This window comes from Aethina tumida, chromosome 4 (assembly GCF_024364675.1).
Source record: "Aethina tumida isolate Nest 87 chromosome 4, icAetTumi1.1, whole genome shotgun sequence".
In the NCBI taxonomy this organism is placed as follows: Eukaryota; Metazoa; Arthropoda; class Insecta; order Coleoptera; family Nitidulidae; genus Aethina; species Aethina tumida.
This window is the reverse complement of record NC_065438.1, coordinates 3981900-4052037: the sequence shown is the minus strand read 5'-3', so window position 1 is coordinate 4052037 and position 70138 is coordinate 3981900. Positions and strand designations below refer to the sequence as shown.

The 70138-nt window shown below is 32.2% G+C and overlaps 11 protein-coding genes and 1 long non-coding RNA gene across 21 annotated transcripts; 8 read left to right on the top strand and 4 right to left on the bottom strand.

Annotated features, from left to right (window-relative positions):
* The first annotated feature begins 15554 nt into the window (after positions 1-15554).
* Positions 15555-16101, top strand: LOC109607437 (uncharacterized). Its single transcript, XM_020023921.2, has 3 exons — positions 15555-15712; positions 15777-15905; positions 15960-16101. Exons 1-3 carry the CDS (start codon positions 15690-15692, stop codon positions 16087-16089), a joined length of 282 nt encoding a protein of 93 aa, XP_019879480.2. The 5' UTR covers positions 15555-15689; the 3' UTR covers positions 16090-16101.
* On the top strand, positions 16092-16624 carry LOC109607436 (phosphatidylinositol N-acetylglucosaminyltransferase subunit P). The gene has a single exon (XM_020023920.2). It carries the CDS (start codon positions 16092-16094, stop codon positions 16572-16574), a length of 483 nt encoding a protein of 160 aa, XP_019879479.1. The 3' UTR covers positions 16575-16624.
* A 39-nt stretch (positions 16625-16663) lies between these two features.
* LOC109607433 (protein odr-4 homolog) lies at positions 16664-18434 on the bottom strand. The gene is made up of 5 exons (XM_020023918.2): positions 18260-18434; positions 17703-18206; positions 17413-17598; positions 17160-17361; positions 16664-17106 (listed from the first exon to the last, which is right to left on the bottom strand). Exons 1-5 carry the CDS (start codon positions 18350-18352, stop codon positions 16757-16759), a joined length of 1335 nt encoding a protein of 444 aa, XP_019879477.1. The 5' UTR covers positions 18353-18434; the 3' UTR covers positions 16664-16756.
* LOC109604943 (proline-rich protein HaeIII subfamily 1) lies at positions 18408-21473 on the top strand. 2 transcript variants are annotated; one of them, XM_049966340.1, is made up of 5 exons: positions 18408-18496; positions 18817-19241; positions 19677-20015; positions 20091-20343; positions 20403-21473. In XM_049966340.1, the coding sequence occupies exons 2-5, from the start codon at positions 19011-19013 to the stop codon at positions 20909-20911; spliced, it is 1332 nt and encodes a 443-aa protein (XP_049822297.1). In that variant the 5' UTR covers positions 18408-18496; positions 18817-19010; the 3' UTR covers positions 20912-21473. The 2 variants fall into 2 exon arrangements, with proteins under 2 accessions (XP_049822297.1, XP_019877053.2); XM_020021494.2 differs by lacking the exon at positions 18408-18496 and having other exon boundaries at positions 18793-19241.
* Positions 21474-21879: 406 nt separating this feature from the next.
* On the bottom strand, positions 21880-23065 carry LOC109604941 (alpha-soluble NSF attachment protein). Its single transcript, XM_020021492.2, has 2 exons — positions 22683-23065; positions 21880-22511 (listed from the first exon to the last, which is right to left on the bottom strand). Exons 1-2 carry the CDS (start codon positions 22985-22987, stop codon positions 21938-21940), a joined length of 879 nt encoding a protein of 292 aa, XP_019877051.2. The 5' UTR covers positions 22988-23065; the 3' UTR covers positions 21880-21937.
* An 87-nt stretch (positions 23066-23152) lies between these two features.
* LOC109604944 (rRNA-processing protein UTP23 homolog) lies at positions 23153-24070 on the top strand. Its single transcript, XM_020021495.2, has 2 exons — positions 23153-23345; positions 23395-24070. The coding sequence occupies exons 1-2, from the start codon at positions 23226-23228 to the stop codon at positions 24010-24012; spliced, it is 738 nt and encodes a 245-aa protein (XP_019877054.1). The 5' UTR covers positions 23153-23225; the 3' UTR covers positions 24013-24070.
* Positions 24071-24218: 148 nt separating this feature from the next.
* LOC109604948 (breast cancer anti-estrogen resistance protein 3) lies at positions 24219-67489 on the bottom strand. Of its 7 annotated transcripts, none has more exons than XM_049966330.1 (11): positions 67352-67489; positions 62545-62666; positions 47582-47854; positions 47444-47522; positions 36311-36371; positions 28435-29027; positions 27411-27735; positions 26782-26998; positions 26292-26700; positions 26069-26237; positions 24219-26005 (listed from the first exon to the last, which is right to left on the bottom strand). In XM_049966330.1, coding segments are annotated over exons 1-11 (2778 nt in total). In that variant the 5' UTR covers positions 67354-67489; the 3' UTR covers positions 24219-25477. The 7 variants fall into 7 exon arrangements, with proteins under 7 accessions (XP_049822287.1, XP_049822290.1, XP_049822288.1 ...); XM_049966333.1 differs by lacking the exon at positions 67352-67489 and adding an exon at positions 48419-48486 and having other exon boundaries at positions 62545-62569; XM_049966331.1 differs by lacking the exons at positions 62545-62666; positions 67352-67489 and adding exons at positions 48419-48486; positions 56561-57666.
* LOC109604949 (aquaporin AQPcic) lies at positions 29906-31993 on the top strand. 3 transcript variants are annotated; one of them, XM_049966345.1, is made up of 7 exons: positions 29906-29997; positions 30936-31114; positions 31169-31312; positions 31366-31443; positions 31572-31709; positions 31763-31843; positions 31896-31993. In XM_049966345.1, the coding sequence occupies exons 1-7, from the start codon at positions 29970-29972 to the stop codon at positions 31968-31970; spliced, it is 723 nt and encodes a 240-aa protein (XP_049822302.1). In that variant the 5' UTR covers positions 29906-29969; the 3' UTR covers positions 31971-31993. The 3 variants fall into 3 exon arrangements, with proteins under 3 accessions (XP_049822302.1, XP_049822300.1, XP_049822301.1); XM_049966343.1 differs by lacking the exon at positions 29906-29997 and adding an exon at positions 30067-30311; XM_049966344.1 differs by lacking the exon at positions 29906-29997 and adding an exon at positions 30613-30697.
* On the top strand, positions 32245-33575 carry LOC126265317 (glycerol uptake facilitator protein-like 6). The gene is made up of 7 exons (XM_049966342.1): positions 32245-32514; positions 32565-32734; positions 32790-32933; positions 32987-33070; positions 33130-33267; positions 33324-33410; positions 33467-33575. Exons 1-7 carry the CDS (start codon positions 32334-32336, stop codon positions 33551-33553), a joined length of 891 nt encoding a protein of 296 aa, XP_049822299.1. The 5' UTR covers positions 32245-32333; the 3' UTR covers positions 33554-33575.
* On the top strand, positions 33643-35915 carry LOC109604950 (uncharacterized). Its single transcript, XM_049966339.1, has 11 exons — positions 33643-33788; positions 33843-34006; positions 34056-34289; positions 34342-34410; positions 34461-34598; positions 34650-34869; positions 34979-35142; positions 35195-35347; positions 35397-35471; positions 35526-35666; positions 35721-35915. The coding sequence occupies exons 1-11, from the start codon at positions 33773-33775 to the stop codon at positions 35868-35870; spliced, it is 1524 nt and encodes a 507-aa protein (XP_049822296.1). The 5' UTR covers positions 33643-33772; the 3' UTR covers positions 35871-35915.
* On the bottom strand, positions 40457-42301 carry LOC126265316 (uncharacterized). Its single transcript, XM_049966341.1, has one exon. The coding sequence runs from the start codon at positions 42284-42286 to the stop codon at positions 41114-41116; it is 1173 nt and encodes a 390-aa protein (XP_049822298.1). The 5' UTR covers positions 42287-42301; the 3' UTR covers positions 40457-41113.
* On the top strand, positions 52440-68364 carry LOC126265318 (uncharacterized). The gene is made up of 2 exons (XR_007547831.1): positions 52440-52524; positions 68199-68364. It is a non-coding gene; the product is annotated as an uncharacterized LOC126265318 (long non-coding RNA).
* Positions 68365-70138: the final 1774 nt, after the last annotated feature.

The window sequence follows — 70138 nt, the reverse complement described above, 5'->3', positions numbered from 1 at the left end:
TACAGATAAAATAAAATTTCTGACATAATCTTTAAAATAAAGTGTCTAAATTTTTTAAATAAGTGAGAAACTCTTTAAAATATTTGATGAACAGCTTAAAAAATTATTTATTTATACAAAATTTCAGTTGTTAAAATCTACTTCTATAAAAAATATATTGAAGAAAACTATATTTAATTAACTAAAACAACCGATTGATAAAATTTATTTTAAATAATATTTATAAAATAAGAATATATAATTTAAAAAATAATGTGTATAAATTTATAAATTAATAAAAATAAAAAAATATGTGTAGTCAAATTTTGCCAATTTTTTTATCTTTACCAATTATGGAATTTAAAAAAAAATAATAAATTAATAATATTTAACACACATATTTTTTATAAATGGGTTTAATTCATTCAATAATATATTTTCAATATAATTTAAATATGGTGTAGATAATAAACAAGAAAAGATTAATATTTTAAAATTTAATAAAATATTGGAACACAAAATGTAAATAAAATTGAAAATATAAAATAGGAATAATATATTTTCAATATATTTCGAATATGGTGTACATAATAAATAAAATAAATAATACATACATATTTCAAAATTTAATACAAAATAGAAAATATAAAAAAATTAATTGTTATTTAATTTTTGACATAATCTTTAAAATAAATTGTTTAATTCTTTTAAATATGTAAGAAACTGTTTAAAATAATTGACGAATAGATTAAAAAATATTTTTTATACAAAATTTTAGATGTTGAAATCTACTTCTATAAAAAATATATTAAAGAATTAATTAACTAAATTAATCAATTGGTAAAATTTATTTTAAATAAAAGGAATATATAATTTAAAAATTAATGTACATAAATTTATAAATTAATTTATTAATTTAAGAAATATATGTAGTGAAATTTTTATAATAATTTTTTGATTTTTATCAATTATGGGATACAAAAAAAAAAATAAATTAATAATATAAAACACATATATTTTTAATCAATAAATTGAATAAATATTCAATTAAAATAATAGATTAATATTTTAAAATTCAATAAAATATTAGGATACAAAAATTAAATAAAATTGAAAATATAAAATATATAAAAATTAGGAATAATATATTATACAATTTACATATGGTATCTATAATAAATAAAATAAATAATACATATATATTTCAAAATTCAATACAAATTAGAATATATTTAAAAAAGTATGTTTATTATTTGATTTTTGACATAATCTTTAAAATAAATTGTCTTTAAGTTTTTTAAATAAATGAGAAACTGTTTAAAATATTTGATGAACAGCTTAAAAAATATTCTTTATACGAAAGTTCTTTAAAGAAAGTTGTTAAAAATATTGAAGAAGACAAAAATTAATTAACTAAATCATAAATTTATAAATTAATTATATTATTTTAAATAAAAAATTAATTAACAAAAATATATCTTGTTAAATATTGACAATATATTTTTTTTATTTTTACAAATTTCATAATACAAAAAAATAAAATATACATTATATATTAAAAAAATAGGACTCATTGTAATATAAATATTCAATTAAAATAATACATAAACATTTCAAAATTTTATTGCATTGTAATAGTATAAAAAAATAAAAATACGTAATATTGTTTACTATAAATTTTGTATTTGAGCAGAATAACTATCTAAAATGAAATTAAAAGAAAATAATTTAGGGTTGCGTTAGTGCAGCAAATTTTTTCATCATTTGATATCACCCACACTCTAATTGGGGCAAAACTCAAGAATTACTCGCTGTCACGCACTGCCTACTAATCCTTTGCCACTTTGTTTATTTTGTCGTCCTTACAAAAAACACTAATAAGGTCACCTAATTGAAAAAGTTGCCATGTGTGTCGTATTTATATGCAAATACCATGGGGGTATATAATAGTGGTCAGTAGTGGAAAAAAGCTGTCCGAATGTCATCGACGAACACCTCTCCTATTGTCATTTAAATCCGTTTTAATTTATCGATGGAAATGAAGGTTTTGATTGGTCGAGGGGTCCATCTGATGAACGGCATTCAGCCGGACAATAATTTAAATTAAACCTCGCAAAAATGTCCTTCAATAAAAAAATGAGTTATTGTACGGGCACCGTTAATGTTACGGGTTTCCTGGTTGTTTTTCGGGGAAAATGAAGAGGGGTCGTTATTGATTCGGAACGTTTTCGGAAAAAGTGGCGCTACCCCTTTTTAATCCCTACTCGAATGAGTGCGCCCCTCGTTTTTCGTAGCTGAACAGGTGGTTTCACATTTAAATTAAACAGTAGTTCCAATTCTATAATGCGTCGTAACTACGTAACACCCCCAGTTTGAAAGATAGTGGATTAGAATGAGATTTCATTACTAGGTCAGTTCTGGGCCAAGTGTTATTGGCCTGGCCAGCTAGTGTGGCCCGGGCAATTACACGAAAACGAGTATTTTAGAAAGTCCGACGCGGTTTCTCTTTCCTTGAAGCGTCCGTCGCGATGGTTTTAGGGCCGGTCGTTCATTTTGGCTTTCTTTTGTCTCTGGGAACAATGGTCACATAACTCTTCTTCACTTGTGGTTAGAAAATTTAACAATTTCAGTCTTCAGGCTCAACAATTGAAACTTAATGATGACCATGGATTTATCATCAAGTAAAGTAAAAGCTTAAAGTTTATAGAAACACAACAAGTTTTTGCCAATGTTCTACAAGCAAATTCATTCCACGAGACAAAAATTTGTTGTTCTTGAATCTGAAGGAAACATCAACCTCAGTTTTAGCTTCTTCTTCAGAATTAAGCCTTTTATTACACAATGACCAAAATAATTAATAAACACACCAGATGGTTGTAGGTAAATTTTCCCATTTAATATTTTAGAGCTTCCCTTAAGTCTCTAATCAGACCTGTGGTCTTTCTATCGACTATAAATGTCACAGTTACAAAGAACATATAAAAGCTTTCAATTAATACAAACTATAAAAATGTACACTTATAAATAATGAAGTAAAAAATGTAAATTACTTTTTTCAGAGCCTAATAAAATCATAAATCCTGCTAAAAACAAAAAAATACTGACATCTTGTAAGTTTTTAGCTTGAATTAATATTTTAATGTCATAACTAATGTATTCAATTGTATTCAAATGTTAGAATAACATTTTAATTTGGTATGTTAATCAGTCAATCAATTTTGTTCGACAACTTACTTTTTATTTTACCAAAAATATCAACAGTTGTCAGCTACAAACATAATAATAGGTAATTGGTTGAGTGAGGGCGATTTGAACCTAATACTTTAGTCATTGTTACTAAAATGACAGATGTTCCTAATTGTACTGATTAATATGAGTATTTGGTAAAATTTCACGTGGCCAAAATAATACTCCTAAACCACTAATTGGAAGTCAAAATTACCAGCCAATGATATTTTGGCATTGTGCTTTGGATTTGAGGAAGTATTTATTATTAATAAGTCATTTATTAAAATAATTGTACCAATTTAACGAAGGGAAAATGGAAAATATAAGAATTAATCAATAGCTAACAGTAAAAAGTATTTTTGTACATTGTCCAAAAATATTTCTACGATTGTGTGGTTGAGTCGTTTCAAAATTTGTGACTTTGTCAATTAATCTCTTAAAATGTTTGTTGACAAGTTGTCTCCTACACAAAAATTTTAAATTTATTATACTTTTACATCAGGATTTAGTCCTGCTAATGAGCCTGATAATAGAATATAGAAAAGCTTCATTTTGAGAAAAGCTTCATGTTCTAAATTTCATTTAAAAGATTATTTATTAAAATCAAAAGGAGTAATCTTGGGTGACACCCTTAAAATAGATTTGTCATGCATTTTTTAGCAAATAATTATTGATTGATTGAGCTAAAACTTATACAAAATGTGTCATTCTTAATTTTAAAAGACAAACTTATTTTGGCATTGTGCTTTGGATTTGAGGAAGTATTCATTATTAATTATTAATAAGTCATTTATTAAAATAATTGAACCAATTTACCAAATGAAGTTTCAAAGGAAAATGGGAAATAGAAGAATTAATCAATAGCTTATAATAAAATGTATTTGTGTACTCTGTTTAAAAATATTTCTATAACTCTGTGGTTGAATCGTTTCAAAATTTGTGACTTTGTACAATTAATCTCTTAAAATATCTGTTGACAAATTGTCTCCTACACAAAAATATTAAATTTATTATGTTTTCATATCAAGATTTAGTCCTGATAATGAGTCAGTAATAAATTTTATTAATCGATTATAGAAAAGCTCCAATTTGATAAAAGCTTCAAGCTCTAAATTTCATTAAAATATGATTTATTAAAACCAATAGGATTAAACTTGAGTAACATCTATAAAATTGATTTGTCAAACATTTTTTAGCTAATAATTATTTATTAATTGAGCTGAAACTCATACAAAAAGTGTCACTCTTAATTTTAAAGGTCAAACATATTTTGGTATTATGCTTTGGAATTAAGGAAGTATTCATTATTAATAAGTCATTTATTAAAATAATTGTACCAATTTACCAAATGAAGTTTCAAAGGAATATGGGAAATACAAGAATTAATCAATAACTAACAGTAAAATGTATTTTTGTACACTGTTTAAAAATATTTTTACGACTCTGTGGTTGAGTCGTTTCAAAATTTGTGACTTTGTCAATTAATCTTTTAAAATATCTGTTGACAAGTTGTCTCCTATACAAAAAATTTAAATTTATTATGCTTTCATATCAGGATTTAGTCCTGCTAATGAGTCAGTAATAAATTTTATTAATCGAATATAGTAAAGCTCCAATTTGAGAAAAGATTCAAACTATAAATTTCATTTAAAAGATGATTTATTAAAATCAATAGAAGTAATCTTGGATGACATCTTTAAAATTGATATGTTAAGCATTTTTTAGCTAATAATTATTTATTGATTGAGCTGAAACTCATACAAAAAGTGTCACTCTTAATTTTAAAAGTCAAACATATTTTGGCATTGTGCTTTGGGATTGAGGAAGTATTCATTATTAATAAGTAATTTATTAAAATAATTGTGCCAATTTACCAAATGAAGTTTCAAAGGAATATAGGAAATACAAGAATTAATCAATAACTAACAGTAAAATGTATTTTTGTACACTGTTTAAAAATATTTTTACGACTCTGTGGTTGAGTCATTTCAAAATTTGTGACTTCGTCAATTAATCTCTTAAAATATCTGTTCACAAAAAGATTATTATGCTTTCATATCAGGATTTAGTCCTGCTAATATGCTAGTAATAAATTTTGATAATCGAATATAGAAAAGCTCCAACTTGGGAAAAGCTTCAAGTTCTAAAAGATGACTTATTGATACCAATAGGTATAATTCTTGGCTGACATATTTTAAATTGTTTTGTCATTCATTTTTTGTAGTCAATAATTATTTATTGATTGAGCTGAAACTCACACAAGAAGTGTCTTCCTTAATTTTAAAAGTCAAACATATTTTGCCCATCAATCTTCGTTTAAAAATAATTTAACGCCCCTGTACTTCAGTAGTGACGCCGCCATAAAATCGAGAACGTACAATGTTAATTAATTTCTTATGTTATCTGTTGACAGTTTGTAACTTAAACTAATAAATTATGTTTATTACGCTCTCCAGTTGTTACAAGCTCCACTACTCTCGTGGTACTCCAATTAACTACAACTTAAGTTTTCGTTTATTTTGGTAAAACTATATTTAGCCAATCAATTACGTCCGCCACAAATACCATACGGGTGAAATGAAAGAAGGATAATGAATCACCATCCAGGTCCAGGTCTCCAGCGGTGACGCAAACCGTATCGGAATCCAAACAGCAACAATTAACGAGAAAAAAACCACCTGAACGTGGGATTAAATCAGAAATCAAAAACCGTCCCACGGCCGATGCAAATTACTTACACGTGTCGCCGTTTTACTCCGGTCCTTCAGGATGATTCATGCGGATTCATGAATGGACAAATGGAAGGGAAAATTGTCGGACCAATAAGCATAATGGTCTCCGCACTGCTCATTGAAATATGGGTTAAGCCCGTAAATAAATGTGCGGCCAGATTTAGCGGCACAACACTAAATATAACTGCTACTGGCAAAAACAAGCTCGTTATGCATGTGTACGTTTTCCGGATTCGACAACCAGATTCGTCGGGATATCTAGTTGTGGCACGTGGGTCAATTATCACGTTATTGTGACAGGAAGCTCTTCCGCTGGTTTATAGGCAACTTGGCTTTACTTCAACCAGACAATTGTCTGTGAGTTTACTTGGGAAACTGAATAAAAGTTTAACAATGAGCTTTGGAACTATTAAATTTACATGTTACTTTGTGTTTTCGACAATTAAGATGATTTGTCTGAGTCGGACACCCATTAATATTTATGTCTTTACTCATAGTAAACTTTTTTCCTAAACAATTAGGTTTTCTAACAATTTTATATGTTTAAATTTACTCGATAAACTAATAAAAATTTATATGAAGCAAATCAATGTTATTTATTGTAAATGTTGTTTAAATTATTTTAATTGTCTGTACTTTTGACGATTTACTTTAAATCCTTTTAAATTTAGAATATAGTTTGTAAAATTTTAGATCACTTTAGTTAAGACGTTTTTAAGTATTTCATCATCATTTTTTTAAGTGTTTCCTCGAAGAAACAGATTTTCTAAAGATAGAAAATTAAACTGTCATCAGTGTAACATAAAAAAATAAGTAAGTGAGATATTTATCTTTATTTTACTTCAATAAAACTACACTTAATTATTTACTGATTAAACTGATGAAATTTGATCACTGTTGCTTAAATATTCTCCTTTCAAAGGCTTTGTCTCCATAAAATTTGAATCTTTCAATAAACAAACATTTTATTTATATTTTCTTTAATTCAAAAAATCTTCGTACATTATTTTATTAAAAAATCATGTAAAAGTTTAAAAATGCTTAATATAAATTCTATATTTTTAAAATTTTGTTGTACTTTTGGCAATTTATTTCAAATCTTTTTAAAATTTAATATATATTACCATATTTTTTTAAATTTTACAATCTTCACTCTAGTTTAGAGGTTGTTAAGTCTATAGTTACTATTTTTTATGTTTTCTCAAAGAAATAGATTTTCTAAAGATAGAAAATTAAACTGTCATTAGTATAACATAAAAAAATAAATAAGTGAAATATTTACCTTTGTTTTACTTCATTAAAACCACACTTAATTATTTACTGATTAAACTGATGAAATTTTAAATATTTGGTTACTGTTGCTAAAATATTCTTCTTTTGTCTCCATAAAATTTGAATCTTTCAATAAACAAACATTTTATTTATATTTTCTTTAATTCAAGAAATCTACGTACATTATTTTATTAAAAATTTATGTAAAAGTTTAAAAATGCTTAATATTAATTCTATATTTTTAAAATTTAGTCGTACTTTTGGCAATTTATTTAAAAATCTTTTTAAAATTTAATACATATTACCGTATTTTTTGACAATTACAATTTTCACTCTAGTTTAGAGGTTGTTAAGTCTTTAGTTACTAATTTTTCTATGTTTTCTCAAGAAATAGATTTTCTAAAAATAGAAAAATTAAACTGTCATTAGTGTAACATCTTTCAATAAATGGAGGATGTGGGAACGGTAATGAGACGTAACAACGTATTTGTCTTTGTTAACAAAACTATTACTAAAGATTTATTGTTTAAAAATAAAACAACGCAGTAGAAATTCTAAATTATTTTGGCAATTTATATATATTTTTTTTTACAATAAATCATTCGAAATTTAAGTTTTTTGATTGCTTAAATGCCTCTTAAATGTTATTGCGTTTTCTTACAGAAACAGATTTTCTAAAAATAAAAAAAATACACTGTCGTTAGAGTAATACCGTTCAATAAACAGTTTATGTGGTAACAGTGAGGAAGCATAACAAACGTGACTTATTTGTTCACGAGATAAGTTGTCAACAGAAAACTTAAGAAATAAATTTCGATGTTGTAACTGAGTTGCATCTAAAGTGGATACAAGAAAGTAAAATTATTTTTAGACGAACTGACTAACGATGAAAATCTGTTTCAGTTGCAATATTGTGCAGTTGGAACAACTTATCCATCTATTTCTATTTTTATGTCAAGCCTTGGGTCACTATTATTAAGGAAATTATTACACAAAATGTATATTATGTATTAAATATCAACGTTAACAACTTTAATGTAATTGAATCAGTAAAAATGTTATTGATACAGGGTTATAATAAAGAGTTGCAACATGAATAAATATATTTACTGGGATCCCAATGAAAAAGGTCCAAAATTCTCTTGTAATTCAATTTATTATAGGTCCTTTTTCTTGGCTCTTCCATAAATTAAAATTGTATTCTACCCTTCCACATAATTTCCATATTTAGGAGGCAGTTGATACCTTCAAAACTTACCCAATCCATCCCAACATAGGTACAAAAGTCATGTAACCAGTAATCATAAAATTCACCTTTAATATAATTGAATAAGTAAGAAAAGGTATTGATACAGGATTGAAATAAAGAGTTACAACATGAATAAATATGTTTACTGGGATCCCAATGAAAAAAGATCCAAAGTTCTCTTGTAATTCAATTTATTATAGGTCCTTCTTCTTGGTTCTTCCATAAATTAAAATTGTATTCTAGTCTTCCACATAATTTCCATATTTAGGTGGTAGTTGATCCCATCAAAACTTCCCCAATCCATCCCAACATAGGTAAAAAATCCATGTAACTAATAATTATAAAATTCACCTTTAATATAATTGAATAAGTAAGAAAAGTTATTGATACAGGATTGAAATAAAAAGTTACAACATGAATAAATATGTTTACTGGGATCCCAATGAAAAAAGATCCAAAGTTCTCTTGTAATTCAATTTATTATAGGACCTTCTTCTTGGTTCTTCCATAAATTAAAATTGTATTCTAGTCTTCCACATAATTTCCATATTTAGGTGGTAGTTGATCCCATCAAAACTTCCTCAATCCATCCCAACATAGGTATAAAAGCCATGTAACTAATAATTATAAAATTCACCTTTAATATAATTGAATAAGTAAGAAAAGTTATTGATACAGGATTGAAATAAAGAGTTACAACATGAATAAATATGTTTACTGGGATCCCAATGAAAAAAGATCCAAAATTCTCTTGTAATTCAATTTATTATAGGTCCTTCTTCTTGGCTCTTCCATAAATTAAAATTGTATTCTAGTCTTCCACATAATTTCCATATTTAGGTGGTAGTTGATCCCATCAAAACTTCCCCAATCCATCCCAATATAGGTATGAAAGCCATGTAACTAATAATTATAAAATTCACCTTTAATATAATTGAATAAGTAAGAAAAGTTATTGATACAGGATTGAAATAAAGAGTTACAACATGAATAAATATGTTTACTGGGATCCCAATGAAAAAAGATCCAAAGTTCTCTTGTAATTCAATTTATTATAGGTCCTTCTTCTTGGTTCTTCCATAAATTAAAATTGTATTCTAGTCTTCCACATAATTTCCATATTTAGGAGGCAGTTGATACCTTCAATACTTCCTTAATCTTTGTTTTATTAATTTATATTGCTTCAATCTTAATAATTTAGAAAAGTATCACTTATTTAATGGCTTTAATACAAAGTAACAGATAATTTGTCATTCATTATATAATACCTTCATCAAAACATTTTTTTCTGTTATTTAACTTATTTATAAACACCAAAGGCAATAAAATTTTTATTGGCAATTAATCGAAAGTAAAAAACCAATTGTCGGTGAAAGGAAACATCTATTTATGCTCCCCAACCTTTATCTAACACAACATACGCACAATCTATATTTATCCCAATTACGTGACGCCCCTCAACAATCGCGAATTTATTAAAAACATCATTAATATTCGCGTCTAACCATCCTGCGAAACCGAACGGCATTCGCATTGTCCCACCCAACTGTAGCAGGAGAACAGTCGGCGCACACTCGCGTTCGATTCGCAGGAGTTGCGCCGTACCGAATTGGCGAGACTTGAACGATGGACATTCCTGCTAACCCCCATTGAATTGGGTAAATTCAACGATGCGTTCCTGCTAAAATTTAATAAATGATCTAGTAAATCTAGCAAATTGTTTCTTCCACTTTATCGACTCTTCTTGAAGACAAGTTTGATTGTTTACTCTTCCAATTGACTGACAGACCAAAAATAGATCATAAAAATATTTTCAATGTTGTGTATTTATCTGTGGCAACAACACCCAAACAAACAAACCCTAATCAAAACCTAATCTAGGACAACAGATCAATATTTGTATCGGCAGGAATACGTGACCGAGGTATGTTCGCCCTCCTGCGACATTGCAGCGGAGGGCAATGTGCGTTGCGCACTTCTAAAATTGTTCACAAGCATATTTGGAGTGGACCCGCTGGGCGCAAACGACACGGTTGTGCAACACCCGAAAACACATTCTTAGATCGTTGACCGGAGATCGTTCCCGGCTGCGTTCCAAGCCGTCCTGCTGCTTGCCTAGATTTACGGCTGGATAAGGGGGGAACGGAATGGTGCGGCGCAAAGCTTTCGCACCCTCGCTAAATGCCGGAAGATCTGACTTTTTCATGGGTAATTGCTGGATGTTATGGGAAAACGTCACTGTGGATAAACGGCTTGTACGTGATGCTTTTTATAAGCGGAAAAGTAATATGAAAGGTCTAAAATAATATGATACTATGCTTCTATTTTATTGTTTATATTCATGGAAAACTGAGGGAATTTACTGAATTGACTAAAATGTAATTAAATACTGAAGTCTCAACAACCACAGATTATAGAAGTACAATATTTTTACAAAAACTCAATAAACCTGTGGTACTAGTTCTTGTATTTGCTTTAATTTAAAATGTACACACTATGAGTGTCCAAATAAGCCAACAAAGGACTTTAAGGTGCTCCAACCAATGGTTTCCGAACCGAAGTTGAGTTGAATTAACGTATTAACACCTAAAATCAAAACAACCGAATGCGCCTAATCGCATTAAAACACCTTCACGCACAATTCCGTGAATGCCGCTGCTATCAGTCATAACAAAGCAGCACAGAAGTATTGATCGTGATCTGGAGGAACGGGAGGTGCAGAGAGAAGGCAGGACCCTCCGAAAATTTTTTGGACGGGAACAGAGTTCAATGACTCGAGCGTTGGAGCACGTGGAGGAGGCCACGTGGCCGCATGGCCGTAAACACTCGGTGCTTACCCTAGTTTCGGATGCATCCCGTGCCGGCACAACGCACGGGCCTAATCTAGGAAACCGTGGCCGGAAAACGGGCTATCACCCAACTTATTGCTGGCATGATTTTAATAAATTTAATATAATTGAATCAGTAAAATATGTTATTGATACTGAAGTGAAACAAAGAGTTACTGTTGCTGGAATCCCAATGAAAATAGGACCAAAATTCTCTTTTAATTCAATTTATTTCAATTTCTTCTTCTTGGCTCTTCCATAAATTAAAATTGTATTCTACTCTTCCACATAATTTCCATATTTAGGAGGTAGTTGATCCCATCAACACTTTCCCAATCCATCCCAACATAGATATAAAAGCCATGTAACCATTAATTATAAAATTCACCTTCAATATAATTGAATCAGTAAGAAAAGTTATTGATACATGATTGAAATAAAGAGTTACAACACAAATAAATACGTTTACTGGAATCCCAATGAAAATAGATCCAAAATTCTCTTGTAATTAAATTTATTTTAAGTTCTTCTTCTTGGCTCTTCCATAAATTACAATTTGTATTCTACCCTTCCACATAATTTCCATATTTAGGAGGTAGTTGATACCATCAAAACTTTCCCAATCTATCCCAACATAGGTATAAAAGCCATGTAACTATTAATTATAAAATTCACCTTCAATATAATTGAATCAGTAAGAAAAGTTATTGATACATGATTGAAATAAAGAGTTACAACACAAATAAATACGTTTACTGGAATCCCAATGAAAATAGATCCAAAATTCTCTTGTAATTAAATTTATTTTAGGTTCTTCTTCTTGGTTCTTCCATAAATTAAAATTGTATTCTACCCTTCCACATAATTTCCATATTTAGGAGGTAGTTGATACCATCAAAACTTTCCCAATCTATCCCAACATAGGTATAAAAGCCATGTAACTATTAATTATAAAATTCACCTTCAATATAATTGAATCAGTAAGAAAAGTTATTGATACAGGATTGAAATAAAGAGTTACAACATGAATAAATATGTTTACTGGGATCCCAATCAAAAATGTCCAAAATTCTCTTGTAATTCAATTTATTTTAGGTTCTTCTTCTTGGCTCTCCCATAAATTAAAATTGTGTTCCACCCTTCCACAAAATTTCCATATTTAGGAGGTAGTTTATACCTTCAAAACATCCCCAACCCATTCCAACATTTCCCTATTTGATTACCATCAATACAAAGCAAAGAACAACGCTTGAAACTTTTCGTTTCACTTGCCCTACGTGTCATACTCGATTACGATGACCCAGCCGCATGAATAATGAACCACTGTACGCTAACAAGGCTGTGTCAAGTGATCCTTTCTACCAGGAGTGTGTCATTGTATCTCCAGTCTCAAAGGGGTTACGAACACATGTTCGAACAGCAGGAAAACTAACCTCCTTTATTCTGATATGCTAAATTTCAATGGAAACATCATCACGATGTGGAAGAGATCCATAATCATCAATCTCCGTTGACAAATCTGACTGCGTGATGCGTTCACGCAACACTCTTGTTGTCATAGTAACGATTTTGGGGAGCGGTGTTAACAGCCAAAGAACGCAATATTTAGGAAGGTTAGCGCACTCTTTATGGCCCACAATATGGTCAATAATCCAATATGTTCTTTTATTTGTTTGATTCATCCCTCTTATCGAACATATGGAAATGATTTTTCAATATTTTCTAATATAGGAAATATAAGATAAAGTTGTAAGTAGGTCTCAGAAAAATTATAATCTTATTAATAAGTTTTAGTAGTTCTTTGACCTGTTGGATGCCTCACATTTTTCATATGTTTTTGGATGTCTGTTACACATTAGAGAGTGCATTTACACCTATTTAAAAAGTGTACAAACTCATCTCCGAAATGCACGTCAGTCAACAGCCACCTCGGAATTTGGCCGGCCCCAACGCCGAGTTTCTCTTCTGGCCGCAACGGCGCGAAGTTTTTTTCATTTTTATTCCGTCGCTGCTTAAAATGCGGCCGGTGCATCAACATGGAATAATGAAAAAAGTACATGCACACACACAGTCGAGTCGTTGAACCCGTTTCGACATCGGCATCGTGCCCACCAGAAGGACCGATGGGCTCAATTTATTTCGGTTGCCGCGGCCGGGGTCAACGGTTTTTTAAGCCAGACCGGCGTGCATCGCAACGCACGGAAGAAAGTAAAACCTACTACAACACTGCGCGGAGTCGAATTTTTTTCTACGGTGTCGACGTCCGCCCGGGTACCAAGACGATGTGGCCGGTGAGTTTGGGGCCGGGTTCATGCGGATTGGATTAAGTCACCGTGGGTTTGATGCCCTCTAATGATACGGCCTTAACCCAACACAAATAGGAGTTTATTCATATAATTATTTTCACAGATAGATAAAGGTAGTACCTCCAGCATTTGTACATATCAATTCATAACTTTTTCTTTTTCACAGATGAAGTAAATAACAACTAATAAATTGATGCCAAGTATTATTACACGTGTAATTTAAAGTTGTACCAAACCCAGATTGGTACTACTCGTTTGCTGACTTCAGACAGACGTCTGTGCACACATATCTTACCCAGATCTAAGACCAACGCCTCAACTAATAGTAAAAGTGAAGCACCACATATAAATCAGACGCTTCGAAAGAAGATGGGATCCGGTTCGGACCGAATGAATGGAGGACCCGTCCTGCGGCCGCAGGGTCCTAGTCAACACCATCGTTTACACGTGTCGTTCGCTGCACACCGGCTCCGCGGTCTTCGACCTATCGACCCAGTTACCGTTTAAGTGCCTTGCTTGGGTGTCGAACTCGGAAGGGACGCGTCCTATGCTTCGCCTGCACTTGGCGTTCGGTTGCAGGAGCGCGGGGGCTCCGCCCACGTTTCGATAGATATTTCTGTTTCACTTGTTCGTGGATTGCATGAGTTTTGCTTGGGGTGGTTTTACGTTTCGGGTTTACTGTCTTGGTTGATGCGGGTGTTTGTTTTTGGGGTGATGAATAGCTTTGGATGGGGGGATGGGACTTCAATGAAACACCTAAAATTCGCAGGAATGAAATATTCCCTTAATGAATACCTTAAATACTAATTTAAAATACATTTATATCAATTAATATTAACAATTTAATATTATTATTAACGTATTGAAGAAATTCTTTCAAGAAGTAATCAAAGGTATAAAAGCCATGTAACTATTAATTATAAAATTCCCCATTTAAAATATTAGTGGGTAGTCCCAGAGTCTAGGTCACTCATTCAGAAGTGTTTTTTGTATAAATAAATAATAGATGACCCGATAAAAGGAATTTAATTAATTGGAGGGTACTTAAGTGAAAGTTGGTGGATGGGTGCTTTGACCCTGGCCAGCATATTCAAATCCAGCCACGATTAAGGTCCGTTGACTCTTCTTAAAGCATCGGTCTCACTATCAAATATCTGGTACTTTTATTACAATCAAAAATAGGGCATCTTATTTATTTATTTTGTACCATATTTAATATTTTTAGTGCTGGTGTTAAGTTTTATTCAAACTTCAATATATCTTTTTACTGTCTTCTTTGTCTAATAAGATAATTTAGAAATTGGTTCTTAATTCAATGAGTTAATTGAATAAAATTGATTTGACTAATCAAAACTGTACAATTAACTTATTAGTAACTTGTGTATTTTTTATTTAATTATAATTACATATCTCGACTGAGATCAGTTTGTTTTCAGTCCCACGGTACTAAAAAAACTAATAAAACCCACTCGAAATATGTATATCAAAGTGGGTACCGCTTTGGTACTGATTCAAAGGCGACGTGACGGTTCAATGCGAAGTTTAGTGTTCCTTGCAAGGCTTTTTGTCGGTCGTACTTTCTATTATTGCACCGTATGCAACGAGACCCAGACAGATTGTGCAACAAAATGCTGATCACGTCATCATAACGGATCCACACCTTCAGACCAATTAGTGGTCGCAGAATTTTTTGACGTTAACAAGTTAATTTATATTAGTCAAGGTTACATCAAAAATTTAGTTCGGAGTTCAAGTAAAAAAAGTGTTTGAATATTTAAAATAGTTGATTTAATTATTATATTTAAATTTGGTTACTAGCAACGTGGTGCCATCTATTAACAACTGTTAAAATCTTCTATGTAAAATTAAAGAAATCTGTTAACGTAATTTATTTATGACCATTGGTAATTTTAAAAACTTTCAAAACAATTAAAAATCTTTGTTTATATTTATTTATTGGTAAAATGAAAATATTACTAATTATTAGATGAAATATAATTGCATAAATAATGTCTATTTCTTGTAAATAATAATAAATAAATGGTACTCTGTAAGTTAACCTTACTTTTTTGTCTAACCTAATCTTATCAATAACATGGAAGATGCACGGGTAAACTTGTATCCTTTTAAAATGTCACCATTGCCATGAAAATAATTTGTGTGTAGCCTTAATAGCATTTAGAAACCTCGAGGTGCCATTTCCTAATAGCAACGTTGCTAGAATAGCCCACGAAGTCCTACGTGTTGACAAAGAACCAAAACGAAGCGGTGTCGTTAGAACTTTGGAAGTCAAAGACAACGTTCTACACGCGTAATATATTTAAATCTCTGAAAGTATGTCTCAGTAATTGTATTGTATTTTTAGACACTTTGAGGCTCCTTCAGCCAGACAATTGAGAATCTCATCAAACGGATTCTTAGACAAAATTATTTTGATGGTAGAAACCATTGAAAGCTTTGGACCGCCAGTAAGTGAAACGTACGACCATTACTAAGAATGCCTGAACATACACCAGCACCAACACCTAGTAGAGCAGTTTATGGATTTGTTCTCTACTTAAGTTTCAAATTGTTCTTTATCTTGTATGTGATTTGGGCTGTTGTGCCTGAGAAGTATTTCCCGGCGTTCGGAATCGATTTCTTGCCTAAAAGACATTGGGCAATCACAGTGCCAATATTTTTGTTAACAGTACTCACAATTTTTGCTTTTTTCATTTACCCAAGTATTGGTTTAATAATGACTCCCCATATTGATGATATGAGGACAATAACTGATGAAGTAGGTTCCTTGAGAAAGGCTAATGGGAAACACTTGGCAAGAAATGTATCTAACACAAATGGAGAGTGCAGTTGTAAAATAATAAGTAGGTGTTACAAAGAGCAGTACATTAAAAATGAAGCTGTAACTGTGGATAAATCCATTCCAGTTTTAAAGGACCTGAATATATGGGATGTATCTAAACATCTATATTTAAAATAAACTGCAGTTTATGCCTATTATTATCCTATAATAAAATTAATTAAGTAAAAGTGGGTTTTTGTCTGTAGGAAATAAATAAATAATGCAGATAACCTTTCCAAAAATTTATTTTTAACAAATATAAAAGCCAGTTGTATGAATATATCTGATATATAATATAAAACAATGCTTAAAAAAATACCTCAATTTAAATAACTATTATTATAAAAATGGACAAACATTGATATTATCAGTACTAAAAGAGCAACTGACAGTCCAATGATATACATAAAATAGTTGGATTCTGGTATTTTAGGCAATGACTCCTCACTTTCTGTCTCTAAATTATCAGTCAGATATTGTGTAGTTTCTGCTTGTCCTTCAATATCAGTAATATCGGAATTGTCCTTGATTTTAATGTCCAACATTTCTTCGAGCGTTGTTTTGGCGTCCTCAGGACCCTCACCAGGGAATATATAATCAGAGAGCATCACGTCATTTTTCGGGTGAGCCACAATGACTCGTCTAGGAGGTTCGTGAATACTGTTAATATCTGAAATAAACACACTAGAATCATTTGTTAACTATGTATTAACAGACACACACCTTCAGCATGTTCCTCTTCAGTTAGTGAATCCCAGTGCATCTCTAATCTGGCAGATAAACTCCTCATAATATCGTGTATGATCGATTTTCTTGCTTCAGAAATGGGCAGCTTTGGATGAAGCCACAGTTTTGTTGCCACATGTCCCAAAACATTAATTTGTCCACCAGATTCCATCACATTGTAAGTTGGTGCCCCAGAATTCTAAATAAAGTATTTAATACAATTATCTTACTAGTGAAATTATTTTCTTACGCAATTTTGATAAATTGACACTGCAATTGGTTTGATATCTTGCTCTTCTTTGCTCGATTTGTGGGACCTAGATGATTTAGGCATTTTCTTGTGTATTGTGTCAACAGCGTCGGTATCGTGTTTTTGTAAACCGTCGTATAAATATGCCGCGTTAGACAAAATATCATAGATTGCATCCAATATTACCTAAAAATGACCACAATATGATTAATTTTTCTGTATGGTCTTTGTTTTTAAAAAATAGTAGTCAAATAATTGGATTGTGATAAATAAAACAAGGAAGTACTTACATCAACATGTTCTTTCAATGGAGACTCAAGCTCCTTTGGTATAATATTATAAATATAATCCAGAAGATAGAAACAATCAAACTGCATCCATCTCCAATTCTGTGAGACAAACTTGATATCTGCTGTTGCTAAATTAGTGCTACTTACATCGTAACTCTTACAAATATACTTATTAGTATTACAATTAAAATTCAGCACCAATTTCTCCGAAGAAAAGTTACCGTACAAATACTTGTTTGATTCTAAATGTTTATGAATTTGAACCAGGGAAGCCTTAATTTTCGGATGCAACGGACTTATCAAGTCGTCCTGTGACACCACAAACATCCCCAGGACGTACATACCGCCGGGCATCATTCTAGTAGCAATCCGGGCATGATCCCCGACCCAGCTCTCATTAACATCTGTCACGCATTTTAAAACTTTTGCCGGTTCTTCAGAAGTACCGCTCGACAGTGGGGGAGTCTTGGCAAAGTGAATAACGTAATCTTTGCCCTGGCATTGCTGGAATGTCGTTTGTTAGGGCAACATATGTTTGGGTTTTAGGTTATATTTACCTGGCCCAAAATCAGTCCGACGCTGAATTTCGCCTGTCGGGCAATGTTCGACAAGTAATTTAGCAGTGACTCGTCTGCCACAGCAATCCTCATTCTCGTGCTACAGTTGACGGGGATTTAATTTTAAATTAATAGTGTATACATTAATGTGGAATGTTTCGAAGCTGTCACATTGACAGCCACTGTTGCCAAAATAAGGAGTTCTACTTTTGTTCATTAAATATTTGCATACGAGGGGTAAGTGACAGTTTAATATTTTTAATACCGTTTGTATATAAATATTTCTTCGACAATATAATATATTAATAAAAGTAAATAGAATATATTTAAGTAAAAAATAATAGGAACAGTAAAAATACAAAATAAATTTAATAAAATATTATTAATTGTACATTTCAATTAACCCACGTACATTCGTCCGCCCTGAATAAGTGTCACCAACATTGTTTTAAATATTGCATGATTATTTATATACAAGCAACCTAGCCAAACAGTCACTAATTAACCAATGATAATGTCGTTTCAAATATATTTTCTGTGATTAGTTTTATTTTTAGTGCTCGAACAAAATTGTTTGAAAGATTTAGTGACAAATCTAGTGACATTCATTGCGTCACAACTGCAGAAGTAACACCGCGAAAAAAACGACACAGAACAAAGTGGTTAGTTACATTGTGGAAATTGTGAGAAGTTCACCGTAATATGTGCTAATTCTTTGCCCGGTTGGAATATTGTTAACAGTGTAGCGACAATGTCGGCAGCGTTCGCGCCTCGTGCAGGCGTCCAACAACGCCAGCCACTCACGTCTCAGCAGATCCAAAAGATGCTGGACGAAAACGGTCACCTGATCCAAACCATACAGGAGTTTCAAGCTAAGGGCAAGATCCAGGAGGTGATGCAGATCCAGGCGACGTTGCACAAGAACCTGGTGTTTTTGGCCACAGTCGCAGACTCGGCACAAAATGTGCAGTCTCTGTTGCCAGTAAGTTCAAGGGACCCCATGCATGATCTTAGAAGCTTGCCCTATATTTAGAGTTAGATATGTGATATGAAATTGCCTTGTTTTTCTCAGGGAGTCACCAATTTTTATTGTTTGTAAACAGTAAATAATCAACGTACACTAATATTACATATTTTTTATTTAATTATATGTTTTATTTGTGTTTATGTTTGGATAAATGAACTGATCGATGTACATTAGTCATATATAAAGCCTGTAACATTCCAAATATATATTTTTTTATTAAATGTGCATGAAATGTACTTAATATTTTCATTTTAAAATTATCTTCTTGAAGTTAAGTATTTTATTTAAGTCATAACATAATTAAATCCTGCTTAATTTTATATGATTTTTAAATAAACTAATATCAATTGCTTTTGCTATCCCTTTCTTCATTATTGAGCATTTTAACAGATGATACAGGCACCACAAGGTCCCCCACCAAACCATGGTCAGCCCCCACCTGGCGGCCCCGAAATGGGGGGTCCCCCGATAATGAACAGTTTCGGCGGGCACCCGCCTCCACAACAAGTACCCCAACAACAACCGCCAGGTGGGCCGGGTGGCCCTCAGGGTGGGTGGAACCGCCAACCACCTCAGGGTGTGCAACAACGACCCGGAATGCCGGGTGGGCCACATCAATATCCGCCTCAACGGGGTTACCCCCAGGGCCCTGGCCAATATCCTGGGCAATATCCACCACAACAAGGGCAGTACCCACCTGGACAAGGACAGTATCCGCCACCTAATCAGGTAATTAGGAGAAGTGTTAATTTTTGTTTTAGAGAATGATATAAGGAAGGTTTTATAATGTTTATCTATTTAAAGCCACCGGGTTACCCACCAAATACACAGGCAAATTATGGTCAGCCACCGGCAACGACTGCTCATAATAACTATCAAAATCCAGGGGGATATCCGACGCCACCGCCTAGTGGTGGCACTCCTCAACCTGGATCTGGACCGTATCCCCCCCCAGGTCAGTCGCCACAAGGCCAACCAGGGCAGTATGGCGGCCCACCCAATGGTGCACCTTATCCTCCTGGTAATGCTCCTCCTCAGAATTATCCACCACAACAAGGTATAAGCAAGGCAAAATAAAAGCATACAATGTGACATATAAAAATAAATCTTTTGCAGGCTATCCACCACCACAAGGAGGTTACGCCCCACCTCCGGCTTCAAGCCAACCTCAGTCTGGAGCCCCTTACCAAAATCCCCCGGTCTCTGCGCCACCGCAGAACTATGCGCCGCAAAACGCCCAGTCGCCGCCCTTCTCCGCACCCCCCACTAATTCCCCCTCTCCCGCAGTAACGTCAGCTCCCCCCACAACCGGCGCCCAACAACCACCGCCGCCTCAACAACCGCCCTACCAACAGCCACCGTACGCTGGTGGCGGAGGACAGCCCCCGGCGAATCCGGGCGCCGGCGGTTACGCATCACCGCCTAATCAAGGCTATCCTCCGAACGGGCCGCCGCCAGCTGGCTACGGGTATCCACCCCAAGGTGGGTATCCGCCCCAAGGAGCCGGATATCAACAGTATCCCGGGCAGTACGCCAGACCTCCGCCAGCCGGACAAGGCCCGCCTCCGCCACCTCAAGCTCAGTATGGCGGTTATGGGAATTATGCGCCGCAACCCAATCCTTAGTAAGGGGTGGTGTGTGGAGAGGATGCTTGTGTGACTGTGTATGAAAGGTTGAAGTAATTTTTTATTATAGATGGAGACCTGTTTTTGCGCTGTGGGTAATTCTGTTTATCGTATACGAATGGCGTGTTTTAAACTATGATAAAACTTTCAAATTATGTCTGGACATGTTCAAATGTTTTAGATTGTTTATTAATAAACAAGTTTTAAATTACGCTGGTTTTTTCAATAATTTACAAATTATTGTACTTCAGACATATGCACAAAAATTGTTGTATAAAACAATGGAGAATGTTTTTATTTTATTTTTTAGAAATAATTCTGATTTTTGACATGGATTCTCACGCAACAGTTCGGAAGTAGTTCATGTCGTCGAAATGTGGTCTCTTCACTGAATAGTACAACGAAACATGATTTATGAACATCATTTTATACTTCAAAGAACAAAAAGTCTTATATATGTTATTAGTTTTCTTGAATGTATTATACATTTGCCTAATTTTTTGTGTTTTTTGTTTTAGTATATTAACTGACTGACTTGCTGAAAGAATGTGTGAGATTCTTATATGTTTAATGATTTTATTTATCTTTGTCAGACTTGGTGTGAGTGTTTCTTATTTTTGTATTATTCCATTAAGTTAATACATTTTATTGGTGGAAAAATTGTCATTGTTTTACTGAACCATAATTCCTAAAACAGTCCTCAATTTGTTTTAAAATGTTTGGATATTTTAATGAAACAATTAATGGGGGACAGTTTATGTAATGCACATTTCTGTGGATAAGCAGCTTACATAGTTAACAATTCGTTTATTATTTTTTAACAAATCTTGATGCTAAAATTTTTAATTCTGTGCAATATAGTCTCATGCCAGGAGGAAAGCTGTTTCAAACTACCGTATATTTGATTATTTTATTTTTAATTTATTTAGATTCCCTGAGAAAGAATAGTGGCTTAGAATAATGTGATCTAAATAATAAAGATATTTATTAAGGAAACAAATTGAGATATAGATATTTTTAACAATTTTAGCGTAGATCCAACTCTTCGATGATTCCCCGTTTAATCCTGAGCAGCATAGTGACATGCCAAGTAGAAAGTCTCGTCGTCGTATCAAAGTTTTTAACTGCTTCTTCAAATTTGGCCACATCAAATTCATTTATACAATCGCTGATTGTTAAAATAAGTTGATGTTCTTTACCCCCTTCGAATAACGGACATCGACTGGCGAAGTTTTTAACTTGTTCTATCAATCTGGGTCCATTCTCATCCATGCAAAATTTACACAAAATTGATTTGAAAAAATGATCTTTGGCACTCAACTTCAATATTGCACAGGATAACTCATAGTCTGCGATTTGTTTGAAAATTTCGGAGGCCTTTTTGTAGTTCTCCTTCAATGAACTGTGATCGGCCACTTTTATTAAGCACGCCTTTGCCGATGCGAAGTTGTCGTCCATTTTATAATATTCGGACGCTATTTCGTAGTGTTCCAGAGCTTTTGGCACGTTCATTTGCTCATTTTCGTATAGTTCAGCGATGGTTTGATGGTGCCTTGCTGCCACCATAAATTTTCCCATTCCCACGAATATATCAATAGCCCTAGAAAAATTAATGATCAACGATAACGAATATAGAAACTTGAATAATTCTTTTACTTAGAATAGATTGTATTAAGTCTTTTGAAGGAAAACTTCATGTCATTCTTGAGACAGTTAAGTAAAGTTGACATATATTTTTGAACATTAATTTCTTTTTCCTTCATGATCTTACCTAAGCATGATTCCAATAGCTTCAGTTACATCATATTGTTTGCAGCATTTGGCGGCATTAATGTATCCATTAGCAGCTTCAAATTCGTAGCCCCTCTTTAAACTCAAATGCGCCGCTTCGTTAAAAACGCCGGTGGCCTCTCTCCAATTTTTGGACATTTTATATAAATTTCCGGCGCGTTGGAAGCAGTCTATGGCCTGCTCAGTTCTACTTGAACCGAATAAGAACTGCAAGATGCCGCGTGACGACAGCTTCTTTTGCGCTTCGTTTTTTAGCTGGCTTGCTCTTTCTTCGACTTGAGACATATTTTATAGCTTTAAATTATAATTTCGATTTGTGATGATTGTTTTCGTACATCTTGTTTATGTAACAAGTGCATTAATTTAGTAGTGGCAATTGTTTCAACGCCCACACTATATACGATTTTTAAAATGGACAGACTATATCACTCCCTCTGTGCTCGTAAATTGAAACTACTAGTCAATATAACCAAACTTATTTGCGTGGCCTTTTATAGGTTATATTGTTATTTGAATTTTTAAAATGAAAATAAAGAGATACAAAAAAGTAAACAAAAATCTGAGTTTCTTCATAAACAATTTTGGATTCAGACAACCATATCAATTACTTGTGGACGGGACATTTTGTTTTGCAGCCCTAAACGTAAGTACCATAATATCAACTAAATTATTCTACAGTACAACTTTTTCAGAATAAAATCAATATAGCAGATAACATACCCAGATATTTACATGGTGAAATTAAACTATTGACAACACAATGTTGCATAATAGAAATGGAGAATTTAGGCCCAAAGTTGCATGGTGCTCTGTTAATTCTAAAGAAATATGCTGTACACAAGTGCGGCCATGAGGGGAAACCAGTGTCAGGATCTAAATGTATTCACTCAATGCTTGACAACAGAAATGAAAATCATTACATTGTCTGTACCCAAGACAGAGATTTACAGACTCAAGTCAGATTAATACCTGGTGTACCCCTGTTATATTTACATATAAAGACTCCTACACTGGAACAACCTTCTGATGCCTCAGTCAAGTACTCCTTGGATAAATTGTCAGGAATAGGTGAATCAGAGAAGAAGGCTATAGAGAAATTAAAGCAGGAAACAGGTTTAGCTGATGACGACAGGCCAAGGAGGAAAAAGAAAAAGAAAGGTGCTAATCCATTATCTTGTAAAAAGAAAAGTAAAAAGCCCACTAATCCTATACAAAAGAAGGAAAGTCAACCTGAGATAAACAAAAAGAAAAGGAAAAGGATTAAAATTCCACAACATGTAAAAGAAGAGTTATTGAAGGCTAAAAGCTGATGTATATTTTAAAAATATTTTGTTATATGATCAATAAAAATAATTGTTAATATTAAAATTTGCTTCCCTTGATCTCAATGACAATTCCTACTTTTTAATAATGTATTTAAGGAAAAGTAATTTTTCATCAAACAATTTTGAAGCAATTTTAGAAAATATGAAATATTTCAAAATTAATTAGATACAAAAAAATAAATAAAAAAATGTAGATTTGTTATGATTTATTTCTTTTATGATATATGAATTTCAACACTGTGAGTTACATAAATTCTACTATACATATTTTTCGTTAATAATTTTTCTACAAATAACTGACAGTGAATAGACCCGTTGATAAATTAATAAAATCTACTACATTCTGTATAATTACATGTTTAAATACTTCAATAGATATTTTTCTTACATTTAATGTACAATCAACATCACAATAAATAGTCGAAATGAACGTTCTCCTGAAATAATGAATTCAGTTGGATAAGAAGCAAATCCTACAATATTGTATACTCGCCAAAAATTTATTCAGTCTCCATAATGGAACCGAATTCATTATCTTTTAAACAAAACTCCGATTATTGCACATAATTACACGGAAAATTGAGCGCAAAATTTCAATATCAAGAAGCTGCTAAGTTTTACTCTTTCTTAGGAACTACATCAGCATTACCAGCTAATTTCCTAAACAATTAAGTATCTAATAATGATGTTATATTATAAGATTAAATTTCCCTGTATGTTTTCTTGTTAAAACAATAGGCCAGCTGCTCAATATAGACACCACTTTATCAGTGGTGTTGACACATCAATCTCTGGTTTTTCGTCTGGTTCAGTGGTACAATATTAAAAAGCAACGTTAACAGGCAGTCTTCGTTATTGTATTGTCAAAAATATTGCCCTGCTACACATCCTGTTGATGGTTAATCTGAACTGTCGGTTTAGGCATGATTAATCGAACACAATTTCAGTCTTGGCTTCTGTAGGTTGTTACATCGTTGTTTATTATGTGAGAGGAAATCGAGACCAAAAGAATGTGCAGCAGTTCATTCGAAACAAAATGCATAGTTTTGATTTGATTAGACCATAAAGTCTATTTAACGTCCTTGTAAATGAGCACCCTTTTTATAAAATTCTAAGAACTACTAATTACAATTGTTTTAAAGCTTATTTTTTACACGATTCTAAATATAACCAAACGTCTTGGTGTTGTAAAGAGGTTAATTTTGGTTGTTCTCTCAAAAATCTCAAAATAAACTTGTTTTGATTTTGATATGTAAAAAATTAATAGGACCTCAAAGAGTTGTGAAAATCCACTAGCGTTCGCATATTTACAAAATGAAACTAGAATACGCCACACAACTATATTAAATTTGTCGTGATTTAATTTTATTATAATTATAATGTACAAATTATAAAAGTAGGTAGTATATACATGTGATCACAATATTGAAGTTTGTTTAGTAAAAAATCGTTACACTTCGGTCTCTTCTTTCAAAGTATACTTCTGAGCCATTATGTTAAGAACTTGGTCAAATTTTGAGTGCCTTTCGACAGAAGGAGCGTACGCACCCCTACTACCCCATAAAAACTTAAGTTGGAACTCCGTTTTGAATATATCCAACGTTAGTTCATCCATCCTGGCCTCCCCCAAAACAATTTCCGCATTCCTCTGGTAGTTGGGGCTGGAGCTCATGTACTTCCTCGCCGATTGCATATGAAGCAACAGCGTGGTCAGTCCGAAGTCCTGCGTGTTTGTTTCCCAAGGACCCAAACAAGACTGCGCCAGCAATGACTGGTCGCCTGGGTTCAAAAAGTCGCTCAGATTACGTTCTAGTAGTAAAATTAATGGCAGCAAGTGTGGTATCGTGGTGTTCGGTGCTTGGGGATTTGAGCAACTGTTCATGTTCTTCAGTGTCGGTCGCAGCTTCGCTTCGAAGTTAAAGGCAGAATCGGTGTATTTTTGCCTCAGCATGTGCCATGTCGTTTCTAAAGCCTCTATCTAAATAAAACATACACATAGTTAAAAATGGAACCATTCTGGCGATGAACTTTAATAACATACCTGAGGTGTACATAATCCTAGCATGATCCCACAGAATCCAAATAAATTTCCTAGTGCAGTCTTCGTGTCGATGGCTATTTCAATCCATTTATTGAGCGTTTCCGTTCTTTCAGTCGTGTCTGTACATGTCAGGATCGTTATAGCTACCAGAAGCTTCAGACAAATTGTCCTAAGGAAACAACCGACGTTACCAAAACATCCTCACACAAATCAATTTATTTACCTTTCAATTAAATCAATCCTAAATTGATGTCCGTGAGGCAGACAACAAAGATCAATACCATTGCACGTTTTAGTTGTGATCTGAGGCCCCCAGTTAAACTCCTCCTTCGAGAAGATCAGATCTAGGTCCGTTCGAGTTAAGTGATTAGCCAGAATCCTCGACCCGGACTCCTTCAGCGTCATCTTGATCCGCCTTAAAGCCTGCGCATCCAGCGGTTTGTTCTCGTTTACGGGCAGGAGCAACGTCTGGAAGTTGTCCAAGTCGAAACGTGACGGCAACAACAACGCATCGGACGGATACAAATCCATTAACCGGCTCTCGGCTTCCATGTAGTCGAACTGGAAGTTCTTCAAGGTTGTGGAAGACTCGGATGTACTCATGTTGTAGCGAGGATTTTTTATTATCACACCTGTAACAATTACATTGAACTTTAAGGCACTTCATTAAACGCTAGTTAATTTTATTGGCTTAGATAATGTGGGTTAGTTACCGGAACTCTTTGGACCGATGTCTGCGGTGTCCCCGGTCTGTGAACTGAGTGCCGAGTCGCCGGAACCGTTGCCGGAGTCGGAGCCGGAAGCGTGATAAGAGGTGATCCGTTGGAGGCTGCCGTGAGTAGGGAGAAAGACGCCGCTACCGCTGCCGTCCAGGCTTGTGTGTCTTCCGCCTCCGTCCGTCATGTCTGAGTCCTTCGACTCCGTCCTCACCTGAAAATATCATAATTCATGTTGTTCACTAGTGTATCATAAATAAAACAATATCAAGAGTGAAACGTATCTAGGAAATTCCAATAGAATTTAGAAGTACATCAAGTAGTATTTTATCAAGTTACAAATTGATTTTATTTCTTCCACGTCCGTAAATGTATAAGCGCATTGCCGTGGATAGAATCGGTCAGGTTATTGGATTGGCAGTGAGTCCGGAGGAAATAAAACGCCGTAAATAAATTGAATGCGACGCCAGTAATGTGTGAAATCCCCTAATCAATTGAATCGTCACTCACTCTCCCGTCGACGTTGCCTTCAGCACGAAATATTAGGTTTTCTACGCCTGAATTTTTGTCCTTTTTTTCCCAAATTTGTTTGACAATAATTTGTGATTAGTTGTTGTAATACGTACCAACATGGGAAGCCTTGAGGGTTTTGGGGGTGGCGACTCGGACAGTCCGGAATCTTGGTCGCCGAAGTATCTTCTTTCTGCGCACGGTGAGAGGGTTGGGTCGCTGGTCAGTCGGCAGTTCCTGCCCAAGGTGCTGGAACTGGTCGAGAGGGATAGTTTGTTGTGGGTGGTGCGAGGCAACGAGTGCGTGGAGAACTTGAGGGAGGCGCCGATGGCGTCGGCACCCGCCGATCTGGTCATCAGGGGCGATTGGATGACGCCGTCGGCGCTGTTGCATTTTTCCTGCGACACCCTGTTCACTTCCGAAGGCGTCAGAGACTGAGACCTGAAATCAACATTTTTGAATTTTAAAAGGGAAGGAAGAAAATCCACTAAGCAGATAATAAAGATTTATCCTGTCATATACATAATAATAAACAAAATAAGTTAAAAGGACCTGCATAGATTGAAATACTGAATTTATCAGATAAATGATGAGTATAATAATAAATGTAACGGAGCTTTATCGGAGCGTATTGATTATTATGAAAATACATATTTCAATATTACCGCAGACCAATAATGAAGACAATATTCTTATCTGAGACATCGAATTTAAAAGAAATATTACTTTCTTAAATGATTGATTACTAATGCAAACCAAGCTCATCGTTTTTATAAACTAAAATATGAATAGACTTATTCAATAAAATGGTGCTATTTGTTAGAAGTTACTGAGTGAAAACAATAGCTTTGAAACTAGATAATGACTGAAACTAATCGATTAGGGCGTATCAGTGAGGCGTAATGGTGACTTTTATCGTTCCAAATCCCACCCCGATTTAATTACCTTCTCGTTCAGAAAAATTACGAGTCGATAAAGTTAATAGAAGCTCGTATTGACTTTATTTACTTTATTCCAATTATTGGAGGCATTCATTTAGAACATAAATTATTAAGTACCACTTAAGATTCTTATTTCCTCTTACTTAAATAATGTTTATTAGTTTTTAAATATTATCTAAATAATTGGAATAAAAAGTACCTTTGTTTTTTTGAGGGTAGCCTGGGAGGTGCATCTCTGGAGGGCCTGGTGGGCGACGCGGAGGGCTTGTAGGGCTGCAGGGGGCTGTGCCTGTACTGCATGGTACCCGAGGGCGTCGTCGCCGGCGAGTTGAGCCTGCTCTGCGGCAACGGCGTCGGATACTTGGACGCGTAGAACGACAACGGATACATCCTGTTCTTCGGTATCTGGATCTTGGCCTGCGACGCCATCGTTATGGGTTTGCCCGATCCGACGTAAAACGTAATGAGATCGGGCACCGTGTCGAAGGGCTCGTCCTCGAACTGGAACTGGACCCGTTCGTACACGGTGTCCGGCTGCAGGATGATCTTGTGGATGACGAAGTGGAGGGCGTGCGACTTGGTCCTGCAGGTCAGCACGTAGTTGCCCGGCTGGGAGGTGCAGTCGCGCACCAGGAAGCCGCCCTCTTCGCGCACGATCTCCTCGGCACGGGGTCGGGGGATGGCGCCGTGGTACCAGGCGTGGGAGCGCAGGTCCCGGCTGTCCAGCGACAGCTCCCATTCGAGGGCCTTCTTCAGCTCCGCAGAGTTCATGGTGGGGTCTGCTGTTGGTTCCTAAAAAAAATTAAAATTATATAATTTCTCACATTTAAATTAATTCAATTTGAGATAGAAAACAAGTAGTTTTTTATCGCATCAGATTATTTTTTGAAATGGAACTTATCTAATGCTAAGTCAGATACAATGCACGCATTTAATACTTATAAATCATTTTCAAAATTTGGCATATTCCGATTTACACATGATATTGATAATTTGTCAACAAATTATAACAAGTATAAAGTTTATTTATTAATCACTAGATTCGTTAACACCTCAAAACTCCTTCAAGTGCACCATTGAAAAATCCCCAACACCTATTTTCACTTTTGCCCGGCCAAAGACTTTACTGCCGTCTAGTCTGAATTGTTTAGATAAGTGCAGTAAATAATTTCCCGTCGGTTTGCTCTTGTTTCGGCGCCAACTGCCGCGAACTCGAGGACTCGCAGGCAATTCGGGGGGGAACCGTTGCTTGCACTGCGATAAATCCCCGGAGGAATGATGAATGGGATCCGGCGATCCGGAATTAAGCCCCCCAAACAACGGAGAAAATCCTGCTACGACAATGCCCCGCAATCGTCAACTGTGTATGCAGGAGAGGCTCTTGATTGGACATGTTCCATCAGTCAGTGTTTGCATTGGAAAACTCCAATGGCTCAACTTTAATTGTTCATTTATTAATATTTTGTTGGTACATTTCTATAACATAATACTCTACTTATAAAACTAGAATAAAATATTCAATTTAGAAGAATCAATGTCCTTAAAGTTAAAGACTTAAATCAAGATAACCGGTAAAATGCACTTATTCTTAAGTCGTTTATTTATATTTACTTTTGTGAATAATCATCTTAGCGTAAACCCACGCACATAATTGCGCATGTATATATTTTGTTTTAACCACTGTATTGTAGTACTACTAGTCTTTAGATTGTTAACATTCACCAACAAAAGAAGATGGACTACTCAATTGACTTAAAACACAGTGAGTACTTTCTTTTAGTAAATTTTATTAGAATATCTGCTTATTTTTAGATTGGTTTGTTTGAACGTAGATAAGTTGATTGATTTATTGCAAGGGTTGATTAAATTATTGTTAGGAAAAAACTGACACTTTACGATTAATAGCTAATAGCATAAAATATTTAGGCAATAAATTAGTAAAAATTCACATGTCAGTCAGTAGTTAACAAGACTTTGTGACAATAATGTCGCAATTTGATTTTGGGGACCAAAACGTGTATGTGCAATCAAGAGAGTACAATAACAAAAATTGTGTCCCAACTATTTTTACCACAGGTGAATAAAATGATTTCATTATTTATTAAAATAAGGACTGTAGAATTTGGGTTAACAGTTAGAACAGTAGAATATCATTTTTAACAATTTTAATTCACTTATCCTTATCCTTAATTTTGTTTCACACGATAGGTCAAATTTAATTAGAACTCATTTATTAATTTATTAACGTGAGCAGGATTAAAAGCCATGGCATTACAGATGTAATTATCCCACGATTAAACACAGAAAATCCTCGACAAATATTAACACATTTAAGTAAAACAAACTTTAGCAAAACAGAAATAAAATTAAATTTAGTCTGGTTTCAAAATAGTTTGAGTTGTTAATGTTGAAAGAGTTACTAAGTATGGAGAAAGTTCAGACTGACCCATTTATAGTAATAGGTAATCTAGAAATAATTTATTACTCAGATTGTTACAAATATTCTTTGTTTGATTTGTATTTAATTATAATAAATAAGGAATATCTATGTAAATATTACTTAATTTATACAAATAAGTGATGTTAATGGGATACCATTAAATAGTAGTAGTTTTACGTAATTTTGAAGGTTGACAAATATTCAAAATTAAATTCTTGGCAGCTTTTTCATATTATAAAATAATAATGATTTTATTCCAGAGTCCAAGGAAGAAGAAAATGAAACTTTGCCACCGCCCCGAACCGTTTTATTCCTGAGTGAGTTTAGTGGCACCCTTTTCCTGATTCTTCTAACGTGCATGGGGTGCACCTTGAAGTCAGAACTGACTTACATCCAATTATGCTTTAACGCCGGTCTGGTGGTGATGGCTATAATACACGTAATACATTTTAAAAGATTAGAAGACTAGTTCACCATCCAATTTTGTTTTTAGATCCTCGGCCCGATTTCTGGGGCTCTTGTCAACCCTGTTGTTAGTTTGGCTTATTGGATGTTTGGTAAATGTAGTGTCATGGACATGTTGGTCTACATAGTGGCACAAATTTTAGGTTCCATTGCTGGTTATGGCATTTTGATGGTATTCCTTGTTGCCCCTATTTTAAACTATTTTCTAAATTATTAGTATTTTAGGTCCTAACTCCTAAGTTGTATTATGATGAAAACGACCACTGCATGAATCTTCCAAGTAATTTGATCGACGAATGGCAGGTACACAAAAAGACAAATTGATAATTTAAACATTGAATCACCAAATCAATAGTTATTTAATTTTTCCTATGAGTTGTTTACTTATGAGTAACTCACACATTACAAATTATTGACAAATATTATTACAGGGTTTCGGTGTGGAAGTGGTATTAACGTTCGTTCTGATGTTGGCAAACTGTGCCACTTGGGACCCAAAGAACAAGCACATTTCTGACTCAGTGTCCCTTCGGATCGGATTGACTGTTGTTATATTGAATTTAGTGGGTGTAAGTTTTTGATTGGATGCCTTTTTTCAATAATAACAAGAATTACTTTACAGAACAGTTACACAGGTGCCAGCATGAATCCGGCAAGGAGTTTTGGTCCTGCCATTTGGAATAACAATTGGACATCCTTTTGGGTAAATTTTTAATGCTTTAAGATTATTTTTGTTGTCATGGTTTAATTTGCAGATTTACATATTCGGTCCACTGATTGGAGGCGTTCTGGGCACAGTTTTTTATAAATATATTTTACTTAAGACATAAATAAAAGCTTTTATCATTTATAATACTTTCATTTTTCACATTTTACTCAATATTTTTTACCTTATTACAAGATATAAAGTCGTTAGAAGAATATGATTTATTTTTTCTTGAATATTTTGAGCTTCTATAAAATTTAGTCTTTTGTCTTTGTAGTGTTTAATTGTTGTTATACAAAATACTACGAATAATTGTTACATATTTTTATTAATTAATTAATAAATGTGATATAAACACTTCACTTAATCAGATAATTGTTAGATATTACGTGAAACTTTTTTCGATTTTCCCCTTTATCTAGTACTAAAGTCCAATTACAGTTTCACTCCATAATCTTCGTTAGTTGACAGACAATAGTGTAGCAAAATGGATTATCGACAATCAAGTTTTTCAACACCTAGCCAAAATGCTTACAACAGACAACCATATTCAGTTGAACAACAACAATATCGTCAAGCACAAGGACCAGTTCCTCAATTTGAGCAACGACAACAACAAGTATTGGCACCACAGATTCAGTACCAGAGGGAGACAGTACGTACTACAGGTAAGAGCAATTGCTATGGTTTTACTACAAGTATTTCTTGTGATTTACAGAGAGGTACGTAATTGATGACAAACCAGATTACTCACAATTAAGAATTAAATATCTGAGTGAATTTTTGGGTACGTTATTACTGACTTTCATGACATGTTTGGGAAACACACAAAATGAATTTCTTCAGGTTGGAATTACCAGAGGACTATGTGTTATGGCTGTTACACATGTACGTATTAAGATTATTAAAATATTACTTTAGACGTTTGTTGTATTAATTTTAGATATTCGGACCGTTCTCTGAGGCTCATGTTAATCCAGTGGTGACCACAGCTTCACTTATACTTGGGAGAATGCGCCTCTTGGAAGGTCTTTTTTATATTGTTGCCCAAATTCTTGGTGGTATATTTGGCCACCTACTTTTACGGGTAAAAATCTAAAACTAAAATTCGTAATAAATTTAAAATTTTAACAATTTCAGATTCTTGAAACGGACCAATTACATATTGATACTGAGTTTACAATGTGTCTATCTAAAGTTAATTCATTGTTCTACGAATGGCAGGTAAAAAAATTATAAACTTAATTTCATGTAACTCATACAACATTTTTTTTCACTTCTAGGCGTTTTCTATAGAAATTATATTATCATTTATAATAGTAATGGCTTATTGTGTTATATGGGATCCTAAAAATGAAAAAATGAAAAATAACGCCCCCTTGACTCTTGGCCTCGTAGTTACTGTATTGAGTTTAATTGGGGTAATGACCAAAATAATAATATATTTATAGCCATCTAATGTCGGTTATAATTTCAGCTAAATATTTCGAGTAGTTGCATGAATCCCGTCAGAGCTGTTACCATATACGTAATAGTTACTGATGAACATGCCGAGGACATTTGGGTAAGTCCACGTAATAAACATTTACATACTATAATACTAATTACAAACATTTATAGGTGTATATATGTGGTCCCTTAATTGGAGCTATTGTGTCAGCAGTATGCTATAGATTTGTTTTCCTGAAAAACCAACCACAAAATTGATAAATAAATATGTAAAACTAGTTTTAATTTATTTGTTTCGTAATTTGACAACACACTTCAAAAGTCATTATCTGGCAAATAGTAGTAAGTAATAAAAATGTCAATAAAAGATGCGTTACTTATCTCTAGATAAAGAGTTACTATTTCTGATTGTCTCAATAGTTTTTAATTCTCAATTCGGAGTGTACGGTGTAATAAATTAATAAATAGATTTAAATAATGTCGTCACACACAGGTAAATATCTACGATTTCCTACGAGTTTCAAAATGAAATTGTTGAAAATTTAAGTTGTGGGACTTACGCCGACGGATAATTACATTCCATCATGGTTGGGTGAGTTATTCGGAACGGCATTTTTGTCATACACCACCACACTGTTGTGTGAAAATGACAAAATACCAATAATTTACCATCACATATTTTATGCCACGGTACTGATATTGAATATGATGGTAAGTATATCCTAAAATTGGGCCTTCAATTAAATTAATAAGTGGACAGGTGTTTGGATCAATATCTGCAGCTGATTTCCACCCCCTGGTGACCGTGGCACGTCGGATCTTAGATTACAAACAAGACACAATAGTAAACGAAGAAAATAAAAGGAACAAATTTCTCAAATTTCTCATGAAAATATACAAATTTCTAAAGCCAAAAGTGAAATGGGTGGTACAATTAATACCAGTTATATCGGCACAAATTATGGGATCATTCGTAGGTTGGGGAATAGTAATGGTACATTTAATTTATATAAATTAACATTCCTTTCTACCATTTTATATTACAGTTGCCCAGAAATAACACCAGACACAGTATAGAAGTAAACTGTATGTATACAATGTCTGATGATTTCTTAGTAAGTACATATTTTTAAAAAATTCATCATTAACTATGAATAAATTTCAGTTAGCTTCAATTTACGGATGTTTACTAACATTTTTCTTCATTTTATTCGCTTGCACTATTTGGAAGTCCACAGAAAGTAATAACACATTTAAAGTGTTGATTTTTGGAATCTTGTATTTTCTACACAGTGTAGTTTCGGTAAGTTTTAAAGAGTTTATCTGAACACAAAACAGAATAAGATTATTTTAGCATCTTTTAACCGATGAAATAGTTAATCCAATGAAACTTATACCAATATCTTACTGGTCACCATATTGGATGTATTGGTTGTTGTGTGGATTTGTTGCTAGTTTTTTGGCCAGTTTATTGTTTAAACGAATTTATAACAGCTTAATTCCCAGATTATTACAACATACACATGAGCCATCCCAGACCACCAGTGATGTCAGTAGTGAATTGAGTTACAATAGTAAGTATGTACAATTTATGGACTTCTTTTGGACACAGACCAATAAACCGGAGGTCACAATATTGGACAATAAATTGGTGCACAATATATTAACTGGTGTAAATTTTAGTGCTGAATTTCAACAATCTAAACCAAACTCAAACAGGACTTGCCATTCTTATCCAAGAACTTATTGGCACCATGATTTTGACTGGTGTGTCCTCAGTTGAAAGTTCAAATCCAATATTTGAAAATCAAATTGTAATTCCTGCTGTAATCCTGTTGTATATTTGGGTAAGTCCCATCTTTAGCAATTTTTTTACCACCCACATGAGTAACTTTTTAGACTCCCTACAGCAGAATTGGATTACATTTGAACCCTTTGATTAGCCTTGCATATTACGTGCACAATTATAAGAATAGTGAAGCTGAAATAATATTTTGCGTTGGTTTACTTGCCCAAATTGTTGGGGCTACTGCTGGTTGGGGGATGACAATAGTAAGATGTTTTAGATTTCTTATTTAGTATCTATAACTAATAATTTTAGTTGGATACGAACATCAGGGAACAAGTAGAAAATGAATACATGACCAACGTACCCTCAATTTTTGAACCACTCGTTGTAAGTTACTTTCCTATATTTGACTGACCGATAACAAGTTAATCAACGTTCCAGGTATTCATTACAGGATTGTTCATAACGTTCATTTTTGTTTTGTTTCTGTGTAAATTGTGGTCATCCCAGTTTGATGGAAAATCCAGATTTTTACCAGCTCTATGTTTTGCACTAATATTTTTAGTGTTCAATTTTACTTGTGTTTGTATTTGTTTAATTATCAATTTATGTGTTGTATTAACTTTATATTTTTAGAGGATGTCAAGTGGTTCAGTAGTTAATCCAATGAAACTCATGCTCATTTTATACTGGTCGGCGTATTGGAGATGGTGGGCTTTTGGAGGAGTTTTTGGAACTTTGTTTGCGAGTTATTTAGGAAAATATTTATTTATACGGCGAATTTAATACTATTATTGTCATAGTGATTTAATAAATTTGTTTAACTTCTCAGTCATGTTATTTTAACATTTTTGAAGATGAGTTCAAAATTGAGGTTGACTTCTTTTTCAGTTTTAAGATACCATAACTCTTTTGTGGTAATCTAAACCATAGATTTCTCTAATATATTCTGGAAGTAGTTTAAGGGCAAAACAGTTGTACAGTCTTTTGAATATATGAAGTATATTTAGGAATTAACCCCTCAATGTTGAACTGATTCAAGTCAAATCAAACCAGAAGACATTCTTTAATCGAAATTTCAATGAATCGCAGTTTTCAGCAAAATTTAAAGCATGGACCAATATTGGAAAAGTTAAAACGGATTGTATAAATTAATTGTGACCAATGATAAACTGACCAATATTAAAAAGACTTTGATTGGATGATTATTGAAAATAAAAACTCACCATTCTTAAGTTGCTCAGACTCTTGCTCTGGTTAACATCACTCGCTGTCCTCAGTTCCGTCCTGCAATAAACAAACAATGTTGGCTCAAACTGTTCCATGAATTTAAATTTATTTCGAAAGTAGAAACGAAGACAAAGCAAACCAATATTTCACACTTTTTATGTGATATTCTATAAACACACGCTGATCCAGCATGACGTAATGGAAATGAGTCACAAATAAGACACCCCGTTGTTTATGGTGCACCAAATATTTCATCTGAGAGGGATGACAGAGCTGAGAGGGGGTAGTTTTTTGTCACGCTCGATAAAATATATTCTCAATAATTCTTTCTAATACATTTATTTTTTATACAAATCAGGATTCCTAAGTGTGACTCATTTCCTTCAGTCGATTGGATTAATGTAAATTCGATGTAGACACTCAACCTAATAAAATATACAACAGTATTCTGCTTTTTACTCCTCCCATTGTCTAGGATATTGTTGCAACGAGTAAAGTCAGTGTGAACTACGAAACTTCGTCCAACGAACACTATTTTGCTTTCACATGCACTTCAGCATGATTTAAATATAAATAATTCACGATTTCCACTTCGATAATTGGTTGCACTTAATCTGTTTCAGTACATTCTGACAATTATAATAAATTCTCAATAAAATCAATCTGACAATTGCATAACTGTGTCCAACGTCAGCCCCTCCGTCCTCAAAACTCATCAGCTGTAATTAATTCGGACTTCACCAGTGGTAATTGCCTCCATCGTTTATGCATCATACCGACCCTTCGTCCACGCTCAAAACATGCCTTTTTACAGTGACTCATGGCTTTTGTTGGGACGTGTGGTTTGTTTTTGTAAGGCACGTGGCTCATGTAACGTCCAAGACAACTTTATAATAATAAATACTGAAGAAAAATGGGGGACCTACACAAAGAAATCTTCCAAAATTCTCCACATTGTCTCTGTTTTAAGTGAATGTGTGAAATAGTACAGTCCCACTTTAATATACAACCTTCAATTGATCCATTCGTGGTATTGCTCCGAACGCTACACCATAAATTAGAGATTATTGCATGCAAGTCTATAATTAGTCGTGGTGACTTAATTAGACTGCATGCGGGCACAACTATGTTGGAAGTTTCATCGACCTGATGTACCCACTCCAAATTAATTTTAACGTTCGAAGACTTGCTGAAAATCGTCGGAGATAAGGCTGTCAACAGATCGAGTGTTATCTTGTACGCCTTAAGTGTGGTAAAGTGAGATTACTTTAAGTGGGATTGAATCTTTTATGTGGCACCTTAATAATTTTATTGTTTATTATACTGATTTTGAGCCATGTATCTAATTATTTGATTTACTTTAAATGTCCGTTTCAAAACCCTTCAATGTCGTTACCAAAACGTCAATTTCATATGTAAAATTCAATTTCCTAACTTTCCGGCGTGACTAAAGTTTGCACAGCGTGCGTCCTGCTGATAAGGGGCGAAAACCAGCCCCGAATTTCGTCGGCCTGATAAAGATCAAATGTGCAATAATCACTGAGGGATTCCCTGAGAATGGGAGCAGTTGCCAAACACACACTAGGATAAGAAATCTATTTTGGCGGCGAATCGCCATTGATTATGTATTACGCAGGTCAACAAAAAATAGGCATTACCATTGAATTTGAATACTGAATATTTATTAATTTGTTTCGTCAATGGTCCCTTAGGGTGCTCACATTGTTGAGCAATAAATCTAGTAGAATTTAACGGTTAGATAAAAAGCTATGGGTCAGTGACAAAGGAGGAGAGAACGAAGAGGGAAATGCTCCTGCTGATGTCGCGATACGAGTGAATAGACGTCACCTGTTTGGGGAACAAATGACAATAAGTGCACATAACTGCACATAACGTTATGAATGAAGTTTCGTGGTCTTTTAACGCGACACCAGCTCAATGGGCATAGTATACTACATACAACCGTAGTACTCGCAAATTCAATTCGCCGTCAAAAGACAATCGTCCTCACCGTCGGCCACGTCGTCCACCATCCTCGCCAAAAAAACCAACAGCACGCCACCACGCCAACCACCAAAAATCCGAGGCTTGAGTCCGCGAAAAACAAACCGCACAAAACCACGAGAAAGACGCCACCACCACGGGGGTGGGCACAAGTTCCTCCGGCTCAACCGAGACTGGAGACCGACCGGCGACCGTCACTAACACCCGGCACACTGTGATCGCCGCATCATCTCGATCTCGACCGCATTGTGTGTGTGTGTGTGTTATTTTTTCGTTTTTTAATAACAAGACATCGAGGACGGCCGACGAGGCGGCTGCGGCAGTGCTATTGGGGCGACTCGATTTCGTGCGCCTTTGGTCAGCGAGACGTCGCTGCTTTTTACGTCGACACACCCCCACTAGCTCCGTGCAACCCCTGTAATATTGATTCGGCACGGGGCGCCGACGCACTGCCAACCACAAACGTACACACGCCGGGTTGTGAGTATGTGTGTACCGGGGATGGAAAGAATGAATTAATTTTTTTTTCGGGGCTGTAATCCCTCATTACGGCGCGGCGAGGGGTGGGAACGGCGTGAATCGAGTGGTGGGTGCTTGGGGGGAGACGGCTGGGGGTGCGGGCCTGGTTGTAGCCAATGTTTTTAACATGACCTGGGCCAAAGCCCAAAAACAAAACAAAACATCGACTTCCAATTCTGAAGTCCTAACTTCAATATTAAAATAAATTGTTGAAGAGCCAACAAGAGGCTTCAACATTTGAGCCCTCATTGGTAAAAAACGGTTACTTGAGACTAATTGCAGTGGTCGATTGGTAACAATGGGACGCAGGTCGGTTTGCAAAAGAGACACGGTGCATTGGACATAAATCACACGTCAAGCGGCGTGACAAATCGATAACAGATGTCAAGTGCTCTTGTGTTATTGAGTTATTTGTATCGTGTCTTTGACTGCGAAACGTGGCAGGTTTTTCTGATCTGCCTCCATTAATTGGACAAAATTCTTTTGTTGCCTTCAAACCACGTTCCGTTCATCCAACCATTAATAAGTAAATTTAACTTGTCTGAAATTATTCATCACACACTATATGACAAATAGCTAATCCCCTCGTGCCACAAACAGCTGAAACCCTCCCCCGGGAGTCTAATTTAATTCGCGACGTTTTGAATAATGAACCCCTTGAAGCATTTTTAATTTAGCACCCAGAAGACGTACGCCAATGAATGTGGTTCATTTGTAGACTTTTTAGTATGTCAAAAGAGTCCGTTGTTTGTCTGACTAATAACCGTTGTATCGTTTGTGTCCATTTAAATATTGAGATAGGTCCGACATTATCTTAAGGCTATTGTTGGACTTCCTGCCTGGTACAACTCATTGTCCCACAGCTCATTCAATCCAGAAACAATACTTACATACATGAGAAACACGGAAAAGAATACCAATTTAAAGATTAATGAAATATGTTATTGTTTAACTTATTAGACAAGGAAGGCATTAATTATGTCCCCGTTTATCTAGCGATACATTCCAGAATAAAATGCCTTCCATTTCAGCGAATTGTACAGTTTTAATCTCGCAGATGCCCACATAATTTATTTAAATGCACACAAAGCGAGAACATGCGATAAGAAACCGCCATTAATCATATGAGCAGAAAATTAATGGTTTTGTTAGAAATAGCAACAAATCACACCTGCTGCAAGGTCCCACTTTGATACCGTGGTAATCTCTCTTTAATCACCGTTTTGCCGTACCCTAATGATGATTGCAAAATGCTACTTACCCATACCCAACCATCATATTTGTATCAATGCCGTAAATTTGTCAATGTGTGAGAAAAAAAGGTCCGTAATTGAATTTCGTATAATGAACGGCGAAACGTAATTGCCAGACGTCTGCGGCACTCGTCCCGGGTATTTTTAATCTTCGCAAGGCTCCTCGGAGGTGGATGTGGAAATATTCCGAATAGTTTATGGGGGAAAAAAGCAAAAAGTGTTGGAGAAGAGTCGGCATATTGCCTCGATGCGGTCGTGCATGCTGAACCGGCTCAGCCTCTGGCCAAATTTGATTGCTTTTATTCGGACACAGAAATATGATGAGCCACCATCGACTTTGTCGTCGAAACCAACAAACTACAAACGAAGGCTTTAAAGGGTTTTTATTTTGGGTAAATTAAACTCATAAATCTCGGGGAATGGAGCGGTAAAAAATCTTTTACGGCGTCGAAGAGGCTATTTGCATAATTGGAGTGCGGATGTCGTGATACAGCAACAGTTTGTGTGTCACTCCGCATATCGTCGAAGGTGATTCACGGCACCTGCATCGAACGTCTCCTCAGACAACTCGGTAAAGTGAGCTCGTAAATTCATCGATCGATTTTAAACAGTTTTGTGTCTCTAAGGGTTGAGACGTTCAAGTTAGTTAATCATATGTTGATTGGTCCAAAGCCAATCAACCTTCCTTTGTAGCAGCTACTTAAATAGAAATAAACCGTCCTCCCCCCCTTTGAAATAAACAGCACTCCAGAGGACCCCATAAGGCAGCTTTCTGTGGAAGGAACCGGGTGCGATGTGGCATCCAAACCCTCAGTTATTGCCCGATTTCTCTTGCGGTGTCGTTCCGTATCGGCAGATTCCCCGACGGGTATTCGATTCACTCCCACGTGCGTATCACCCCACGAACAAAGCACACATCCGGAATTCAGCCTCCATCGGTCATCGTTTTAGAAATTAGTCCTTTTGTAGCGAAGGCCCACGTCTATTCCCTCCGATGGTCCAATTTATATTGAAGAAGGACGTTTAAAATAAAAATTTATGCTGGATTCCCTTCTCCTCGTCTTCCTTCAGCTGCTCATACGTCAAGAAGTTGCCCCTTCTGGTGAAAGAAATCACCATCCCGGCGCAAAAGCAAGACAAAGTTAAGGACAAAATAAAACCAAAGTAAATCAAATATCGGCCAAACTTGGCCGACAACACGAAGGACTTTTTCAGTACAAACACTTTGACTTTGAGCATCCGCATTTTATTAACGATGCAAGTGTAATTCCCCTCCTCATTTTTGGTTGCATCTATAATGTACACACTATTAAAGGCATCAACTATCATGTGATCAGTTTTAGTCCCTGATGGTAGTTCACTGCCCTCCTTGTTCCAAGTAATTTTACTATCTATAGAGGACTCAGGACAAACTAGGATTAAATGGGAGCCTTCCGCTATAATGTAAGTTTTCCTGTGCTTGAAAAGGGGTGACTTCCCTATGAGATACTGCTTGTATTTGTCTGGGCCACAAACCGCTTCACATTTATCCTCCTGCACAAAGTAAGGAACAATTTTGGTGGCCAAGCTGATGTCAGGAAAGTAATCGTTCAACGTCTTAGACCCACAACTTATTTCGTCCGCATTCATTAGGAATTTCTCCAGTTTTGTCTGTTCTTTCTTGATTTTGCCCCTTAAAGTTTTCATTTTATTAACAACTTTCACTCGGCAGTAGGCCATCCGCTTCCGTTTTCCTTCCCCACAGGAGTCACACTCACCCCATGGCCCCCAGTGGTTGATTACTTCCAAGGACAAGTTCATACTTTCCTTTAAGTACTTAATTTCGTCTGATTGCTTCAGCTTATCATTAACTGGGTGCACGTACTTGTCATGGTAATCCTTCCATTCGGACAAATTTCCGGTTTGGTAGTTGTCTGATGCGTTTGGAACAATGACCATATCCACCAAGAAGGTGAAGGTGTCATTGGTGCCGGTGGAAGCAAAGCTTTTACAGTAGTACAGACCTGTATCGTTAGAAGAAAAGTTGTATATCACCAAGTTGTGATCACTTGTCAGTAATATCCTGTTATCCTTTTCTTCATTGTGCATGTCATACTCGACTTCATGTCCTTGTAGCTCACCCAACTCTTTGGACTTGTACCAGTTTTTTGGAGCATTATCGTCCTCTTCGTTACAATAATGACAAGCCAAGATCATGGTGCCTCCGGCAGTAACATCCGCACACTCATAGGCGTCCGCCTTGTCACTCCCAATCAACCTGTTCCTTTCCCTGCAATGATAGGGCTCACTCAACTGGCCCCAAATAATACGACACATCAACAACAATAAAAACAACGACATTTCAGACAGTCACGTCAACCCTAACCTATAGTGGAAGTAACCCACAACTTGTCGGACTAGTATCAAAGTGAAATTTGCCAGTGCGACTGACACGTGGATGATGGAGCACGTGTTTTTGCTCGTCTGTTTGATCCCGGAGGCCGGCGACGTTCATCGAGGTGGCCACAAATTAACGCCGACACATTGTTCATCTGCAGACGCCGCCGAGCTTGTTATCCGCTTCTCTGTGCCAGTTAATCAAATGTTGGATTAGCCAAGCGGCCTGTTACGTTGTGCGTGGTGTAGGTTTCCTTTTTTTTAGCCTATACTGCCTTTTAATTACCTAGAGAGAAGGATGTGAAGAAGTCACTCACTCTTATTGAGGATTTCCTGGCGTCATACTCTTTATATTATTGATGAAGTGATGTTATGAGTTACTTCAGCCGTGGATGATTAATTAACAAAGATAAAATTGCTTCTTCTGATGGATTAGCTGCCTCCAGCCATTTTTTATACCACATAATCGAAGGAAATAAAATAATCTTCTTTAGACCTGTTGAGAAGGAGATGAAGAAATAACAAGTAAGGAATTTGTACAAATAGACAAATCACTTCAGCCATGTATAATTAATACATGCGAAGAAAATTTGAATAAAGATACGTATCCCCCGGTTGGTTAGCCCCATCCAACTTCTAACTGATCACTCACCCACAAAAGCAAAGCCCGGACTTAATGCGTTTGACGACGGAATACATTTCGTCTGGGACTCCTTCAAATTCCAGTTTATTTCTGTCATTTCCATTTAATGAAATGCCACTCGTAGCGACGGGGATTATCCCCTTCGAGGACGCTTTAAATTGCAAAAACTAAGAAAACAAGTTGCATCGGTTGCCATATTTAACGATTCGCCGACTTTGTGCATAAAATGGTGCATGACGTTCGGCAAACAAAGCCAATGCTGAAGACACTCTTAGACGTCATTAAATTTGCACTGTACAGGTTTCTAGTGCAGGTAATCACAATCAGGAGTCGAGTCTAGTAAGTTTCGAGTTAGAGGCGTCAAAGGCAGACTCCAGCTAGTGGGACAAGTGCATTTGAGTTATTAATTTTCCACATTCGACTTGCCTAAGTTACAAACGTTACTTACTATCTAACTCGTATGTTGTGCATTATCAGTTAGATTGCAGTCACTATTTTCATTAATGAGACTTGATAAGGTTTACAGCAATACGTGGTTACAACTGTAGCATAAATTAGTCCTTGTATTCTATAATTAGGACTTCTTTAATAACACGCACACATTTTGAATGCTCCCCAACCTGCAATTTGTAGGGCATGAACAGTCTGACAAAGTTGATTTATTGCAACAATTTTCTTTGTTAATATTTTTAATAGAAAATGAATGGGTGCGTCCTTAATGAGTCCGCAAGGAATATCTGAATGTTTAAAATGTTTATGACAACATTTCCTATTTATAATTAAGATGAGTAATAAATTTACTCTTGAAATTAATTTATGATATTTGTGTTTCATTAACTTAAATCTTTTTTTTTCATGTTCTTCATCTCCTTTTTAAATAGAAAATAGAACACCTATATCCAGTGGTTAGATGATTTTTGGTGTACAAAGAGGGTGAGTGATTAGATGAGTTAGAATACAAAATGAAGGTTCCTCCTTCTTCTTTTAAACGAATAATTTGCCTGTTACGCTCACTTAGATGCCTTAAATTTGGAAGTCTTCATACTAACTACATTTGAATTGGATGGAAGAATTAGGACTATCAGCAAAAAACTAGACACATAACTTTCAAAATCTCTTCACTCTTTGTTTTTATATGACTATACACACCAAATTTTCTAAAAAAATGATTACTGGAACTATGTGTTCTATTTTCTATTTTAGTAAGTATATATATCTATTCCTAAACAAAAATAATATCTTTATGCATCTTTAAAGTGACAAATAATTGCAATATTAACAAACCAACAAGAAATTGGTTGAAATATTCATCTCCAATCAAATTATACTCTTTAAAATGCAAATCCTGTATGTTGTCCTCAAAATAAAAATGGTACAGCTCTTTCCACATCATCTGTACTTGATGAAGAATATTCACAGAAACGAAGGTTCCTCCTTCTTCTTTTAAACCAATAATTTGCTCTTTTTTACATTTACTTAGATGCCTTAAATTTGGAAGTCTTCGTACTCTCTACATTTGAATTGGATGGAAGAATTAGGACTATCACCAAAAAACTAGACAATGAATCTTCAAAATCTCATCACTCTTTGTTTTTATATGACTGTACATAGCAAATTTTCTAAAAAAATGATTACTGGAACTATGTGTTCTATTTTCTATTTTAGTAAGTATATACATCTATTCCTAAACAAAAATAATATCTTTATGCATCTTTAAAGTGACAAATAATTGCTATATAAACAAACCAACAAGAAATTGGTTGAAATATTCATATCCAATTAAATTATACTGTTTAAAATACAATCCTCTATGTTGCCTTCAAAATAAAGATAGTACAGCTCTTTCCACATCATCTGTACTTGATGAAGAAAGTTCACAGAAACTAAGGTTCCTCTTTCTTCTTTTAAACCAATAATTTGCTCTTTATTACATTTGCTTAGATGCTTTAACTTTGGAAGTCTTCGTACTATCTACATTTGAATTGGATGGAAGAATTAGGATTATCAGCAAAAAACTAAACACAGAATCTTCAAAATCTTATTACTCTTTGTTTTTATATGACTGTACACACCAAATTTTCTAAAAAAATGATTATTGGAACTATGTGTTCTATTTTCTATTTTAGTAAGTATATACATCTATTCCTAAACAAAAATAATATCTTCATACATCTTTAAAGTGACAAATAATTGCAATATTAACAAACCAACAAGAAATTGTTGAAATATTCATCTCCAATCGAATTATACTCTTTAAAATGCAAATCCTGTATGTTGTCTTCAAAATAAAGATCGTACAGCTCTTTCCACATCATCTGTACTTGATGAAGAATGTTCACAGAAACGAAGGTTCCTCCTTCTTCCTTTAAACCAATAATTTGCTCTTTATTACATTTACTTAGATGCCTTAAATTTGGAAGTCTTCGTACTATCTACATTTGAATTGGATGGAAGAATTAGGACTATCAGCAAAAAACTAAACACAGAATCTTCAAAATCTTATTACTCTTTGTTTTTATATGACTGTACACACCAAATTTTCTAAAAAAATGATTACTGGAACTATGTGTTCTATTTTCTATTTTAGTAAGTATATACATCTATTCCTAAACAAAAATAATATCTTTATGCATCTTTAAAGTGAAAAATAATTGCAATATTAACAAACCAACAAGAAATTGGTTGAAATATTCATCTCCAATCAAATTATACTCTTTAAAATGCAAATCCTGTATGTTGTCTTCAAAATAAAGATCGTACAGCTCTTTTCACATCATCTGTACTTGATGAAGAATGTTCACAGAAACGAAGGTTCCTCCTTCTTCCTTTAAACCAATAATTTGCTCTTTATTACATTTACTTAGATGCCTTAAATTTGGAAGTCTTCGTACTATCTACATTTGAATTGGATGGAAGAATTAGGACTATCAGCAAAAAACTAAACACAGAATCTTCAAAATCTTATTACTCTTTGTTTTTATATGACTGTACACACCAAATTTTCTAAAAAAATGATTACTGGAACTATGTGTTCTATTTTCTATTTTAGTAAGTATATACATCTATTCCTAAACAAAAATAATATCTTTATGCATCTTTAAAGTGAAAAATAATTGCAATATTAACAAACCAACAAGAAATTGGTTGAAATATTCATCTCCAATCAAATTATACTCTTTAAAATGCAAATCCTGTATGTTGTCTTCAAAATAAAAATCGTATAGCTCTTTCCACATCATCTGTACTTGATGAAGAATGTTCACAGAAACGAAGGTTCCTCCTTCTTCCTTTAAACCAATAATTTGCTCTTTATTACATTTACTTAGATGCCTTAAATTTGGAAGTCTTCGTACTATCTACATTTGAATTGGATGGAAGAATTAGGACTATCAGCAAAAAACTAGACACAGAATCTTCAAAATCTCTTCACTCTTTGTCTTTATGTGACTATACACACACAATATTTCTAAAAATATTGGACCTCTGGAGATTTCCATTTTCTATTTTAGTGGGTATATCAATCTATTTCTAAAGCAATATAATATCATCATGAATCTTTAAAGTGGCAAATAATTGCTGCACAAACAAACCAACAAGAAATTGATTGAAATATTCATCTCCAATCAAATTATCCTCTTTAAAATGCAAATCCTGTACATTACCCACAAAATAAAAATCGCACAGACTCATTAGCATGGGCTGGCCTATAAATTCCAATCGGGACGAGAAGTGATTAACGATTAACACATACGGCCGAACATAAGGTCGTATTCATTAGAGGCCGATTTATTTCAATGGGCTACTTAACGTGGTCGCGAATATTCTGACTTAATGTCGTTTATTAAGATTCATTGGATCGTTAGATTATCAGAAAGCTGTTCGAGTTTATTGCCTGTAATTAAACTGGGATGGACGTGTTCGTCGATTTGCATCAATCAATTGCAGATTCAGATGGTGTTTTTCGATTTACACTTTTGTGGTTCTCACATAAATTTCTAACTTTTCCTCCTTTTTTAATACATTGATAGTAACTTCAAGTTTTATAAAATACTTAATAGTTTCTTTGCACTTTGATAAAACACTAAAACTTGTTATCTTGCCATAATGCAAGTAAACAAACTAATCCCCAGAACTATATTAAAAACAGTTGTAGCAATTTTGCATGGATTTAATCCCTTCAACTGGTTATTTATGAGGAATGATTTCAGGAAACTGGACACCTAAATTTACGGGCTCACTCCTTTTAATTAAACACTTAATTGCCTGCGGCCAGTTAGGCCCAAGAGTGAGATTTATTCGCCACCACCACGTACTAAATTTAGGTCAGTACTTACAAGAAATCGCTGTCCCTTTTGATCTTGTTCCCGCTGTCCACCGCCACACTATGCCTGACCGGGGCCCTCTTGAAGTTCTCTACATAAAACCATAAACCATCAGCACCAATAGTTAACGTAATAGTACAATTAGCTCACCATGGTACTTAGCTCTGAGACAAGTCAGACTGCTAATGATCCTGGCCCGGTGCGACGAGTTCTTCACCCCCAAGTTTTTGATGTCCGACTCGGAGAACTCGAGCAGGTCCTCGACGCCCTGGAACTTATCGAAGTTGGGCTTGTACTGCTCCAACTCCAGGTCCTTGAGCCACACGTTGATGTCCTTGTGCTTCGTGCGTTTCGGTTCGAAGACATTGTCCTTCTTGTTCTTGCCTCGCAGAGGTAAGGAACCGAATCTGTTGAACTGCAAGCCTGGAAATGTTAAAATTGTTAAGACTTTTTACTTGAGGCAGCGACGTCTATTAACCTCCTATCCATTTTAGCAGTGGCATTATACTTACGTCTCAAATGTTCCATTAAAAACTAAGTGATAGTGTACACATACTTTCGATAACGTTACTTTATTTAACTACTGATTATTTGCTGATTCGTATGGTATTCCATTTATAATTTTTGGCGAATTGTAGAGTCATATATTTAATGTGAAGTAGCATAAAAATTCCTCAGTCACTTTTTATCAATTTTATCTTTTAGATATGCTTTAATCAGGCTTATTTTTTAATACAAAAATTTGCATAATTAACAGACGAAATAACATTAATAAACACAATAAAATCCAATTGTTGGTTAACATGTGGACTTTCGTTTTTAATATTCTTATGACGCAAGCAGTCTCAAATTATACTGCACACAATTAAACTATTAAACGTGATTAGTTTGTTGAAATCCAAAGCATATTTAAATTGATGATAATTAGAACAAACACATTGATTTATTTAATTAATGTTGCCTATTTTCGTTAACAAATAAACTTACTATAAATGCTGTGCCTCTTCTTTGGTTTGCTCGAGCTTTTCCCCATGATTCACTGTCACACACATTACCTAGAAGAGGAAAAGTAACACTCCCATACATCTCTGAGTCAATTAATGTAAATATAATGTTAGAGATAATTTTGTTAAACTGGCTTATTGTGCAAAATTAATTTGTTCATGAATTATTACAAAGGTCGTTGAAAAATTGTTTACAAAGGATTGCTCTGATGAATATTTATGTAAGACTCCAATGGTATTGAAACAGGTTGACCACCCACAAACAAATCGATTCTACTCACTTCACTGCAAATAACTTCACGAAAGGAATTAACTATTGTTTTCCAGAGTCAGATTAAATTGATAAGTTGGTCATTTGGGCTTTAAGGAGCTTTCATTAAGTTGCTCTTGATGAGAATTTAAATTTAATGAGGAATTTATTTATTAAAAGTTATTTAAAAGTACAAAAAATGTTTATTTTTTATAAACAAAATCAAGATAAGATATATCAGACAACCCATATATTATATTTTAATTGTTTTGTAATGTATAATAATATATATTTTATTAAATTGTTTAAATATGTTTACAGTAAAAAATGTAATACACAATACATTTTAATTAACATAGTTTTAAGGGAAAAATAAATTATAAGTAATTTTATTATAATTAATTTTTTCATAAATGGTAAATAATAAAATTAAATAGGTAACAATAAATAAATTTAAAATGTTCTTTCTCCTTCAGACCTTTATAAAAGAATTTTGTGTAATATTATTCATTAGGAAACAAAAAAAATTATAAAATTGACTGAGCCAAATCAAAACTCGACCTATTTGAAGGAATCGATATGAGGGAAAATATCCAATGTAAATATAAAACAATGACGAAAGCAAACTTCGATAAAAAAGCATATGTTTTTGTTATCGAATTCCCGTTACACTATCTGTTCAAATTTACATGAAGCAAACAGATTAAATTTTGTTCGAGAGTACGTTTCAGGTTACCCAGAAACACATACACGGTTAAACTATGAACGAAGTCCCAACGAAAGTCTCATTACCGCCACGAATTGATTTTGCATCGTTATTGCTTCCTTCCATGTCAAATGTTTGGCCGACACAAACGTCGGTTTTGGTAAATATGGAGCAAAGAGTTTAAACGTTTTTGTGACGATGAAGAAGCACTGTTGGATGTTATTTGAACAAACGCCGTTGAAACGATGGTATTCATGCTCTTTGGGAAAGTTTCGAGCTGCTTTAATAACCCCGGAGAAGTTCACGGATGATTTTGTAATAAATGTCACGGCGGCGGTGTTTCAGGAATGGAGCAATTTCGATTTGGATCTAGTGAAAGCGACGTGAACTTTGTAATTAATAATTTTGTCAGTTATTTAGTAATAAATGAATATTTTAAATTTCAAGTCGAATGGATTTTGTTATTTGGGTTTTTTAATTATATATTAATAACAATTAACTGAAAAGTAAGATATTTTAATGTGATATCAATAAGTTAAGTTAATCAATTAATTAAAAAAATAAGATTAATTTAATTATATTTGAATATTATATTAAAATAATTTAATTCTCAAGAAAGTGATATAAAAATATAATAAATAAAATGTGTAAAAATATTTGTGAATTTCTATGAAACATACCTAATATGGTAATTCATTGACGTATATATATATTTATTTTCCTGAAACTTTGTGTAGATAATCATGTTCTTAGATAAACTTTTTCCCTTTGATTATAGTCAAATAATATTTGTGTATTTAATCCATTGTAAATAGTCAATTTAGACATAAAAAATATTAGTCAGATACAGAGAAAAATGAAAAAAAGATTTTAAATACTATTAAATAAGAATAAAACATTTCTGTTTTTTTAAATAAAAATAAATAATCGTTAACTTTGGTCTTAAGACTCCAATTTTAATCAAATATTTTGAAATTTTTAATAATTTCTTAAATAATTCCACATTATTTTTATTGAAATTATTAATTATTTACAATTTAATAATATATTAATGTATTTTAAATATAAAATATAATATTTAAATATTAAACAGTTTAAGTAAGTTTAAGTACTTATAAAATAGGTATTGAATCTAGTACTGAATCTTCTAAATTTTTTACCATGTAAACTATGTAAACAGTCAATTCAGACACCAAAATTATTTGTTAGATACAAAGAAAAATTAAAATACTCCTAAATAAGTCTAAACATTTCTACTTCTGAAATAAAAATATATAATAGTTAGATTTTGTATTAAAACATCAATTTTAATAAAATATTTTGGATTTTTTAAAAATTTATATTATTTTTAAAAATTTATATATATTTACTTATTATTTTCATTGTAATTATTAATTGTTTATAATTACATAATATAATAATTTATTTTAAATATTATTAAGCAGTTTAAATATCTATAAAATAGTTTTTTCATATTGAATTTGATAGTTTTTTTTAACATATAACATATAAACTGTGTAAACAGTGAATTTAGACACCAAAAATATTCGTTACATTCAAAGAAAAATCAAAAAAAGATTTAAAACTCTCTTAAATACGATAAAACATCTCTACTTCTGAAATAAAAATTAATAAAAGTTAGATTTTATATTAAAAGATAAATATTAATAAAAATATTTTTTGGAATTTTAAATATTTCTTAAATATTTACTTATTATTTTCATTGTAATTACTAATTGATTATAATTTCATAATATAATAATTTATTTTAAATATTATTAAACAGTTTAAATACCTATAAAATAGTTTTTTTTGTACCGATTTTTCTAGTTTTTGTAACATGTAACATATAACTGTGTACATAGTCAATTTAGACACCAAAAATATTTGTTAAATTCAAAGAAAAATCAGAAAAGATTTAAAACTCTCTTAAATACGATAAAACATCTCTACTTCTGAAATAAAAATGAATAAAAGTTAGATTTTGTATTAAAAGATAAATATTAATAAAATATTTTTTGGAATTTTAAATATTTCTTAAATATTTACTTATTATTTTCATTGTAATTACTAATTGATTATAATTTCATAATATAATAATTTATTTTAAATATTATTAAACAGTTCAAATACCTATAAAATAGTTTTTTTGTACTGATTTTTCTAGTTTTTGTAACATGTAACATATAAACTGTGTACATAGTCAATTTAGACACCAAAAATATTTGTTAAATTCAAAGAAAAATCAGAAAAAGATTTAAAACTCTCTTAAATACGATAAAACATCTCTGCTTCTGAAATAAAAATATTAAAAGTTAGATTTTGTATTAAAAGATAAATATTAATAAAATATTTTTTGGAATTTTAAAAACTTCTTAAATATTTACTTATTATTTTCATTGTAATTATTAATTATTTATTATTTCATAATATAATAATTTATTTTATATATTATTAAATAGTTTTGTATGATATCTTAAAAATTTCCTTATTATTTTTATTATCTCATAATGTATTAATTTATTTTAAAAATGTCTAGAAATGGAGTTTTTATCTGGTATAGTTTTTTACAAATGTATTCTATTAAAACAGTTTATTTAGACATTAACTATTGACTTAAAACTCAAATATTAACGAAGTGTAATTATTATCAATAATAGATTTATTGAAAGAACAAATAAATGGTGTGTTGTTTTATATTTTTTAAATTCCAAATCAAAACAGCTGCTTACAAATTGAAAATGCCGTTCAAAAATAATTAAAATAAATTTAATTTCGCATTTTTTCACATTACCTTTGTCATTTTGTCGTCACGGAGGTTTAATAACTTTCCGCAATAAAAATCTTTTTGTAATTATTGCCTTAGAGTGAATTCGATGAAGAGTCCCGTAAAATTCCGCAATAACGGACATAATTTCTTGCAAGTTCATCATGGATATAACAACCAACGTGTGCTTCAAATGTTAACATATGAACGTGTTTCGCAACGTTTTATTTATAGTTGTGGTAATTGTATCCCGGCACTGTCAACACAGCACCCGGCTAAAATGGAAGTTCAAAGCAAAACGTAATTTGCCATAGTAGAAATGTAACCAACTAACCAACCAACCAACGGACTATTGATTAGACACAGGTAAAAATAAACATGATGTGCACCATTATTTATATTGTTGTTAAAATTATTGGTGTTCAAGGCTTCAGACTATTAATATGGTCTATTTTATTAAAATTTACGATAAACTAGTTGATGTCAAATCATAAGTTGTGTTTTTAATTAAAGGTTATTGCTTTCGATTTATTCAAACTATCTGTTTAATTTACTGGTGACGAATTTCAATCTAAAATCCATAGTTGTTTGTTTACAAAGAACTTAATGTTAACTATTTGTGGCCGCAATAAATGGATCTAAATCAATAGATAGCGAGTAAATTTAGATAAGCCATATTGTGTTCCATCGAAACGTCACACGGTGAACTAAAGGTGATACTTCCTTGAGCAAACACATAAATATGTATTCGAATTGGAATTTGTGTTACTTCACTGATACACCACGTTACAACGTCGACCTTCGAACAAAGCTTAAGGCATTTCACTTTAAAAACCCAAACGAAATCTGTTCGGCAGATAATATTGTACAAAAGTACCGATGATTTTCTGGGGGGTGGAAATAAATTGCCACTTGGCGTGCACTCGCAGGTTCCTTTGACGTAAAAGCCCATCGTAAACGGTTTTGGGGACACAATGCACTCGGCCGTCAGTTTCCGCAAGTGCACGTGGGAAAATGGTCTCTTGTTGAAAATCACGATGACAAACTACCTGAATGGCCATTCATGAAATTGTAGTTGTGGAAATGGGGGACCGTTATAGAAATTTGCTTAATAGTTCATGTAGTTACCGTTTTTTGCTTGTGTAAAAAAGGTCATTTAATACACGATATCTTATGATATTTATATTTTCAATTAGATATTAATTAATACAATACCATTAGTGTCAAGGATAAATAAAGTCTTATTAGCATATAGTTACTAACGTGTGTTATTTGATCACATTTTTTATTTGTAATTGTTATTCAATTAGTGTCAAAAAATTTTTAATTACATATTGATTTAACTTTCTACTCAAGTCATTTTCTAAAAATATAAATGTATAATATTGATAAAAAATTGATAACAAAATTTTTTAAAAATATATTATTAATAAATATTATTTGAATTTCAACTTCACTCAACCAAAATACCAAAATGTATTTATTTAAAAACATACATTTTCATATATTATCTTTATGTACATACATTTTGTTTTATCAATTAATGAAAGACAAATATTTATATTGTAACATTTTGGAAAAATATTTTTCAAATTTATTTTTTTCTAAGTATTTTGTTTATAATTTTCCTGTCTTTATTTAAAGTAATGTATTGTTATATAAAATATTTAAATTTTATCATAATTATTAAATATTAATTATTATATTTTATATGATTATATAAATATACAATTTAATTTTATTTAATTTATATAATATACAAGGTATTGATAAAATGGGTGGTCAAAATTTGGGACCACACGTCCAATAATGAAGAAAATATTGCCTTATTTGCAGTGTTATAATCTTTTTTCATAGTGTTACAGTGGCGTAGATTCCGGAAGGTATTCTTTTCCTTTCTCGCCCTTCTTTTACACCACTGAATATTTTTTAAAACTGTTAAGTTTTTTATATTCTTTGTATAACTTGGAAAAAAAGGTGCACTTGAGTAATTTTGATTAAGGCAACCATTTTCGACATATTTCATTTTTAATGCTTATTTAATTTTCTTCAAACAATATAACTGAAATATATTAAGAAATCAAAATTACCCAAGAGCACATTTTTCTTCAAAATTGTACCAAAAATGTAAAAAGCTTAATAGTTATAAAAAATATTCAGTGGTGCAGAAAATAGGGCGGCAAGAAGGGGGGGAACCCCTATAATCTACGCCACTGAATCATTAATAATAAAGTTTTTTATACTGAATTGTAGGCATGTATTTTAGGATAATATAGACCAAATTTGAACTCGATTGGAACAAAAGTTACGGAAATATAAGAAAAAAAAATAATTGTTGAAATTTAAATTTGAGGGGCTGTATTTTCTTCAGGAAAAACTTTAGAAAAAAAATTTATTTAGATTTTCTTCATATTTAAATGTATTCTAACAGCTCTCAACTTTTGACCACATGTTTTAGAAAGACTTGAAATATACATACAGTGGTGGACAAAAAGTGTGGATTATTTATTCACTTGTTACAAATGTTACTTAATATTTTCCTAATCTGTTGCAAATCTGGACAAATCTAATTTACTGAAACATTAATCACAATAGTCATTATATTTTTTTATATTGTTACAGTGGCGTAGATTCTGGGGGGGATTTTCTTTTTTCTTCTCGTCTTAATTTTTACGCCACTGTATATTTTTTAAAACTATTGATATTTTTATATTCTTTGTAGAATTTGGAAGAAATAAGTACTCTTGAGTAATTTTGATTAAGACAGCCGTTTTCGATATATTTCATTTCTAATGTTTACATTAATTTTCTTCAATCATTAAAACTGAAATATCTAAAAAACGGCTGAGTTAATCAAAATTAAACAAGAGCACCTTTTTCTTACACATTGTACAAACAATATAAAAAGTTTAATACTTTTAAAAAATATTCAGTGGTGTGGAAAATGGGGCGGCAAGAAGACGAGATCCCCTAAAATCTAGACTACTGCATCATTATGAATAATATTTTTATACTGAATGGATTTTAGGATAACACACACCAAATTTGAACATGATTGGACAAAAAGTTACGGAAATATGAGAAAATAAAAGAAAAAAAAAAATTTGAAATTCAAATTTGAGGGGCTGTATTTTCTTCAGGAGAAATTTTAGAAAAAAAAATTATTTAGATTTTCTTCATATCTGAACATGTTCTATCAGTTCTCAACTTTTGACCGAATATTTTAGAAACACCTTAAATATACGTACAGTGGTGGACAAAAAGTATAGATTAAATTTTTACTTATTACATATGCTACTTAATATTTTCCTAATCTGTTGCAAATCTGGACAAACCTAAGTTTTTCCCATATTAATCTCAACAGTCATTATATTCACAGATTTTTACTTTTTTGTAAATCTATTTAGTTTGAAAAAAATATGAAATATTCAATATTTGTATATTATATATCTAAAACTATTTTCATATAATAATGGATTTTAAATATAGATCTTTTGTTTTAAACTAGGATATTTTTTTGGTTGGATTTTAAAAATTATCTCAAATATTTACTTTATTTTATAGTAATTATTAATTGTTTATAATTTCATACTATACTAATTTGTTAACATATGTACAAATGAGACTTTAGTTGTTTGTTAGATATAAAGAAAAATCAGACTTGTAAACAAATAAATAACAATCCAACAATTTTAATTAATGGTAAATAATTCTTTCTTTTTATGTATTTAGATTTTTAAAATTCCTTAAATATTTGCTTATTATTTTCAATATTATGTATGTTTAAAAATTTCTATAAATATAGTTTTTACTAAGTGTTAATTCATTTATAATTTAAGTAAAGATTTAAAACAATTAAATAATTCTGAAATAATCAAATAGTAGGGAAAACAAATTAATATTAGATTTGTTGAAAACATAAATAACAAAACAAATTAGATCCAGATTATTCCTTTTTTATTTTATTTAATTTCAAAAATTTCATTACAGCAATTATTCATCAAAATTATAACTTAATAATGTAATAATATATATTGAAAATATGGTTATTATATATAGTTTAATCCACATAATTTTTTACATAAGAAAAAGTAATTTTATAGAAATTAATTAATTATTAAAATGATTTTTTGTTCTAATTTTGTATGGAACGACGATTTACCTTAAAGAGCCATTTCCATTAAAATGCTTCCTTATCATAAACCAACATTGTGATATAATATACAAACAAACATACATGCTCTACTTGAATATATTTAACACAAGCATCTACAGATTTATTCATAGGTGGTCAACAACCCGTAAATCATCACAATTACCAAAAACACTCAAAACAATCAAAAACTTCCAACACCACACACATCACACCGCAAATCCAAAAGTAAACACCGAACAACCGTACCGAGTGCGGCCGCGAGTACGATCCGTACCGCGTTGACAGACAGTACCGGAGGTACTGTTCCGTGCTGTTCCGTACTGTGCGCAACAAGACTACCTCAACGGCAATAAAAGCGACAGGCAAAACTACAGAGTGTGTCGCAAGGACGCATGCATAATCAGTTGTGTTCGGTTCGACACTGGTATCTCCCATTTATCGATCATCCCGGATTGATAGATAAGTTGATGCTGTGTCCCGCTTGTCTGTGCGTCGAGTTAATTAAGTTTGGGGGCCAATTGTTAGATTAATTTTGAATGGGATTTGTGGAAAGGGGCTTTGTGTGTCTATCAGGTGGTCCAGACAAGGTTGTTTTCGTTTACACCACTCACAAGGGGTAAAATATTCAGGAATTTCAATTATGACTTATTACTAGGATGTTTTGAATTAATTAAACCATTGTCTTGATGGTTCAAAGGACTTCCAAAACATTTCTTACAACGTCTCATCATTGTTTTATATTACTGTTGTTGTTTTTTAAAGATATGTACACAAATTTGTTATTAAATCCAATAAAATTCATTGTGGTGTGTAATTTAAAGCACTCTTGGGGCCCTCGAAGCCACTCGGCATCAACAGCCACTCATAATTCCAAGCCCAACATAACCAGCTCTCGCGAATTTTCATTTACATCACGTTGGGACTGTTTGCGTGAAACAAAGGAGAAGACTAAGTAATACATAACTGGGGGCGAATCAGATAAAGTGAACTGGTACGTGTACATACTTAACAACCACCTGAACGGACCGACTGACTGACAGTGCTTCGAGAATGCAGCTCATGAGGCCAATGGAACTGGAAAATCCCTTCTTTGCATGGCAAATTGCGACAGCGGCACAAAGAGAATGGGTACGTGGAACGTCGGACTTAATTTCACATGGAAATTATATTTTCGGGACACTTAGCTCGACGGTGAGAGAGAAAAAGTCTCCGGCTTCGTTGGCTTGTCTCATGTTTTAAAGACGAAGGAATATGGGAAAAGTTTCGGTGGTTGGAAGTTGGAGAACAAATTTGAAAGATTTTACATTTTGATAATGGTTTGGCATGGCTTGATGCTGATTCTGAGACATTAGAGGGCTCCAAAAATAGTCTCGAACATAAAATAACTTTATTATACATGTTGTAATATCAGAACTTCCTTTCAACATGAATATTTGGTAAGATTTAATGAAAATAAATCACATATTACTATTTAAGTTTGTAGTTTGTTTTAAATATATTGACAATAACTATCCCAACTATAAAATTTATCTGTATTTAGGTGTTAACATCAAATATTTACTGTATATTTTATCATCCTACATCTGTAAAATGTGTGGTTCATTTTACTAACAAATTTCCTCCAGAAACATCTTTAAAACCATCAACTAAACGACCATTTTGACCTTTAACACCACAACAAAATGTTTTGATACATTTGATCCAAACTGGTAATGACCCAGAATGGCAAAATTACTGTTTATCAAAACAATAACTCAAACTTGCATCACACTTTATTTATACTAATAGTAAATGATGTCATTCATACAAAATCAGTATTCAATTCAGGTGGCTAAGCACTTAGGTAACACGAGCCAACAATTCCTTTAGAAATTACAGAAACATATTTATTCCCGCGTTGTTCTGCAACTTAATACAAACACCAGAAACGGTGGGAATTTTATACTGGTCGCCTTTACCATTTATGCGGAATTAAACGATTCTTTGTGCCCATTAACATTTGAAATTTACAGGTCTGCTAAAAGGTTGCATGTTCTAAACGAAGCCGGTATTTTAGATCTTGATTGAGAAATTCACCTTCAGCAATTACAATCGTAATAATTTGCCAAGATTTATTTACTAATCTTAATTTACATCCTTGTGTCTGGATTTAATAGTTTAATTAATTTTAATTATCAGAAAGCAACTATTGAACAACAATATTTCTATTTATACACCTTTTTCAATGTTGAATACTAATAATAATAATAATAATAAAAACTGCCTTTTAATTAACGACTTTCCAATCAAACTAATTAATTAACGTTATTTAATTATAACTATCCTTAATTAACATAAATAAATAAACACAGGTTGTGTGAATTCACAATGAATTGCTTGTGTGTAACTTTATAAGCAATAAATATCGTTTTAGATGAATGGATAGGCGTAAAATTACAATTTACTCTCACAAATTCAAGTTGTGCAAGATATGTCAATTGCATAACACTAATCTATTTATTTAATTAATTTAGATAATAAAATGTAAATATGCGTGGGCTGAATAACTTGCTAATAGGTATTAAATATTTTAAATGTCATTCATGGTTGATTTTAAAAACAACTTAGTTTTATTAAATAGAATATAATTAAATCTAGTTCTGTATGTTCTATAAGTTATAAAGGTTCCGTAAGTTGTATAAGTTCTATATATTTTATAATTTTTATAAATTCTACAAATCATTCTATAAAATCTACAAATTTAAATTGTATAAATTCTATAAATTATATTATAAATTCCATAAATTATTCTATCAATTCTATAAATTTTATAAATTCTATAAATTATTGTGTAAATTCTATATATTATTCTATAAATTCTAAAAATTATTCTATACATTATTCCATAAATTTTGTAAATTATATTATAAATTCTATAAATTATTCAATAAATTCTACAAATTATTCTATAAATTCTTTAAATTATTCTACGAATTCTATTAATTATTCTGTAAATTCAATAAATTATTTTATAAATTCTATAAATTATAATATAAATTCCACAAATTATTCTATAAATTCTATAAATTTCTCTTTAAATTATAAAAAATATTCTATAAATTATTCTAAAAATTCTATAAATTCTATAAATATTATAAATTCTATAAATTGTTCTGTAAATTCAATAAATTATTCTATAATTCTATAAATTATTCTATAAATTTTACTATAAATTTTATAAATTATTCTGTAAATTCTATAAATTATTCTGTAAATTTTATAAATTGTTCTGTAAATTCTAAAATTATTCTATAATTCTATAAATTATTCTATAAATTTTATAAATTATACTATAAATTCTATAAATTATTCTATGAATTCCATAAATTATTCAATGAACTCTATAAATGATTCTATAAATTATTCTATAAATTCTATTAATTATTCTATAAATTCTATAAATTATTCTATAAATTTTATAAATTATACTATAAATTTTATAAATTATACTATAAATTTTATAAATTATTCAATAAATTCTATAAATTATTCTGTAAATTCTATAGATTATTCAATAAATTCTAAAAATTATTCTATAAATTATTCTATAAATTATTCTATAAATTATATTATAAATTCCATAAATGATTCTATAAATTCTATAAATTATTCTATGAATTTCATAAATTATTCTATAAATTCTATGAATTATTCTATAAATTTTATAAATTATACTATAAATTCTATAAATTATTCTATGAATTCCATAAATTATTCAATAAACTCTATAAATTATTCTATAAATTCTATAAATTATTCTATAAATTCTATTAATTATTCTATAAATTTTATAAATTATACTATAAATTCTATAAATTATTCAATAAATTCTATAAATTATTCCGTAAATTCTATAGATTATTCAATAAATTTTAAAAATTATTCTATAAATTCTATAAATTATATTATAAATTCCATAAATGATTCTATAAATTCTATAAATTTTTCTTTAAATTCTAAAAATTATTCTATAAATTCTATAAATATTATAAATTTTATAAATTATTCTGTAAATTCTATAAATTGTTCTGTAAATTCTATAAATTATTCTATAATTCTATAAATTGTTCCGTAAATTCTATAAATTATTCTATAAATTTTATAAATATTATGAGAAATCTATAAATTCTATTAATCATTTTATAAATTATTCCATAAATTGTATAAATTATTTTATAATATCTATAAAATATTCAATAAATTCTATAAATGATTGGTTAAATCAATATATTATTCTATAAATTTTATATATGGTATTATTATATAAATTTTACAATTTCTATATTCTATATATGGTATTATTCTATAAATTCTACAATTTCTATAAATTATTCCAAAATCCTATAAATTATTCTGTAAATTAATAAATTATTTTAACAATTCTATAAATTCCATGAATTCTATAACTTCTATAAATTATTTTATAAATTCTTTAAATTATTTTTTTAATTCTATAAATTATTTGATAAATTATATAAATTATTTTATAAATTAATTCTATAAAACATTTGAATTCTATTAATTCTTTAAAATTTTTTGTATATAAATTAAATAAAATCTATAAAAAATACGTGGTCAGTTTTCGAGTCACTCAGTGAGATTAATTAAAGGTATATTATTAGACAAAATGAATCAAATCTGAAATCATAAATTATTTCTACCTGATGTGTTTTAATTACATTAATTGATGAAGCGGTTCAACGAACTCCGCCATCGATTCTCACGAAAGTTCCTCACAATTTTCAGGTATTGCCCATATTCAATTCAATTATATTTATTTTACATTTACAGCAGGAACATGGAACGAACGGACATTTATTATTCACGGTCATGCCCCGCGAATAAGTTACACCGCCCGTTATGTGTGTTTGTTTAATTTTAAATTTTTTGCCTTTAAATTGCTTCGTGCATCGAATCCGCAATCGCGAAATGCAAAATACTGTGTTTCCGCCAAAAAAATATCGGACCTACATGCATCGATAATAAATTTGTGTCCATTCGCAATGTACTGACCCAAAAATGGCCGGAAACAACAAGAGAAACCGACCGGCTCATAAAACTGACTCGAGTCGTACCAGAAAAATTTATGTTCAATTCGATGGGTGGTTTTTGGCTGCGTCGCTCCTTCGGTCCAGTCGTCCGGAATTAATATGTGGATTTATCTAACGCTTTGCGACTTATAAATCTCCGGCCCGGATCCGCTGCACAAACTTCCTTTGCACTCACCTTTGCGGGCGTATCGTAAATTTTTTGATACCGGTTATTGAATCTGGGCTGCGGTGGAGTAAGAATTGCATTTTCGGCCCCATATTTCATTTTAAAGTGCCCATATTGTTGGGTGAAAGGCGCTGGGAAGAAGTAAATGAAAAGACGAAGCTTCGTTGCTGGAGTAACTCTGGTAGAAAGTTTCAGCAGGACGTATTAACCATCGATTAGTGGTTATAAACTTATAAACTAGGCTGAAATAAATATAATTTGTTGTGTTAACACAAGAAACATTAATCTAGAATGTATTTTCTTGGCTGGAATGAGCACAATACCACAAATAAATTGTCATTAGATGCCCATATCGAGATCAGTTGCATTGACACGAAAACTGCCACCACATCTGCTGATGCATAATGTATCGAAACGTGCATTCCCACCGTCTTGCGTCATCTCCTACGGACCCCCAAGACACGATCCTGCCCTAATCGTTCTGTAAACCGGGCTAAACACCAGTTAGATTCATTTACATATAAATTAAGGTTTACCAATATAGAGGGAGTGCAGCAACTTCAACACGAGTGACATGTATATCAGTATTTTTGTTCCAATATAAATTAGTGCACAACTACATACATAATGTAAAACAGATAGACGATATGTAAATGTTCCAAAAACAAATAATGAATTATTTATTTGATGAAAAAACATTTGGAAGTAAAATTTGTACGTGTAATGATTGGTAGTACCGGATCCAAGCGTTAATTAGTAAAAAAATATCACACACCAACTTCAACAATGATCAATATCAAATAATAAGTGAATAAGCACGTGATAACTTGTTTATCCATCCACTTAACAAGTCTAAAGCCAAATCCAGTAGCAGTTGGCACAAGTAGTACCATTTCGTCATTGAATGCAACGGTGTTAAAAATCTGAATGGAACTGCCCACGTCGTTACATATTTTCGCAACGGCAAAACTTACCAGACACGGTTTCCTCGACGGACAGATGTTCGATGTTGGGACTGGGACTGGGAAATGCCCACGTGTTGCGAACGCCCACGTGCTGCCAGATGTTACGTACGCCACTGTCGTCACGGTCGCCCCTGAAAGCACCCGCAACTCGATAAATGCATTTGGATCGGGTGACAAACTGCTGGGTGTTGGGGTGTTGGGGAGGAATCTATTTAGCCGTAATGTGATAGGGTTGATCCCAAAATACGTTGGGGAATTTGTCATTACAGAGATTAACATATTATTAACTCCGTATACTATTACTGACTAACTGATGTATTTTATATAAGTATTATAAAGTGGAAGTCAATCACAGCTTCTAGATCTTCAGATCAACATAAATTTGGTAACTATTTAGACAATTCTTGAGTGATTCCAGGAGGAGGAAGACAAGAAGACACTAACAAAAGACAATCGTTTTTATTTTGTACCACTTTTAACTCTTAAAAGAATGTCTACTATCAGTTTTGTCTTAAATAGAAGTTATGATGAAATTACCTCAGATTTATTTTATTTCTTAACACTTTTAATAATGGAACAGAGGAATAAATCATCATAAAACTCATCACAATACTCTTAGATGACAACTAACAAAACCCAATTGTTTTTGTTTTGTCACAGAATTATTTGTCTTTTATTTGTTTGGTTTTAAATACCTCTCTAGAAATTATGGTGAGATTGCCTCAGATTTATTTTATTTCTTAACACTTTTAACAGTGAAATAGAAGAACGGATTGTCACTTAGTGGATTAAATCATCACAAAACTCTTATTTTTTATTAACTACTTTTTGTATAACAATCTGCTGAGAATACTCTCAGATGACAACTAACAAAACCCAATTGTTTTTGTTTTATCACACCTTTAACTATTAGAAGAATTATAGTGTCTTTTATTTGTTTGGTCTTAAATACCTATCTAGAAATTATGGTGAGATTGCCTCAGATTTATTTTGTTTCTCAACACTTTTAACAATGAAACAGAAGAATGGTTTATCACTCAGTAGAATAAATCATCATAAAACTCTTACTTTTCATTAACTAATTTTGTATAACAATCAGCTAAGAATACTCTTAGAAGACAACTAACAAAACCCAATTGTTTTTGTTTGGACACACCTTTAACTATTAGAAGAATTATTGTGTCTTTTATTTGTTTGGTCCAAAATACCTCTCTAGAAATTATGGGGAGATTGCCTCAGATTTATTTTGTTTCTCAACACTTTTAACAATGAAACAGAAGAATGGCTTATCACTCAGTAGAATAAATCATCATAAAATTCTTATTTTTTATTAACTACTTTTTGTATAACAATCTGCTAAGAATACTCTCAGATGACAATTAACAAAACCCAATTGTTTTTGTTTTGCCACACCTTTATTTATTAGAAGAATTATTGTGTCTTTTATTTGTTTGGTCTTAAACATCTCCTTAGAAATTATGATAAGATTGCCTCAGATTTATTTCATTTTTCAACACAATCGTTTTTGTTTTGTCACACTTTTAACTATTTAATTTTAGCCTGTTTTGTCTTAAATACCTCTCTAGTAATTATCAAGATATTGCCCCAGATTTAGTTTGTTTTCCAACACTATTAACGATGAAAGAGAAGAATGGGGCTTTGTCCTTACGACATTTCTGTCTTAAAAATTAAAATTGCCTCAGATATATTTGTTTTTCAACACTCTAGCGATGAAGTAGAAGAATAGCCATTGTCTTTTGGTCATTTTTATCATAAAAGCTTCTCTTATTCATAGTCAATCATTTTTGTAACCCATTGAAGGCGATTAGAAAATAATTTGACACCAAAGTGATAAATTTCTCTTCACAAAACAATAACATTATGTCGTCAACATAATATATAACAGATTGAATATGGATATTATTTCATCGTAGGCGATGTGCAGAACAATCATCCGACACTTTTTTTTAACATTTATCGTAAAAGCACGTTTCAAATGGCATTTGTATAAACAATGGCCCGGATTTATCTTGGTAAATTATACGGATGTTATTAACAATATGAATTTGTGTCAGCGGAATTTTATTTACATGGGTTGAAAGTGCAGAGGTGAAATATATGGTCGTGGAAATAAATGGGTCAGACTGTTGTTTTAATGAGTGGATTAAAAGGTAAAATATCCACAGTCACAATTTATGAGGTGTCGAGTTGTGAACAATTGTGAGTAAAGATAACAAATCGTAATAGGATTAATGGATTATCTGCAGTAAAATTTACTGAGCAAATAATATTCTCTAATCAAGATTATTTGTTTTGATAAGAGCTTAGATTTCATTTAAAATATGAATAGGAAAAACTATAGTTAAGTGAATGGCATATAATAAATTAAATTAATGAACTGTTTATTATAATTAACGTGTTCATTGTTGCAAAATTAATGTGCATTTTAACAACAAATTATGTTTCCTTTGAGAATAATTCAGGTATTGAAGCAGTGGAGCTTTATTTTTATTTATAGTACCTTTGTATCAAAGTTTGAGTAATGCAAGTACATTATTAATCATTACTGGTAATTGAGTTGGTGTGTTATTAATTTGAGACCAAAGTGTTTTGAGGAAGTCCCAACTTGGAGGGTGGAAGTTTCTACTTCCTCAATAACTTAACTTTTTAAGACTAATTGTTTGATGTTAGTTGTCTTCATCTGCGTTTACAGAGAAATTAATCAAGTTGGTTGTCAACTTATCCTCAGTTTACGGCAATACCGTACGTAATTAATTAAAATAATGCAAATGCGGAGTTGGTGAAAAATTCCCACATACGAAAACGAGTTCTGCGCAATGAAGCAGCACTTAAATTGCCAGTCCTGGTATTTCTTCAATTTGTAGTTTGCCATATAATTTATGGTCGACTCGGGGCATTTTTTCCAGATTTATCTTTCGATATAAATACGATCACGTTTTATGAAATACAGGGTATGTTAATTGACGAACATCCTGGATTGAGTGCGTTGCTTCACATAATCGCCCGATACCCATTGGGTTTCTTAATGAATTTTCTTGTTATTTTCATCGTACCTCACGAAATTTATTTGAATCAAAGCTTCTCGTTACGGTTGCTTTTAATTAAATTCTTACGTTCCACCAGGAATACTTGAAATTCATTAATTAACAATTTTTATATCCAATATTTTAATTACTTCATGAACCTTTATTTTAGCAAGATAATATTTATGTTGATTGTTACACTCGTTTTTATATTTATGTTTCATTTGTATGTAAATATTATATTTTAATTACTACTAATTGTGAAACACCATTTACAGTACCTATTTTATTATTGTTTAACAATTTCAACACTTTAAAATGTATCTTCTATACAATTACAAATTTTATCTTTAATATTTAATATGTTTTTTTGAAGCTCAAAGTAACCTTAAACATATGTGACACAATATTACTGTAATAATTAAAACTTATAGTGTAACTTTAATAAAAAAAATATATTTTTAATTACCAGCAATCGTAAAAACTCAAAGTTTTACATTTATTGTACTATTTCATTACATTCTAACATTAATATGACGATTGTAAAATGCTTTATGTTGATTCAAATTATTTTTAGTTGTTAAATAATTTACATGTACATAAATTTTTAATGAATATACAATATTTTTTTCAAAGCATAAATCTGGTACCATGATTCATGTTTAAATTAACTGTTTTGTTTAAATTAATAAAGTTGTAAAACATTCCATGTCATTTAAATAACTTTTACTTCAAAAATCAGTATTTTTATGGACGATTTTCAATTTTCTTCAGCTTAATTTTTGTCAATTAGAAAGTTTGAATTTATGTCACCATTACTACAAATTTATATTTATGTTTCTTTTGTGTGTTTAATTACCTCTAAAAACACAAACTGCAAAAATCATTTACTGTACCATTTTGTTAGTTTTTTACATAAAAACAAAAGTAGTAAATTTAAATTTTAATGGGCAAAATAAACACCTTAAATTTGTTGGATTATTTAATCATAAACAAATTATTTTTTAGGTTTATTAATGGAAAGGGAATTAATTTAGTGAGTGTATCAACCAGTTGATATAAAACAACAAAATTTAAAACAGTTACTCAATTAATAACTGAGGATATTTTTTTAATTACCTCTAATTGAGAAAATTCCCATTTACTCCTGAACGAACTTGATTCATCGGGCCATAAAGTACGGGAACACTGATTGGATACCCTTAACAAAGGAAACTTAATTAAAATATTTTCTTTATTTCTAGAGCCGCGGAAACGACGGTAAAACTTTCTTGGCGCCTTCAGAAACTATTAATTAGTATCTTCATCGATTGATTTTAAATTCCCATAAAATGACGGCGATAAAATTCAATTTTGTTGGGGAACTTTAATGGCAAATCATCATTAAATATTTATAGAAATTGGTCAATCAAAGTTTTTTCAATTTAAAAATTATAAAAGTAATTAATTTTATATCTTTATGATGTAGTAGAGATAGTAGTAGTAAAAATTATAATATTAATGATCAGTGAGTCTTTTTTGTAATTTTATATTTCCTAAAAAAATGTGTAAATGATAGAGGAGAATGGGCACCTGCCTCATAAAAATATTCTATTAAAATTTATTATCGCCGTTCCTTCTGGCATCACCGTATCACATTCCCGACTAACAAATCATATCAGATGCAGCCACACCGTGAAATTAAATTTGACACCAAACAAAGACCTCAACCGAACATTCCTCCGGTTCCACTCACTCCAAGAAAAAAAGCCACCACTCACATAACAACTTACATTTCATCGTACGCCGCCACCAGGTAATCAACCAATTTTCGTTTTCATCGCGCCGACAACCGCGGACACACCGAGACGGACGCGAAGAGACGGACGCGATCGAGTGAAGATCGTGCAGCATCCAGTACCGCGGTACTCGTAACAGTAGCGCTGCTCAATAACGGCCAGGTACTGTTAATTGCTGTGGGACTCGGTTAATGAAGCTTTCCGTGCCCTATTCGCCACTGGTTAATTGTGGGAACTGTCTTTGTTGGATGGTACCACTCTTAAGAAGGAAAGACTAACTAGTTTCACTTTTATTGGCCCAGAATTATAATTGGTTTGTTAAATTTGGCAGAACTACTCTGGAGGAACTGAGGCAATTAACACTCCTTAATTTTTTAACAATTTTAAGCTTTGTGGTACCAAATCAAAATGATTCACAGAATTAGTTTTAATTTAAATATCGCCGCTTTACTACTTCTGGTTTATTACCGTTTATTTCGTTTTTGACTAGTTAATAGAATAAATTTTTCATCTTTAAGGTTTAAAGCTTCGAAGATTAAGCACCAATGCAAATTTCCTGCTGAGCTTGCCGTTTCAGTGAAAAAACTTAAGAGCCCAAGACATCTGCATATTCATAAACATCGATTAAAATTAATAAACCCAGCTCTTTTCGCCAAACAAAACCACAAACTCCTTTAATAACTTCATGCATATTCCACGACAGAAACCAATCTCGATTCCGTTTCCACTATGTATGTATGTATGTCCCAACATTAATATGTATGAGAATGCACAGCGGCCAAATGAAATTTAAACGGTTCTGAACGAGCTTGCATGCAACGTGTTATTTTTTGCGTTTCAGGTAACACACCACGTAATGAATCGGATTGAAATTTCCATTGATGAAGTCGACTCGCCCACGACCAGAAGGCCCCGACATGTTGGATGTGAATGAGTTTATCAAACTGTAAATGGGGGAACTGCAACTAGCAGCTGCGAACGGTGAATAAAATGATTGGCTGGTTTTATTTCTATTATTTTTTTCAATTGTACTTTAAGGAAGTAATCTAAATTATAAGATGTATAGAATTTATGCTTTTTAAAACATAAAATTTACCATCAATTATGAAGATAAATAAATTATATAACTAACATTTATGACAAAACATTTACATATTTAAATTACATATATTATGTTGTTAAAAATATGTCTACAATGAAATTTTATTGAATAGAATAAAATTAAATGACAAATCTTTTCATTACTTGTGGTTTCACAATTAGTGGTGAATGATATCATCATCAATTAAATAGTTTGTTTATTTGAAAACTATGTAATTATTTCTGACTGTTCAATAACATTCTTATTAAATACGTTAAATATCCTTTTTTACATTAATCAGGACGGAAATATTAGATAATTTTTCGATTCATGAGTTAATCCATTTTTTAATATACTACAGAAAAAAATGTTTTTTTAAGTTTTCTATGATTCGTGAAAACTTCAATTGATTATAAAAATTCCTTACATTTAAGTTTATTAAGATCTTCATTAAAGTTATATTAAATCTTCATTGTACAATATGTACCATCTATTATGATCTATGTAGATTAAATACATGATGCTGTAAATTAAAATAGAAACTTGTACTTACAGTTTTATTAGTCTGATGGTTCAATAAGAGATGTCACCACATAATTCTTTTATAAATGTTTTATAAATATTAAAAACCAAAAATTAAAGAAATTAAGTGATTTAAATATTAGTAGAAATTTCTTATATTTGTATATAAATATTTGCATTGAAAATTTTGTTCTGAATATGTATTTTAACATATTCTTTAATTACTACTAGTTTATAGTTTATTTCCTTGTATATCATTTAATACGTGAAATTTATCAGTTTTTTATATGAAACTAGTTTTCTATTCATGTAGAAATTAATGAAATTAAGAATTGTACGTCAAAAAAATGTGTAAGAATTTTAAATTTTTATGTGGATTGTCGGTGTCACCAGTTGTGGGGTATTGGATGTGCAGGTCTCCGCAGCTCGATCGGCACCCACAGATCATATTTTTTGCATTCAGAGTAAATCAAACATAAAGTCAAACTTAAACACATTTTTGCAACAATCATGTCGAAAGTTGGAGACAGAATGACTGCTCCGCCATGTTGGAAGCGGTGGCGCAACGAACTAACGCTTTGTCTCTACACATAGTTATATTATGCGCCATCTATTATTATGTATGTGGACTAATTCATGACACTGTGAAATAAAATAGGAACCTATACGGACAGTTTTATTAGTCTGATTGTCTAAAAAGAGATGTCACAAGATAACTTTCTAAAAGTTCAAATATTTGTTTATAAACAGATTTATCAATATCTATTATTATTTAGAATTCTTTTATTAATTATTTTTATACAGAAAAATAGAAAACTAGATATTAGTGCCATTGATATGGAATATCAATAAAAGATGACAGATCAATATCCTGTAAGTTTTTAAATTTTAATTTAATTTGTTAATATAATAAATAAGCATTTTTATTTGATTATATTTATTAATTTAATATTATTAAATTAATTATTAAAATAACTTTTGTTAATTAAGGTAACTTAATATTTTCCTTTTTTTTTCTAAAAATTATTTAATCTCTAAAAACTAAAAATAATGAAATTAAGAAGTCTAAATTTAATACAGTTGTATGTGAATATTTGTAATAAAAATTTTGTTCTGAATGTGTTTATTAATTTTTTATTTAATTATTAAAAATAGTATCGTTATTAATTAATATTTTA

Excerpts from the sequence above, each read along its gene's own strand:
- LOC109607437 (XM_020023921.2), top strand. The coding sequence starts at position 15,690 with ATGGAAGATGCACGGGTAAACTT. Across the intron at positions 15,713-15,776 it reads GAAGATGCACGGGTAAACTT|AAACCTCGAGGTGCCATTTC; the intron begins GTATCCTTTTAA and ends AATAGCATTTAG. Across the intron at positions 15,906-15,959 it reads AAAGACAACGTTCTACACGC|ACACTTTGAGGCTCCTTCAG; the intron begins GTAATATATTTA and ends TTGTATTTTTAG.
- LOC109607436 (XM_020023920.2), top strand. The coding sequence starts at position 16,092 with ATGCCTGAACATACACCAGCACCAACACCTAGTAGAGCAGTTTATGGA.
- LOC109607433 (XM_020023918.2), bottom strand. The coding sequence starts at position 18,352 with ATGAGGATTGCTGTGGCAGACGAGTCACTGCTAAATTACTTGTCGAAC. Across the intron at positions 18,207-18,259 it reads TCGGACTGATTTTGGGCCAG|CAATGCCAGGGCAAAGATTA; the intron begins GTAAATATAACC and ends ACGACATTCCAG. Across the intron at positions 17,107-17,159 it reads TGAAGAGGAACATGCTGAAG|ATATTAACAGTATTCACGAA; the intron begins GTGTGTGTCTGT and ends TGTTTATTTCAG.
- LOC109604943 (XM_049966340.1), top strand. The coding sequence starts at position 19,011 with ATGTCGGCAGCGTTCGCGCCTCGTGCAGGCGTCCAACAACGCCAGCCA. Across the intron at positions 20,016-20,090 it reads AGTATCCGCCACCTAATCAG|CCACCGGGTTACCCACCAAA; the intron begins GTAATTAGGAGA and ends ATCTATTTAAAG. Across the intron at positions 20,344-20,402 it reads GAATTATCCACCACAACAAG|GCTATCCACCACCACAAGGA; the intron begins GTATAAGCAAGG and ends AATCTTTTGCAG.
- LOC109604941 (XM_020021492.2), bottom strand. The coding sequence starts at position 22,987 with ATGTCTCAAGTCGAAGAAAGAGCAAGCCAGCTAAAAAACGAAGCGCAA. Across the intron at positions 22,512-22,682 it reads GCTATTGGAATCATGCTTAG|GGCTATTGATATATTCGTGG; the intron begins GTAAGATCATGA and ends TAATTTTTCTAG.
- LOC109604944 (XM_020021495.2), top strand. The coding sequence starts at position 23,226 with ATGAAAATAAAGAGATACAAAAAAGTAAACAAAAATCTGAGTTTCTTC. Across the intron at positions 23,346-23,394 it reads TTTGTTTTGCAGCCCTAAAC|AATAAAATCAATATAGCAGA; the intron begins GTAAGTACCATA and ends CAACTTTTTCAG.
- LOC109604949 (XM_049966343.1), top strand. The coding sequence starts at position 30,221 with ATGTCGCAATTTGATTTTGGGGACCAAAACGTGTATGTGCAATCAAGA. Across the intron at positions 31,115-31,168 it reads TGGTGATGGCTATAATACAC|ATCCTCGGCCCGATTTCTGG; the intron begins GTAATACATTTT and ends TTTTGTTTTTAG. Across the intron at positions 31,710-31,762 it reads TTATATTGAATTTAGTGGGT|AACAGTTACACAGGTGCCAG; the intron begins GTAAGTTTTTGA and ends ATTACTTTACAG.
- LOC126265317 (XM_049966342.1), top strand. The coding sequence starts at position 32,334 with ATGGATTATCGACAATCAAGTTTTTCAACACCTAGCCAAAATGCTTAC. Across the intron at positions 32,515-32,564 it reads GGAGACAGTACGTACTACAG|AGAGGTACGTAATTGATGAC; the intron begins GTAAGAGCAATT and ends TGTGATTTACAG. Across the intron at positions 32,735-32,789 it reads GTGTTATGGCTGTTACACAT|ATATTCGGACCGTTCTCTGA; the intron begins GTACGTATTAAG and ends TATTAATTTTAG.
- LOC109604950 (XM_049966339.1), top strand. Across the intron at positions 35,348-35,396 it reads CTGGTTGGGGGATGACAATA|TTGGATACGAACATCAGGGA; the intron begins GTAAGATGTTTT and ends TAATAATTTTAG. Across the intron at positions 35,472-35,525 it reads CAATTTTTGAACCACTCGTT|GTATTCATTACAGGATTGTT; the intron begins GTAAGTTACTTT and ends TCAACGTTCCAG.
- LOC126265316 (XM_049966341.1), bottom strand. The coding sequence starts at position 42,286 with ATGATCTTGGCTTGTCATTATTGTAACGAAGAGGACGATAATGCTCCA.
- LOC109604948 (XM_049966330.1), bottom strand. Across the intron at positions 47,523-47,581 it reads TCTCAGAGCTAAGTACCATG|AGAACTTCAAGAGGGCCCCG; the intron begins GTGAGCTAATTG and ends GGTTTTATGTAG. Across the intron at positions 29,028-36,310 it reads GTCTGAGCAACTTAAGAATG|GAACCAACAGCAGACCCCAC; the intron begins GTGAGTTTTTAT and ends AATTTTTTTTAG.